Source organism: Lagenorhynchus albirostris, chromosome 4, assembly GCF_949774975.1.
Source record: "Lagenorhynchus albirostris chromosome 4, mLagAlb1.1, whole genome shotgun sequence".
Lineage (NCBI taxonomy): Eukaryota > Metazoa > Chordata > Mammalia > Artiodactyla > Delphinidae > Lagenorhynchus > Lagenorhynchus albirostris.
The window spans coordinates 119,098,515-119,170,603 of NC_083098.1; the positions used below are offsets into that span (position 1 = coordinate 119,098,515).

The window sequence follows — 72,089 nt, forward strand, 5'->3', positions numbered from 1 at the left end:
GGCGAGGGCGCCCGTGGATTAGGATGTGGATTGCAGGACAGACCTTTGTTTGGTCACATTCTCGACGGGGCTTGGGGGGAGGGTCGTCCTCCTTCGAGATCGCGCCAGATTTTTATAGACTCGCCTTAAAAGAACTCGCCGCTCTTCATAGAGTTAATTTATGGGGCTTTTGAGGAATATTGGGACTTTTAAGACGCTCTTTATTTTTTTCCCATTAGTATTTTCTGGTTACACTCCTAAAGGGACTCCCGGGTTTCAGCACCTCGCAGGAAGAGGGTGGGAGTGCGAGAAAGAACGGGGCCAGGAGGAGAAGGGGAGGATTTGCCCCCTAATCAAACTGCCTACAGGGCCCAGGCTGCCCAACATATTTTTTAAAATTAAATTTCTAGCCATGTTGTGGGCAGTAAAACTCAGATTTAGGAACTGGGAGGAAATTGAGACAAACGAGGGCTATATCTACCTTTCCCCAGGTTTCCACCCATTTGAATTCAGTATTAGGGGAGGGAAGAGTTTGGGGCCTTAAGAATTTTAAGTTTAAAAAACGAGGACAGACCGGAGAAAGGATTAGAGTAACAGGTGAGGGGGGCGGGGAGGAAAAGCCCTTGGACCGCGTATTGTCTGCTCGGGGTTCCAGCCCCCCCCCCAGTCTCTGGGGCACAGAGGTGGGCGGCGAGGGCTCAAGGCCTGAGATGCCTGGGCTCCCGGGGGCCCGACCTCCCGCTCGCCATCTTTGATCCCAAGCGGAGAAGGTTGCTGTTCATGCTATAGATTGCCTTAAAGGTTCCTTTAAGCACTTTAATACACAACTAGCTCAGAAATCATTAAGAGACCTAGAGAAGGAGAAAAAAATACCTCACACTCACCGGTAATAAGTGTTGACATGCAGCAAAAATCGATTGAGTGGAACCGAGGTGGTGGCAGTAGCGATGGCTGTAGGGGGACCAGCGTGGGAGCGGGAGGGGCGAGGGAACTAGGCTTTTCTCAACTTGAAGGGAAAAGGAGGTGCGGAAAGGGGCCGAAGGGCCAGCGAGGATGGGTGTGGGAAGGGGAGGTGAGGAGGGTAATTCTCCCTTCTGGAAGTCCTGGGAAAGAGCTGAGGTGGGAGAAAGGGCCTCTCATCAGCCCCGAGTCTCCGCCCACAGCCCGCACCACTCAAGTCGGGGAAGTGACAACTCTTCCCAAACCTCGACTTCCATTTTTGTTTCCTGCAGATTTGATTGATTTCCTTGAAACTGAGTTCTGTTTCAGCAAGCAAACTAGGCCGAGATCCACGTCCTGCACCCAGCGCTCCCAAGTCGTTCTTGGGCCTGCAGACGCAAATCCTCCCAGCAGGTCTCGTTAGCGCTTCCAGGCCCCCATCCCCAAATCCCCTCTCCCATTCCCCTCCCTCGCCGCCCCTCCCCCCAAGCCCGGCGGAGGCTCTGGGAGGCCCGGACTGACGAGCCCCGCGGCTCCAGAAGCCAAAGTCCGCCCGTGGGGACCGTTTTCCTCTCCACTGCTCTCAAGTGAACAACAAGGACGGAGGTGACCCTCGTCCAAAGGGCTTTTATCTGCCCTCTACAGCCGCGTGATCCCACCGCAGGTCCGAGGCAGAGCTTAAAAAGGAAAGAAAGAAAGTTAATGTGCATTAAGCACTGATCTTAAATAGGGGACATTATCTGCGATCTCTTTAAGTGGCAGCCGCACTCCCATGCAGAACAAAGACTGAGTGTCTGAGCTCCAAAAGCTTATAGGTAAAGTTTCAGTCCGATAAAAGCAACTTAAGCGCAAAAACACAGGTTTTCTCGGCCCCAGAAAACTGGCGGTTACTTTTTGCTCCCGATTCCCCAGCCAGGGTGATGTTTGTCTTTGCCCACCGCGGGGAGGTGGGGGGGTGACCCGAAGAGCAAAAGACCTCAGAACTACCCCTCACCCTCACGCCTAACACACCGACCTCCCTTGCGCCACGGTGATGACTTCTTTAGGACTAAGTCGTATTTGCTACTATTTGTTACAAAAGTAATTTCACATTAAAAAAAAAAAGCTGAAAACCACCAACAAAGGAAGAGTGGGTGCTTAACGTTCTTTTAAACCCTCACACCAAACTCATTCCCCGTTTAGATGTCAGAGGATGGGAGGCAGGACCAGGGCTGTAATTCATCTTGATTTGCTTCATTCTCCGGCAGTTTGCAAACTATAATCCTGCATAATTTCAGGAACAAGCAGCTTTAGAATTAATGGGTCAATATTATTTAAAACAAAACACGGGGAGCATGACCTTTGCCTCAACTACATATTGCTCGACAAGACTCAGGAAACTCCACTCTAACCTCTCAACCCCTGGGCTCTTTGAGAAACTAAAGGGCTGTGGTTATTAGAAATGGTCTTTGTTTCTTTTAATGTCTCGAAAGGATTTGGAAATAGTAATGTAATATAACATGAAGAATCTCTCTACTTAAGCCTGAGAGGTAAACGTGGAGGCCTAAATATTTTGAACTGAAGGTGTTTCCTTGTAAACTTATAGACGTATTCCTCTTGAGAGGAATGTATATAAATTGTAGATGTATACATACACACATACTTCTCCAGAACAATTTAGTGGATGTGCAGGTTCCCCCCTCCCCAAAGGAGTAAACTTGAGAGTCATTCCAAGCTAATGTACTTTCTAAATTTCTTTCCCCTTTCTTCTTTCCCTCTTATATTGCTAGCAATAATGGAATCCTCTGGGTGCAAGCCAAAGAAAAATCTGGGAAACAAGACCAGACTTCGCAGCCACCCCCCCTTTTTTTTTCTGAGAGTACCTCTTTTTTCTTTTTAGTTTCTGATGAATGACTATAATTTATTTCTACCAAATTTAAATAAGTACTGCTGCCTTGTGTATTTAACTAGGCAGGCAGAGGGAACTGGTTTGTTTAGGAAGCAGTGACTGAGAAACCCTGGCCAGGCGACAGAGGAGGGCAGAAAGAATCCAGACCAATTTGTATGCAGTATATTTTACTCCCATGAAATAAAACACATTTTTTTCATATTTGCTGAAAAGTAAAACAATAATATTGTACGAAATGTTATACACAGGGTAGGTTGTACATAGCAGTTTCAGGAACATCATTGCATCCACCAGAGAGACTATTCTAAAACTGATATTCACACATTTTTTTATAATAATAATATGTTAGAAACATACAGTGTGGCATTTAGTATATACATTCCTTTGCTCGCAAGCAAAAAATCCTAATCGCTTCTGTATAACATGCTTTATTTTAAAGCCTAACCTTTAAAAACACTGTTGTGATATTACTAACAACTGCTTTTTATAAAATTAATTTGACATTTCGATATATATACATCCTTTCAGTCATTTTAATGTTAACAACGCTAAACTTAAAAAATAACAAGCTTATAGTAATGTTAAAATGTCATATCCAGTCAAACATTTGTGTGTGTCCTTGCAACTGTTGGAAATACTTTTTAGTGAAAGATGTCAGACATTGAGGAAATTCCTTTGAAATCAAAGGAGCTCTCTTTAATTCAGTGGTTTCCCTTTTTCTCTATATCTTCTCTCTCTCTCTCTCCCTTTCTTTAGTGCCCACGACCTTCTAGCGTAATTCCCAGTCTTTCAACAAGGGCAGAGCTGCCCTATCCGGCACGGTCCTAGAATCCCGGCGCAGTGCGCGGCTCACACGGGCCGGTCCACGGCGTACTGGCAAGCACTCAGGTTGGACGCCGGGTTCTGCACGCTGGCGTAGCCGAAGCTGGAGTGCTGCTTTGCTTTCAGTCTCAGGCTGGCCAGGCTCGAGTTACACGTGTCCCTATAAACGTACGGAGGAGTCGGCGGCGCGTAAGGACAGGCGGGCGTGGGCACCGCGGAATTCAGCGACGGGCTGCTCAGGTTGTTCAAGTTATTCAGGCTGTTGAGGCTGGAGCCCGGGACGCCGGTCACCGCTGAGGGTACCATGCTGGACGACATGCTCATGGACGAGATGGAGTTGGGTGGGGAGAACATGCTCTGGGATGACAGGGGGTTGACGTTCATAGAGTTGAAGAAAGGGAAGCTCTTGGTGGACAGGGAGGCCGACGTGAGGCCCTTGGCGGCCCAGTTGTTGTACGAATAGCCCGGGTACATGTCGTCGTAGGGCTGCATAAGCCCGTTGAACTGCGGCCCAAAGCCATTCTTGCACAGCTCGGCCTGCTGGTTGCGTTCCCGCTTTCTCCATTTGGCCCGGCGATTTTTGAACCAAACCTGGGGGTGGAGGGCAAGGGAGCAAACAGACGCCACAGATCGGATTAGTAAAACCTAGATCCGGGAAAGCACCAGCAACCACCCCCGCTCGAACACACACCCGCACACCCTGCCCGCCACAGTTCCCCACCCCCACTCCACTGCCCCGTGCCCCAAGCTGCCAGAGCCCCGTCCCAACGCAGGGGGCCAGGCCGGTTGAGGCCTGTGAGCCCGGGCTCTGAGTTGTGCCACAAACCCCAGCACACCGCCTGGCGGCCTGCGAGTGGCTTATTCACTAACCCACGTCCTCCTCAGGGTCCAAAAACACTTACTGCAAAATAAACTCAGAGCAGCGGGCTTTCCGCCCAACCCTTCCCCGGCCACCTTGCAAACTTGCTTGCATTCCAAAGCCACAGTGATGAGGGCAAGGGGCTGGGAGGCCACCTCTCTCTCCTACAACTCCTCCTCCCCTCTCGAATCTCCACCGCCACCCCCTACTCCACGGAACGTGCGCCCTCAACAGGCGCCAGGCCACGACCCCCTTCCTCGCCTAGCAAAATAACCAAATAAAAAGTAAAAGACCACCTCCCCGACAGCTAATTAAACTCCGCGAGCCTGGCGTGTAAATCTCCGGGAACCCGGGAAGAGTCGCTTTGCAGCCTTCCCCTCCCTTCGCTCCAGTCCTTCATACCCTCCGCCCACCCCAGGCCAGACCCGCGCGCCCGGCGCTGCTCCGGCCGGGCCCGGCCTAGTCGCTGGGCTTTGCGGGCGGCCGCCCAGCCCCGCCAGCCCCCACCCGTGTCCGGTGGCCCAGACGCAACCCCATTCTCAATCCACATCGGGCCCGCCCGTAGCCCCAGACGGCGGTTATTGTGTATTGGAGCGAGGCCTGACCCGAGATTTCCGAGCTGACACCGATGATGTTTCACATTACACATCTCAGCCAGGCCCAGCCACCTAATCCGCTTTTTTCCCCCCCTTTTTCCCTTTCATTCTCGATTTCCTTTTTATCCCCCTTCCTCTTTGCACCCGACAGCTATAAAAAGGACGCCTCACTGCCCACTCGGCTGGACAAGCAGCGGGCCTGGAAGGAGGTAGTCCCAGGGAGCCTGAGCGCAGCGCTGCGGCGGCAGGAACTTGGAAGGGGCTGCTGAGAAGTCGGAGGGGGTGGGGGGAGGGTTTTCCGAAGGATTCCGGAGACCCCATAGATTGTGTTTTCATTTTAATTACTTGCCATTTCTACCCTGGGCCGTCTAAACTTTGCCCAGGCGAGAAGAGTACGTGTGAGGCCCGATCCCCAGATGCGCGTGAGAGCTACGAAAAACTGACCTTGTGCAAAAAAACACGCGGTCCGGGCCTGAGCCGTAGCTCTGCGCTGTTAAACTAAAACCATTTCCAACTTCAACCTGGCTCATTTATCCACTAGCACAGCCTCATTCCCTACACACATGCCACTCAGGGAGTGCCTTCGGTCTCTCGGCTTTGGGAGTGCATTTTGGTCTCATTTCATCATTATTGCTAGAGTGTTTTCTTCTGTTTTCTCAGCTCTAACTGGGGGCTCTTTTTCTATCCAGAGCATTTTTTTTTTTAACAGCAAAGCCTCTGGCTCCTGAGATGCGTGTTTTCTGCTTCCAGAATCCTAACAAATTTGGAGTTTTCCACCGACCAGCACAAACCAGGATATTGGGTAATTTAAGTTCATTTTTGCCAATCCATAAAGTACAGATTTGCTACAAAGGTAAGCCCTTTCTTTAATAAAGTTATTATGATTGGGAGGAAGGGTGTGAGTAACAGTCTCCTGAGAAAAGATAAATAAACCAAACCGAAAAGTCTTTCTTCTTTTCTTTCTAAGAGGACCGGCAGGGTAGCAGTTGTGTATTAAAACTGCTTCCGCAGATCACAAAACCAGGGGATAGGGTGTGGAAGAGATCTGAATGGCAGAAAAACCGCAAAGACTGTGTAAGGAGGGAGAGGAGAGGAGAGAAAGGGCCGGGTTAGGCCTGGCGCGGAAGTTTTCCAGGGAGGGCAAACCCCTGCGTGTCTCAGGCGGGTTTTCCTTGTTAAAGGCGCTCAGGTTGGAGCCTGTCCTCGGCTCCTGGCCTGGGACGGATCTTATTAGCGCTCGTCTGGCGAATACAAGCCGGGAACACAATGCCCTGTGTAGGGGAATGCACGCGGCCGCGTTTGGGAGCGCGCAGTGGGTCGGGGCGTGGAGCCGGAGCCGCTCCCGGCGCCTGCGCCAGGCCCGCGGCCAGTCTCGGAAGAGGGAGCTGTAACCTCGCAACTGGGGCCGCCGTGAGAGGCCATCTGCCTTGGCAAAGGCACCCACCCGAGCCCTCCCGGACAGCGCTGCCTTCCACACTCTCTCCCGGGCTACAGGGCCGGCATCCCCGCAACGCCCTCCCCGCTAGCCCTCCCAGCCTCCGTGCGGGCTCCTACCCGGACTCGGGCTTCCGTAAGGTTGGTCCACACGGCGATTTCTTCGCGCGTGGACATGTCCGGGTAGCGGTTCCTCTGGAAAGTGGCCTCCAGTTCCTGCAGCTGCTGGCTGGTGAAGTGAGTCCGCTGCCGCCGCTGCCTCTTCTTCTTGGACGGGTCTTCGGCGCCCACGTCCTCATTCTTTCCCTGCTGGCTCTTATCTTTCTCTGAAAACGAAACACACAGAGGTTCCCGTCAGCATGCCCACCTGCTACCCGCGAACGCCAACTGGACCAGGCGGCAGAGGCCGGGGAAGAGCTGGGCTGCCTGGCGGGGGAGGAGGGTGTGGAGCGGCCGCTCCGGGCCAGGGAAAGAGCTGCGTCTGCGGGGTGTGCAGACGTGAGTGTGGGTGTGCGCGCCCCACCGCCTCTCTTCCCCCAGCGCCGCACGTTTTATTTACACGTTTATCTCACTGCGACGGCACACTCATTTTTATAGCCTGTGCTTTCAGGTATATTTATAAGCTTCTGCGTGGACACACAAAATCTCCCGGGACACCCACACGTGCGCGTTTTACAGAACCCCCTCGTAAAAAGCTCAGATTTCGATGCGGTTTCGGAAGGCTAGGAAAAGTAGGCTTCGGGATTCGGCGAGGCACCCAAGTTCCTCTGCCCTTTAGGAAAACCGCCTGTTCTTCTGAGGCGTAGTTTCACAAATATTTTTCTAACAAGCGGAGCTTCTTGGTAGCTGAAAGCCGAGAGCAGAACAGGGGACGCATGGGGGCTCGGGGAGCGGCCTCTGAAGGTCCTCGAATGGAGATACTGGGAATTTTGTGACCCCAAAAAACAGAAAGGAGGCCAGGATCGGAATAGGGAGGGCGGCAGAACTGCCCGCGTGGATCGCGCCACCCCAGCCGGGCAGTCCAGGCAGAGCGAACGGGACGAGGGGTCAACACAACCCTGGCTCCAGAAGTTCTGCGGGGAGCGGGCTACAGGACCACTCCCACCACGCCTCCCCCAGGAGGGGCCGACTTCCTCGGGGGCGAGAAGGGCCGAGCGGCGCGGGGCCACGCGGCGCCTTACCTGCGGCCTCGGGGCTGGAGGTGTCAGAGATGGTGTGCACCTCCAGCCTGTGCTTGGAAGAGTCCAGGGAGCGGGTCTGACCGGGAGCCAGGACCGAAGCCATGGCCAGCGGCTGGGGATGGTGACAGGAGGAGGACGAGGAGGCGGCCAACAGCTTGGTCCCTGCTGCTCGGTGCTCCAAGTGCAGCGGGCCTTTCATGCAGTTCATGGACGAAGGAGCGCGCCGCACTACGAGTCCTGGGCTGCCGCCCGGCCGAAGCCCCGCCGCCGCCGCCGCCGCCGCCGCCTGCTCCGCTTCCCGCTCTAGGCGCGGAGTTTCCTCGCGGTGGCCGCCGCGGGCAGAGCAGGGAACACAACCCCGGCAGAGTCCTCGAGCCGAGCCGCCCCAGTCCCCTTCGGAAGGCTCAAGCGAAAGGGTCCGGCGGCCGAAAGTCAGCGGGCCAAAGGAGACATGGGGATGTGGGTAGGAGAGCACGGTTCGGAGCGTCTTTGGGGAGCAGGCTTCCAAGCTCCAAAGCGAAACAAGAGTGGGCAAAGACCCCTTTCTTCCCTCCCTCCCTCCCTCCCTCCAGTACCCCTCCAATAAGGAAAGCTAACGCCGCCGTTTGCGCTCTGCCCGCCCCCCGCGCGGCAGCCCTGACAGCGAAGTGTCAAGAGTGACAGGGACAGGTAGCTGTTATTAGATCTCCTGCGGCGGCGGCGGCGGCAGCGGCGCGGGCCTCTGGGCGCACCCTCCGCGGTGCGCACACGCACACTCCCTCGGGCGGTCGAGCTCGAGCCCCGCCTCGCCGCAGCTCAGGTCCCAGCACCCAGGCGAGCGACGGACCAGCTCTGCGGCTCCAAGCTTCCCTGTTGGCCTAACATCTTAAAACCAGAGGCGGGCTTCCTGGTGCCGAGACGTCACTCGGCCGCTGCCCTCCCCAACCCTCCCCGCCTCCTCCCAGACCCTTCGCCGGCTGGAGTGACGTGACTCCGCACCAATCAGGAGCCCCCGAGCCGCGACCGAGGGACAGTCCTGTCTGCACCTATCAGCTGTGCGGGGCCGGACTAATACCTCGCTGTGCCCGCCGAGTCTACACCCGGCGGCTCCCGGGAATTCTGCTCCGGCCCGGCCAAAGACGATCCGGCTTTTAGTTCTGGTGGGGAGGTGGAAATATGCGGCTGGGAGTAAAAGGCTCGTCAGAAAGAAGCGGAAAGATCGAAGGCTGAGAGGTATAAGGATCAACAAGACACCCAGCCACCCTCCCCTCCTTCCTTTTGTGTCTCACTACATTCATTTCCTACCGAGAGGTGTTTTTCTCCCCCGTATGGAGAGGAGACATGCTACTTAAAACCAGAAAAATTTCAGAACACCAACAAATCATCTCTCCGATCTTAAATTTTCCAAACAGTCTGTCAAGTGAATGCTGCGGAGCTAATCTGAAGAAGCTTTACTTTAATTGCAAAGAAGACAGAGCCAAGAGAGGCTAATAAATTAGAATTCGAGAAGCAAATGGATCCGTCAAAAGAAAATTACCTTGACTTTAAACGAACAACTGTTTGGTGGTTCACTCTGGATTTATACAGGAATAAAAAGTCGCCTCAGATCACGTTCTCTGTAATGCTTATTAGTCCCCAGACAGAAAACACACAATAGACTAGAAACCCTAACCCAGCATTTTCAAAATGCTGAAAGCTTATCCATTCTACTTAACATTGATTCAGACACATATCTGAGAGCTTTCAAATTCCTTATACACTGTATTAAGCTCATCCTAACCCGAGAGAGCCACACTTTAAATTCAACTCTCTTGTTTACTTTGTTACCAGATTCAAACCCATAAAGCCTGTAGGATCAACAACCTTCAGCTAATTATATATAAAATATGCTTTAATGAATTTCCATACAATTAAGAATGTTGCCAAATAACCAATTTCAAGGATAATTTTTAAGTCATTTTCTATTCCTAGGAGCTCCAGGCTGTCTTGAATTGGTGGAGTCCACAGGCAGAGGCAGTAGGTTGTGGGCAAAAGCCTAGGAGAACATTCAGCAAGGAAAAGCAAAGCCTTGTTCATTTGTTTAAAACAAAAGGAAAAAAACACCTTTGGGGACATCTAAATCTTCACAGCTCTATTTCCAAAGAAATTAAAGAAAGAAACTCAAAGTTATCATTCAAAATAATTTGTGAAAGTCCTTTTGTCCTCCGGCTTAGGTCAGCTGGAGAGCACAAACTAATCTCCCCTGGGTTTCTGCATTGATGATTGCTTTATTGTGGAGTTAGTGTTATCATCCCTGAATGTGTATTTGTTTGACATTACAGTCAATGATTTGCAACGCCAGTATGAGGTATCTTCAGAAAACTCCCTCCTTGTCCTTGTTCCCAAGATTGGGAAACTTTTCAATCTGAGGCAGAGTGGACGAAGCAGACTACAAATACGTTTGTAACCTATGTGTCTCTCCTTTGCCCTGCTCCCGCCTCCCCCCCACCATATCTGCAGCTCCTCCCCCATTTTAAACAAGCTTGAGAGCAGTCCAAGAACCAAATGAGAATTCTTCAGTCTCTCCCCAAAGTATCATGCCACTTTAAGAAGAATTTAGCTACAAGGAGGAACTTTCTTCATAGGAAGCTTTAAATCAGCATTTCTGGTTTTAACCTTTTATTCCAGTTAACCCCATTCCATGCATACACACACCTGCTTAGAGCAGAACACATCTTCATGTGACAGGTCTGCATTAGCTGAGGCTCATACATCCAGCTATATTAGGTCCTGAAATCTTATCACTAAATTATACATGTTACATAAGCAGCCTGTTGGTAAAGAAGGTTAAATTAATTTACATTCTGCTCATTATCTGGTGCTTAAATGATGCATTTTATCCCTGAGATTTGGTGGAGAATCTCCTTCTCAGACCCCCCCAGTGTTTCACCGAAGACAATGCTCTTACATTTGTAGTGGTTTTTAATCTGATAAGACACTAATTTGCTTAAGTCTTTTAAATAAGGGTTTTAAATGTTTCTCACCATTTTCTTATTGAATTTCCTCTAATTCCCCCAAGACCATAAAGTATATGTGTAAAGTAAACATTTCCTCCCATTGCACTGCCAGCTGATGACCTATAAGTAAGTCAATATGAATCCAGCCCTTTCCTGCCCAATGTGTTTACTAATCATATTCTAGTATCTTCTCTTAAACCTCAGCATAGCTGCAATCCCCACAATACCATACGCTCAAGCCTTCATATCACAAAGAAACTCAATCACATCAAAGAATGAAAGATTCTCCTCCATAGTGAGCATACTTTTTTCCCTTGTCTCTTCAACATTCAAACCCTGGAGTTGCAATTTTTGGTGGAGGCTCTGAGTGGTTTTCAAAACTCCTTACTCAGAAGAGCTGAGAAGCTCCACAGAGCCATGTAGATTTCTAAGCCCATCTCTCATTAAACCCGTGGAATTTTGATTTAAGCTCTTTGGCTCTGTTGACTAACAGAACTTTCCTCAAGGCAAATACAGTATGAAGGACCTAAACCAGCCTCCAAAGTGGGTGAAAAATCCAAGGGCAAGTGACAGCTCCCTGTAGTGCCAACGTGTGGAAATGCTGGTGATCAGCCTGAAAGCCTAAAAAGATAAGGTATCTTAAACTATATCGATCCATTGCAAAGTCAAGTGGAGAATAAAGAAAGACAAATTACTTGAAGAACTCTGGTTAAGCAAAAATGAAATCATATATACATACGCATATATCTATCTATAGATAGAAATACACATACATAATATATCCCACCCCCAAGAAAAACCCCAACTGAGCCAGGGAGGTATTTCTTTGCATTTTTCTAGCCAGAGTTTCAACTCTCTCCTAATCTTCTAATCACTTCACACACTCTGAGTTTGAGTGATACCCTTTCCAGCCCCAACAGCGTTCACTCCACCGGTGGTAGGAGTGCTCCAACATGAAAAGTCTAGATGAGGAAAAGCAAGTGTGTAGTGGGGAATGAAGAAACATTTTTCAGTTAAAACTCTAGTGGTGGTGGGCAATTTTTAGATTTAATCTACAAAAAACCTGTGGGTGCAAATGTATAGGCAATACAGATGACAAAGGAGCTGGAAGTAAGGGAACCTTAGGTATTCTGTCAGTTCAGAGCTACTGTTACCCGCCTGTCCCCCACTCTTCTTTGACTGGTCCTAGAAATTACTATGACTTCAGCCTCCATCACAGAAATTGCCAATTCAGAAAAAACCCGGCATGGTCGGTTCAGGGAAGCTGGAGGTGACAGCTGCGGTGGGGAAAGGACAGGAAGCCCAGCGCGGCTTTGGGTTTTCCACTCAGAAGAAATCAGGGATCGTCTCAATCGGGTTTTCTTGCTTATTCTTTCAAAGAAAGACCCTTGAGGAGGGAAATGTGTGACACGGGTCAGGCGTGTTTTGAGCTGGTATTTGCCACCGATTACCAGCCTTAAGGTCTTATTTAATTTCACACTCTTCAGGGTTAGTTGCACAAAGGCCCTCTGGCCATTGCGGCGAGAATGGGTTGGGTAGCGCCGCCAAACTCTCGGCTGTGGCGGCCGGGATATGAACTGGGACCCAAGCAAGTGACCCTTGACTTCTGGAAAAAAAAAAAAAAATCTGTCCTCAAAGCTCACCTGGAAGATGGTTCAGTTAGATGTCTCCTTGCGCTGTCAGGCCGTAGAGGGGTGGTAGTCTCGCTCCCGTCCAGGCCAGCTCAAGGACGAGACCCGCCCGGACTCAGGTCGGAGGCACGTGACAGGCGTGAGTGTGTGTATGCGCGAGCGTGCGGTGTTAGGCGCAGAGGTCAGAGGGAGACCTTGCACCTTGCCCGGAGAAGTGGCTCTGCCTCCCCTCCTTCCCCTGCCTGGCTTTTCTCTGCCCGCAAATCAAGCTGGAAAGGGCCCCTTCACTGTCCTCCCCCCACCCCAGTCACGAAGCCGAAGCACCCAGAAATTAAAGGCTTTATTGTGGCTGATTCCGCCTCCCCCATTCCCTAAATGGAATAAAAAAGTGCAGGTTTGTAAAAAGTGGCGGATTCTTTTCGGAATCAGAAGTCTGTAGAGGTACTGAGCAACATCCGCCCTCTCTGGGTCCCTGCAAATGGTCCCCATATTTCCGTTCCCACACTGTGGCTTCAAGTTTGGGATAGCTGGCTGCTGGGCGGTTCTCTTCACCCCACACTGGCGGGTGGAGAGAAGAGCGAGAGATTCGAGGGGGCTCGGGGAGGTGGGAGGACTACCGCAATCGCTAAACCCACGTGCTGTAATGCCTTTTCACATCAGCCTGTTAATGCTACAGGTTTATTAGGCGCTCATTTAATCGTCGAACTGCAACTAGTCGTGGAAAAGTAAAATAAAGAGAACGGTATATTTGTGTATAGAGGTAAGAGAGAGATAGAGGAATGAGATAAACATCAACATCTAGGTCCAGAGAGATAGAAATGACAAGGGACTACTAACTAAAGTTACTTAAAAAAAAAAAAGTAGATTGAAATGCTCCTCTTTCTCTTTTCTCTATTTTCCCTCTTCAGCTCATGTCCCGTCTCCCTTTCTATTTCTCTTGTTCCCCTTCTTTCTGTCTTCCCTCTCCCAGACATGCTGGTAGCTAACATTCAGCATTAGTTGTCATGGTGACCATAAATCACATAAATCCAAAAATACCCACCTATAATCTGAGATGAAGCTTTTATTTCCCTAGTGAAATAATATTTTAAAAACTGTCAGCTGCCAAAAAAAAAATAGGAACCCACCTCATTGTCGTAACACAAGTAATATATTACTTCTAAAGGTTTAAATTAAAATGTCAGCCTGTTAAAAACATGCTGGGAGAATCTTGGGCACTCTTCATGTCACATCCTCACAATGAAGTTGACTGCATCACTCCCTATCGCTGTTTAACACATACACGTAATTTTGCCTGCTCTCTCTCCTTCTATTCATTTCTTCCCTCCCTTCCCAACTACCTTAGTCCTCACAGACTGTCTGCCTTAAGTTGTAAAAGAAAGGAGCGTCCTCAGGATCAGAAAGGAGCTTAGTCCTTTGCCTGAGCCTTCTGAGGACCTTGTATGTTGGTCCTCTGTTATCAATCACTTCCTTAAATGAAAGATGGGTGCCTTGGGGGCAGAGGTGCTGGTCAGGGCCACCATGGGGGAGACTTTCTAGAGGAATGGAGAAGAGAGAAAAGCGGAGGGAAGGACTGGTGGGGGAAAGACGGAGTAGTGGAGAACTGAGCGGGGCGGCCAGCTTCTGTGATTAAGTCTAGCCCAGGAAAGGTATGTATATTCTCCCACTCTTGCCTTTTTCTCCTGAGAGGAAACTTTCCCATTTGAAGACGCTGAGCGGGGGGTGGGAGGAAGGAGGGTGGCGGCCGCAGTTGGGCCTTTTGTCTTCTACCTTGGGCTTGTTGTCTTTTGCCTATCTTTGGATTACAGGGTATTCGCCTAGATGAAGAGCCATTAATTACCCATTCAGTCAATATTAGGAAGACGACAAAGCTTTTTACATAGGATTAAGAAGACATCAGATTGTTCCATTAGTATATTCCTGCTCACGAATAAGCTTTCGTTATACATTTCCGTCTCCCCCGAGTCGCTCTAACAATTGCTGCATATATTAACAGCGGGCGGTGCGGGATGACAGCCGAGCCAGCCTTGCGAAACTTTGAGCGCGCACCGCGTCAGTACCGAGGAACGCGACCTGTAAAGACTACTGTGCGGGCGGGAATCCGCTGCGACTGACTACTTTTGGACAATTTCCCCTCTTGGGAGGAAAAAAAACCCACACAGAAAGGAGAGGCAGCTTCTACCGATAAGCTGCAGATTTGGCGTGGGGTGGGGTGTGGGTAGAAAAAAAATGGAATTCTCCCCTTCCCCAGCTCCGCGCTTCCGGAGACCTCACGCCTCTGCGGCACGCCCCGGTCCCCTGACCCCTCTTCACACTAAGAGCCCTCCACCTTTCTAAACACCCCCCTTCTTTCTGACCACGCTCAGGCCCGAGCGCCGCCCCACGCAGCACCATTTTGCCTTTTGCTGGAGGTGGTCTGGGCTGCTTTCGCGGTGCTCCTTGTGAGCATTAAAATAGCTCTGTAACGGCGAAGGGAAACCAGGCGATTTGTTTTGGGGGGCGCGGGGGGGATACATTAGGAATCCACGGTGTATGTGCTCCGCAAGCATTTGGTGATTGAGTGAATAGGGCTCTGCGGCCGCCAAGGCGGCGGGGGTTACCGCGGGTGCTCTGAAGAAGACGGGCACCCGGCTGCTGCCGCAGGAGACGGTGTGTGTCGCGGCGGGGCCTTGGAGTCCCTGTCCCTAGGGAAGGAAGTCTGCGCGCACCAGACGCCCGGGTCGAACACTTTCAGCCCAACTGCTCTGCCAAAACGATTTAAAAATTAATGGCATCGCTGGGCGAGGCCCGGCGAACGTACCCGCCCCAGGTCCGGTCGCGAAGCCAGGCGCGGGGATCGAAAGGCGGCAGCTCGGTCGATTCCAGCTGCGAATCCAGAGCCACGGCCCCTAAACTTTAAAGGTATTGACAGGGGAGGATCATTCCTTCCTCTTCCCGAAGGCGAAGACAACTTTTTGAGTTCCTCCAAACGGAGCTCCTTTCGGGACACCCAAAGCGAGGAAAAGCCAAGGACCTCTGTTCCAGGGGGATGTTCTAAGCGGGCCTCTGCCCCTTCTGTGTGGGGGATGCTGTTTAACTTGTCAGCTCTTCCTCTCTTCACCTGCCATACCTAGCCACCCCTCTCTTCACCCTCTCTCAAACCCCTGGCTTTAGGGGATCTTCAGCCTACTCCCTGCCCCCTCCCGTTTCGGGGTTCTAGCCAGGCTGTGGGTATCAAGGGGATGGGGACTCGCTTGCGATGGGACGCAGAGGTTGGGCCTCCCAGAGGTCGACACTGTCAACTCCGAAAACGTTTTCAGTCTTCAATGAGGACACCGTGTTTTGGGGGGATGAGGGAGAATAGTGCCAATAATAGAATAGCATGGCCCTTTTCGAAGATTGCATGTCATTGTAAACACTTTTCTTTTTAAAAGCCAAAAAAAAAGCAAATAAAAACTATAAAAAATTAAGGAGAAAAAATCATTTTTCTCTTTCTTTCCTTCTTTCTTTTGTTTTCTTTTCTTTCTTTCTCTCTTTCTTTCGCAGGCTGTCGATAGGAGTTTGCATATTCCATAAGTTAAATTTACTTCTACTCAGTAAAGGGGACTGTGGCAACCTTCCTTCTATGGCTTTGCCCACTCGTGTGTGACATTTTTGGTCTAATCCCATTCCCTAAACGCCAATAAAATCAAGAATTTCAGCATTTTTCCTATCACGTGTCTCTTCTTAATTAATGGCATTAAACATGTTTGGGCAGCAATTTTCCTCTTCGGTCCAAAAAGTAGAAAACAGCTGTGTGGGGAAGAGCCTATCACTGCACTAAAATAATCTGGGCCTGAACATAATGGTTAAGAAAACAATCGTTTGTTATTTCTAGCTCTTTATTTGTTTGCTAATTACCAAAAGCGAACGCCCAGGAGCGCCTGCCTGAACGGTGACAGGAGCAGACAGGACTCACCGGCTCTCCGCCGCCTCTTGCCCACCTAGGAAGCCCGCATCCCACCTCAGGCTTCCCCTCCAAGGGGTCCTAAGCTCTCGTGGAAGCCACCTGTCCTCAGAAACCATTCCTGGGGTCAAGAAAACACTGGATTGGGGTGGGGGTGGGAGGAGACATTTTGCATCTCTCGGCTCCCAGCGCTGCGAGAAATGTCAACCTCGGCTGGGCCGCGGCCGGCCCGCGCTGTGCGAAGCGAGACTGGGGAGCTCCCCTAGCCTGGCCGGAGCCGGCGCTGAACACGCACGAAGCATTTTCCCCGGGAGTCATCGCTGCTCTTGATTTTTAACCATATCCCAAACATACTCTGGTGTAATAATTTATTTTTACGACCGATTATCAAACAGAAGAAGAATTTAACACAATCTTAATGACAGAAATCACCCGACGTTATCTCTACATGGCCCCATTTAACCCCATGGGGTTAATCCCGGACAAGTGAGCGTTTAACTGGCCCAGCAGGAGGATTTAGCGATATTGCGCAGTGTCGAGGCCGTTGTGCTCCACACCACTTTAGACGTTTTATTCCAACAAATGATGCTTTTCTCTCCGATTCACTGGGAAGCCCAGTGCGGGGCTTTTGTTTTCTTCTCGGTAATACGGTTTGTTTACTTGGCGGGGAGTCCCAATTCGCTCCCCTCTAGCACACATTACATTTGTATCCTTACACTTTAATCCGGAAAGAGGGGGTTAGGGGCCGAGGACTGTGAGGGCTTTATCTCCTCACGTTATCAAAGGTCAACAACCTCCTAAGGATAGGCACTTATTTATTAAGGGGCCTGGAAAACACGGAGAATAGACGAACGGTAAATTTGAGTTTTTCATGTATTCCAAAGGAAAGGTTGTCCTCTCATCCCCTCTGTCTCTCTGTCTCTCTCTGTCTCTGTCTCTCTCTCTCTCACACACACACACACCTAAAAGACACGTTTCAATTCAACAAGATCTGTGCGTAGGAGACGTTATAAGTTTGACACACGCCTGCACACTTTGAGCAGCAATATCCCTTGCCTTGTCCAGAGTGAAACCGATCAACCACACTACCAAAACCCGAGATCCCGCAACCAGCACAACAGGTAGGTTCGTGTCGACAGGGGCACACACTCCATTCCACCCTCGGCTGCTGCGCGCAGTTGCTGCCCTCAGGCTCTGCAGGGCTGTTGTCGGCTCGCCGCCGGGGCGAACCTACGCCAGCCCGAGCCTCGCGTGCTGGCCTTCCGCGGTAAACCCCGCGCCCACAAGCCTGGGAGGGGCGCGGCCGAGGGCCGTCGGTACGGGGTGGGCCCTGCCGCTGCTGCATGCAGTGGGACGTGGTGAGCGACAGAGGTCGCTGTTGGACCACTTTTCCACGCCAGCTAGCGGCACAGAGGTAGGTTGGGGGTGTGCACAGATCAGGCCACACATCAGGAGATGATCAGGAGAGAGCGAGAGGGAGAGGGAGAGGTGATGGGTCTCAGGAGTGCAGTATAATTTGGGGAAGGGAATTAACGTTCCTTGGACGGCTGCTTCCCATCCCAACCAGAGGCCAAGTTCCGAGCAGGCGCGCCCCGTCTGGCGGCCTCGCCTGCGTGCGTCTCACCCGAGCCCCAGAGGACCGGAGGCTGGTGCCCAGCGCGCGGCCTGCGCCTCGTTCTCGGCCTTACCATTGGCGCCGGGATGCTGCCTCGGGAAGAGCTTGCTGCTGGCCGCCTCTTTCCGGCTCTCGGGGGAGTCCGTGAACTCGACCTTTTTGATTTCGGAGTCTTTGGGGAAGAGGCATTCAACGGCCGCCGGCTGCACGCCTGGGCCACGCGCGCCCGCCCCACGTGCCGGGAGAAAGACGCCCCGGATGGCGGCGGAAAGTAGCGGGGGTCGAGGAGGTTGGGAGAGGGAGGCAGGACGGAGGAGAAAGAGGGACAAAGAGCAAAGACCCAGTTAGAGGAAAGAGCGGAGGACACTCCCGTCTCCCGGACCCTCTGGCAACCCGGCGCAGGGCGGCGTTCTCTCTCCGCGCCTCCCCGGCTGCCAGCAGCTCCCGTCGGGAGGCGGAGGCCCGGGGCTTCGACACGCGGCGACAGGCTCCCTCTCTATCCACAACCCCCCACTGGGAGAGGCCACCGGCGTCCTGGTTCTGATTTCCTTCCTGCTCTGGCCGACCCCTCGGGGAACCGCCCCTCGCGCGGCCTCGCCACGGGACCAGTGCCCTCTCGCCGCCCTCGCGTGTCGCGGTCTCCCGTCGGGTGACCCTGGCGGAAGAAACGACTCTTACCTAATTGCACACACGCCGACACTAGTTTGCGGCAGTTGGTCTCCATGCCCCGTTATCTGCAAAACGGAAGAGAAGGAGGGCTGTGAGAAGCGGCGGCGGGCGAGCGCGCAGGGCTCAAAGCAGGCTACCTGTGGGGCAGACGACTTCGACACTAGCTATTAGGCGCCTAGTCTGTGCTAGGTTTCAGGCGTGTTTCTGGAACCTGACAGTCTCTGGCAGCCCAGCCTCATTCCCACCCTTGCCCCCGGTCCAGGACATCTGAATGTTTACCAAAGAGGGGCGGGGGAATGTGCCTACAGAGTTGCAGCAAATGGGTCCAGGAGCTCTTGGCCGATCAAGTCACCGTGTTCTGGGAGCCTAGGCTGTGGAACTACTCACAGGGGAGTCTGTGTCAGGGGTTAAAAGCCCGTCTGAACACGAGGACAGCCTTAGCAGATACAAAATTTGGGGATGAGTGAAGAGGACTTTCTCCTCGGAGAGTTGCGCGTGAAGGCCAGCACAGTGGCTGTCCGTTAGCTGAAGCCTAGTAAACATTTATAGAGTGCCAGAGTCAACTTGTTCCTGTCCTAGATAACAGTTCCCCTCGATTTTCTGTAATTCTGAAACGAACAGGACTCCCTAGGCCTAGGGTGCTCCAGGAGCGAGCTGGCTTCGGGCCTCTCATCCATCAGGAGCCACTTTTCCATATTTAGCCACACTTTGCCCTGGAGATACTCACCCGGCCATTTATTTACCCTAAAGTATGATTTAAGATCGCAGGGCAGGGGAACGGCGTGAAGTGACTGAGATTGAGGAGAGCGTGGCAAACGTCCCCCGGAGGGTTTACTGCCCGCCGAGGACAGAGAAATAGCTCTGAGAGACCGGCTCCTCCAGTTCTCCCCCTTCTCCTCCCCGGCAAACCAGATCTTCTCCAAATTTCCAACCACAACGCAGCGAGCCAAGCGTTTAACGTGCGCCCCCTTCTCCGCCACGAGCAAACCGGGAGAGGTGGGTGGCGAGGGGCTCTGTCGGGGTGGGTAGAAGAGCCGCGGCTGCTTTAAAGACGGAAGAAAAGAAAGGTGCCCGCTCCTCAGGCCCCTTGGATCTCGGCGCCTGCCTCGCTCCACGCTACCCAGGGTACGCCGGCGGCGGAAGGGCCCACCTCACTCAGGTCCGGGGCTGGGGCTGGGGGGCGGGCGATACCCGGCTGTGCAAGGGGCGGAGGCTGGGCAGGGAGCTGGGGGGTCTGGCTCTGGCGGAGTCGCATTTCCCGGCTCCTCGGCCTCTCCTGGAAGGAGCCGGGGCCCAGGGGCCTCTGGCCAAGGTCGCTGCCTAGAGGAGGGGCTGCCCCGCGCGGCGGCGCGGGGCTCCAGGGATGGGGACCGCCAGGCGGTTCCCCCACCCGCTAGCGTGGACGCGGGCGGGGGCTCTGCCGATGCTTGCGGGCCCAGGGGCCCAGAAGTAGCAGTTTGGCGGCTCCAGATTTAGTGATTCTGCAGTAAAATCACAGGATTAGTCCCTGATTGAGATGTCTGTTCATGAGATATTACAAAATTCATTATCACAGCTTTCAACTAACTCGATATGAAGTAACACAGATGGGATTTTATTAGTCCAGACTTCAAATGTTTACTTATGATAATTTCAGGGGAAATTTGCATGTCATCATCATTTCGATAATCTTTTTTTTTTTTTTAACTTCTGAATTGGCTGCATTATTAGCCGGTAGCCAGAGCTTTGCAGATGGTAACTGCAAATAGTTTTTATTTTTTTTAGTAGTAAAATATACAAGAGAAAAAGATCGGGTAGCTCAGTGTAAAGTCAGTCAATTATTACACATTCTCCCCCCACTCCCAAGCTTCAGTGCTGAAGACCAAACAAAGCAATACAAAACAAATCTTCAAGAACTCCTCTCTAAAGACTGAAAAGAAGGTCAAGGCGTGTTTCTTAGCTCACTCCTACATGTCCTTATGACTTGGGGATTTATTTTGCAGTCAAAATGAGTCCTGAAACCTGCTTTTTTTTTTTCTCCTTCATATAATGACGAGGCTTACTAGATGAATTGAGTCTAAATATCTGGGGAAGGTAATTTTTAGAAAGAGACCTCCAATTCCTGCCTGCTGATCCTTAAACTTGCCCTGTCAAGGCAAGTCTTACAAGACAAATTTGGCTGCCGGATTTAGAGACTGGCTTCAATGGCTAATCTCACAAATTAAGATGAGCAACTTTTCCCGTTGGGAAGTTGTTCTCACCCCAAAAGTTCATGTCCTGCTTGGAATGTATACGCCAGGCAATCTTGTTTTGGCCAACGTGAGTTTTCTATTGTGAGCTTACTAAAAAGCACGACACAGCTAATGGGAGCACCCAGAGCCACACTGGCTAAGGCAGGCAGGCAAGCCCTAAGGAATAAAACAATTTACTTAAAAATTATTTCTGCTGACTGCCAAAGATGAAATTGCAGGAATGAAATATAGTCCTAATAATTCCACATCCTTTCACATTTCCCTCCTTTCCATTCAAGTTGTTACCCTATAACAAAATCTTTAATGGAAAGTTTAAAAATAAACATGGCAAGAACATATGTTTTCAATGAACTAAATTAGTGAGATTAGTCAGTAAATTAATTTGCAATGGGTAATCATTTAAGGAAATTAAAATACTGCTTAACATAGTTCTGTATTTTAGCAGTTTAAGCCTTCTTTTAAACCAATTAATATCGATGCTTCAGGAACACTTGAGGACAAACATGCTCAACTTGAGGAACAAAGCACCTGAATAATTTAAGTGTAGTTTTTCTGAGGTAGAGCAAAACATTCCATAAATGAAGTAGCTATTTCATTTTTAGGGAAGGTTTGATTGTTGAAACCTTGTATGTTTATTTTGTTACATCAACAAAAATCCTCAATCTATATTGCTTAAGTGCTTTGTTTCCTTGACATAACTGGTATTTGAATTTTTAGATGGATTTCCTCCAAAACGATATTAAAAGCATCTTTAATTCTTATTAATGGCCTAAAAAGAATGCAAGGAAATCTCTCAAAATCAAATTTTTCATAAAATATTTTAGAATGTATGAATTTCCTATATTATTTTAATTCATGATAGTAAATTTCTTTAAAAATTTAGTTTAGTAAGACATGCTACTTGCACAAATAGAAAAAAAGAGTAAAATAAAAATCACACTACCCTATGATGGTTTGATTTCTAAACTGCTTAGGAAAGTAAAATCATTAAATTGTAATAAAAAGAGAAACATACTTCTCAGATTTAGAATCATAATTTTTTTCTTGCTGGACGGTTGGAAAACAGTCCTGTCCCCTGCACCCATTTAAAATGTATCTCCCGAAGTGCAAGATTGGAATTGACTGGTAATCAATTTAAAGGATTTATAATCCGAAGTAATTGTGTGAGCTTGGCATTCAGGCCTGGCTCCCAGGTAATTCGCTTGGGCCTGAGAGGTCACTCACTGCCAGTTAAGATGGAATCTTTTTCCAATTGGTAACAATGGGAAGGGGGCTAATCTTCCAATAGCTGAAACTTTGTACAGAGCCCTTTATCTTGAGAATGCTAATCCTCAGTTTGAGGATTTGTCCCTGTAGTGTTGGCACCAAGATTTAAGGGAAGATACCTCCTTTTAAATGCCAGCCATGGTCTCGCTTCCCACTCGACTTCAGCACCCCGTAGATTGTTAGCGTCTGTGACTGGGGACGAAATGAACAGGGCTTTGCGAGGTCTGTTTGCCAACTGCATTACCTCGGGGGAAAGGCAGCCCCAAGAGCCACAAATCACCTACGGTGAAGATTCTCCAAAGTGGAACAAATTTCCAAACTCGCATTATCTCACATCCCTGCGGGAGAGACGGCCTCCACTTACCGGCTACCGGGAGAGAGCTGCTGTCTCCGCGTCCCGCCGCGTCCCGGAGAGATTTCCAGCGAACCGAGGCACGGGCTGCACCGCAAACGCCCGAAAGCCGGGCCGAGAGGGCGGCGAGGCTCCGGAGGGCGCCGAGTTCCGAGGGGGTCCAAGGGCGCGCAGTGGCCTCCGGAATCTAGCCGTCACTGGCCGTTTCTTTCTGCTCTTCTCCAGCTTTCTCGCTCGCTCTCGCACTCTCTCTCCCCTCCCTCGCTCTCATCCCTCTCTCTTCCCTCAGCTCCGACTCCGTGTGGGGAGTGACGTGACGTCAGCAGAGATTCCACCAAACTCCACTGCACAGTGGCGGGCTGGCGGGCGGGCGGGCAGCCGAGCCGGCAGCGCGGCGGGCGATCAAGGGGCGAGCGCAGCGCTTGGGCGAGCGCGGGGGGAGCCCGCAGGGGCGACGGGAAACGGGGCAGGGGAGAGAGGTGGAGGCCGGCGGGCCGCGGAGTCGGGAGCTGGAGAAGGAGCCGGGAGAGCGAAACAGGAGAGGGAGCCGGGCAGGGCGCTTAGACAGGAGCCGACTGAGCCGCAGGCGCAAGCACTCCCACTGTGGAAAGGAGCACAAGAAGGGAGGATGGGAAGGAGGAGAAGAAAAGGGAATCTGCGCCAAACCGGGAGCTCTAATAAATCAGAGGGGGAGCGCAAGGGCGTCGGGGAGACGGAAACGTACTCCTGGGGGGTGGGGTGGCAAACCCAGACGGGTAGGGAGGAAGGGATGGAGAAAGTGGCCCAAGAAATGGAACAAAGGACAGTGTACATGGGTTTATCTGGGGGCAAGGCTTGTGGGGTGTGAGTTTGAATGTGCCTCTGTGTGACCTTCTTTCAGGCCTGCAGGGTTGACGAAAGAGGTCATAGAAACCAGGGATTGCGGGGGACACTGGAGGCTGGAGAGAAGGCAGGCGGGGTGGGGTGAGAGAGGATGACTGAGGAGATATCCGGAAAAGTGGGGATGAGCGGGGGGTCAGTGGGGTGACTGGGTTTGGGAAGAGGGTGGGAGAGACACAGCGAGAAGGGAGCGAGCAAGGCTAGTCAGCCGGGGAAGGCCGGGATGCCTGGCCCAGCACCACCAGCCGGGACACCGGGCCCGAGGTCAAGGCGGGTGGACCAGACGCGCAGCACCCGGCGTCGGCGCGCAGGTGGGCATGGCCGCGCACTGACCAGTGTGCACGAAGGGATTGCGCTGGACGAGGCTCGGGTGTTCACTGAGTCTAGAATTTCCTCTCCTGTACCTACACTCAACAAGTTCACTCCGGGTCACGGCTATCTCATTTTTTAAAATGACGAGGTTAAGGTTCCTGGCGAGCATGATATTAAATTGCAAGGGATGATGGGGTGGGGGGGAAGGAAGCTCCCCTCAAATCAACATTTGCTCCTAAAAATCGAAGAACGTGTGAAGTTAGAGGGGTCACCCTCCCGCCCAACCCCGAAAAGTGTGCCCTACTTTTAAACCCTGATTTTCCGATTTCCAGCAAGAGCTTGTGTTTTGGTAGTGAGAGGATATTTTTGCTCTGTCCTGCCTTTGAGTGGAAGGACTTTTAAACACGATTCGCCTGGAAGACCAGGTGCGAAGCCTTCTGCCAGGCATATTAGACAAAGTACTTTTAATCTCAAGGGCGTCCTGTTAATGTATGTTTTTGGAAAGTGTTGGAAAACAGCCATAGCTCCCAGTTCCGTATTCCCACCCATATTATTTCCTGCATAGGAGCAAAACTCAGCCAGGCCTGCCATTAGAGAGTCCCCCCTTTTGGTCCTCAAGAGAGGATAAAATGCCCTGTAAAAGTTGTATGATTCTTCCTAAATCAGTATACCAAATCTCATAATTTTAAGAAAATATAATGACATTGAGGGAACGTGTGTGAAATGTACACATTTTTGAAAGCATGGCATTTAAAATAACCCAGGTCACCATATAGGTGCTGGGCTTTTCCTACATTTGGGGGCTGTCTGGAACATGTTATGTGTTTTCTTGAATTACTCCATGTTTTGAATTCATTTGAGTTAGCAGTAAAAACAGGCAAACAAACTCGCTCAATTTGTTTTGAGTGCTAAATCCCTTCACTTTGAAATAGCTAACAGTCGACAGATGGACTCATTTTATGGAACGGGTTAGCCTCTTCAGCCACGAAGAAAACTGACGAGAGGTCTACATTTTTAAGCCATTTCTAACCTCCACGTAACATCCGTGAAAACTCAAACTTTCTCTCTTTACCGGTGGAAATTCAAGACAGTTTTATTTAAGGGGAGAGAAATGAGGGGGGAATGCCCACGTGCTGTTTTTACTTTTATTTCTCCTCTGTCTCTGAGAATTTCTATTTCTGGTTTCTGAAATCTTGCTGAGGCAAGAAAATCAAATTTCTTCAAGTCCCACGACTGAAATCTAAGGTCACAGCATACCACATAATGTAGTCCAAGAAAAACATTTTCGTCCCTGCCCATCAAAGACTTTTGCTGCCTCCTCAGCCCCCTGAGTTTTGGGTTAAATGTCTCCCTCCTTCTTTTCTTTTCATTTTATAGAGATTAAGAGATGCTCGGAGCAGAACAGCCTCGCCTGCATCTGGAGGCGAGGATGAGGCATCTCACGGAAAAGTGGGAAAAGAGTGAGAAAACCGGAGACGGGAAGATTCAGAGACGCGCAGAGAGACAAGGGAAAGAGAAAGGGACTGCGCTGCAGAGACGCGCAGATAAGCGCGTGCCCCCTCCTCCCCCCTTTCAGGATTCAGAGGTTTGCAAACCAGGGCTGGGACGGAGGGGCTCCGGGAAGCTCACATTCCCCTCGTCCCCCTTCTGTCTGGAGTCTCGCCCGCGAGGGGCTGGCTAACCCCAGTCCCGGCCGCCGCAGACACAGCGCGGAGCTTTTGGGTCCTCGCCTCGCCCAGCGCCAGTGCAGCTGAAGTGAGCAGCTGGTGGGAAATGCAAATGGCTCCTGGAGAAATAGAAGATACAGAATGATTCTCATTCCCTCCTCGAGTGTGTGGAAGGAGCTGGACATACGTTTCACGCTCCTAATCCTTCTTTTACATTTTTAGTCATACTCCTATTAAACAACTAATTAATGCCCAGAACCACCAGGGAATACATTAGGCATGCAGCGGAGAGGCAGGGTGCTGGGGGGCTACAGACCACCAAGCTGATTTAAGACGTGGATTTCAGGTTTTTCCCTCTTCAGAGCAGAAATGGAAGAGTGGGCCGTGGCGATTGTATTTAGATTCCGATTACTTCAAATTAGAAGGGGGTGGAGGGAGCGTCCAACCAAAGCAAGCAATTCCCTGCCTTGCAGATGTAAACAAGATTGTAGCATCAAAGGTACCAGCTCCTTAAGGGCCAGATCGCCTGGCTGGGAGCCGGGTGTGGGGAGACACTGGCCTTATGTATCAGTGAATTTCAAGGATGTTACACTTTTACATAAACAACTCCGGAGCCGATCGCCTGGTGAGACTCACTGTTCTGGAATATCTTAAAAAAATTTTTTTCCCGGAAGTATATATTCTTTTTACTTTTCCAAAATTTTGAACTATGTCTAAAGATAATAACCTTCCAGTAAACCAGTGCACTGGCCCATTTCCCCCAGCCATTCCTTCTGTCTTTTTGATGATTGGATTTAATGTGTGTGGGACACAGAGGATTAAACATAGCACACCGCCCCTCCAAATAAATTAGCATAGGAAGAGTGGTGCTGGCTACATGGGGTTCCGAAAATTTTTGTGAGATTCTGAATTATGCCCCTCCCTCTAATGTTTTGAAGCCAGTGACAGAACTGTCAGAATAGAATCGAATTGCGAAGCTCAGAGAGGACATAGCAGTTTGTGATCAAAACTCGGCAAAACCGAGGACAAGTGTGGGGCGGCGACATCCGCCACCTCACTCTCACGCAAGAGTTAGGATTTGGGAAAGGTACAGTATTATTTTCAAGCCTGCCTGTGACTGCCTGCGTGCTACCATTTACTTTCTTCATTCTGGATTATGATTTCAACCCTGGCAAGCAATTTCCCCAGCTCCTTATCTGACAACAAGAGAGTATGTAAATACCAATGGCTAGAGATGTTTAACTGCCTCAGACATTATTGATTTGTTGGCTGTTCTAAATTTTCTTCCCGGTCCAGGTCTTGTTTCCAAATTGTCTATTCAGGCGGCTTGAGATGTCCCTCCGATGCTACAATACAATAATTTTTTAAAAAGGCATTTAAGATGAACCAATTGATTTGCATATAAATTAAAATTACTATGCGTTGCCTATTCTGGTGTTTTATAATCATTTCGAAATTAGTACTTAACCACTTGAGCTAAAAGAATATATAAATGTCTGTATTGACTCACTAATGAATTACCTAATTAAAACGTCTCCTCCTGATGTTGGGCCCTGGAAAGCTTGTTAAATCAAGACATATTAGGGAGAGATGAATATTGGAAGGGTAACAGACCAAGGTCTGGAACTCAGAACGGAGTTTCCGGTGACCCCAAGCTTTAATTTTGGAGCGCTGGCCCTTTTCTCTTGTTAATGATTTTGTGCTTGTTTGTAAATAAACGAAGTGGAAGAAGCGCTCCGGAGGCCGCGATCGCTCTGGCCCTTTGCTCTGGCAGGACCTTCCAGCTCTGACTTAGAAGCGCTCAATCCTGGGAGAAGCTGGGCCAGCCCGGGAGGTGTGTGGCCCCGCGGGCGGCCTGGCCAGCCTGCTCTTCTCCTCCTGACTCTCCGGCTGGCTGGTGAACCGAAGCAGCGCTCTCTCCGCCTGATCCGAGAGCTGGAAGTAGAGCCGACATTTAATAGATATGCTAACTGAGCACTTACCTTCGTCCTGAGAATAGGAATAAAAGGTAGCTCTTCTTAAGAGAGGCGGTGCAAAGGCACGCTAGGAGTTCAGAAAAGGCTAGCAGCGGGAAATCTGTAGCCTGGGGGCTCGCCAACATCCCCTTTCATTTCAAGCACTTATTGATTTGCTGTTGTCATCTTTGGCGACGCAGAAGGACACTTGAAAGAATTTCTGATGGGGCTCTGATCTGAGAAAGGAGGTGACCTGCCCAGGCTCTCACCAAATTCTTAATTACCACATCAACTGCTTTTTTTTTTTTTAATCCCCCATCCCACCTCCTTCCCCCGTGGCAACTGAGTTTGCTTATCCTGAACTTTTTAATTATTCAGGAACTTCCTTACCTCTCATTGGCTTCCCTTCTGCAGCAGTTTTCTATTCGAATCTCCCCCCCCACCGCCCCCCATGGTAGGGTCTGTATATTGATCCTTCTGACCTTTGGCACATCTGGGCCTTCCACAATCTCTCAATCTTTTTAGATTTGACGTTGGAAGGCTCCACCCTCTCCACTATGTGCACATACTCAGAGATACGAAAACTTACACAGACTGTCCTCAAACCCAGGGGATCTAACAGATGTTCCCTTTTCAGTTGTCTCTTGAAATCTGAAATGCCTGCCTGATTTGAACTTGGATACCACTCTCTCTCTCTCTTACTCATTCCTCTTTCAAAGCTGTTTGAGCAATTGTGCACATGTGCTGGCAACATCTCCACCTACAATCTTTACCAAACTGTAAATAAAGAGGAACTCATGCAGTAGATTGGTATACAGATTGCTTTAGTAATCAGAATCCCCAATTTCAGGATTCCTCAATCAACTCTGGTTATCATCCACATTGAATCATTCCAAGCAGGAGACCCACAGGAACCTGCACTGTGGAGCAGTGGGTAAAACCACAGTAAAAAGAATAATTTTAGGATCATTTCATTAGAATGCAAATTAGGTTTCTGGGTTCTGTTTGTAACCACTTAGTTTCAGTATATGCAGAATTAGGAAAAATATGTCAACATGGTTATTGGCAATAAAGAGGAGGAATACCTTGGTCTCATCAGTGAAAAGAAGACCCACAAAGTCTACAATTTTCAGTCATTCATTTCATTTATAATAATGGGAATAAATAAGACATAAACTTCCTTGTATATTTTATGTACATCAATCAATCTGAGTTCCCATTAAAAGTAGCTATACGAAATTTCTTTTAATTTCTGATAGCAACTTTAGAAGGTAAAGCCATAGCAGCATGTTGAACTGGGGGTAAATCCCTTGGGTTGACTGTTTCTGTAAGCTCAGAGGTATAATATTGTTTGCGTGTGGCCTTTCTAGACTATCTGCTAGGGTTTATTAGTTCTTACCAGACTTCACATCATTGTTTGAATCCACCTTCATTATAGGGCAAGTTCAGTTACTATGCTGATTTTGAAATAGACTTTTCTGCCAGTATAATCTTGATTTTCAAATAACAGAAATCTTTAGTTTAATATACAGAGTTCTCAGTTTTCACTTCCTTCAGAACTTCCAGTTTGACTGTTGCAAGTAATAATAATTTGTATGACTATATGTACTCCTTTTACTTTTTTGTGGAGTGGGTTGTGTCCACTAACACCACCACCACCACAGACAACAAAATATAAAAAGTAAGATCATTTTTGTATAATAAATGATACTTGAAATGCATCTGACTTAATATCGTCCTACAAATGTACCTTGTAAACTTTCTTGGACTTTCTAGCAACTGTTTGCAGCAATAGGAACAGCTTTTCTCACAGACGATATTCTCTTTGCTGGGTTCTCATTTCTGGAGGAGCGGCCTTTAGAGCAATGAAGGAGGAAGAGGACATTGGAGGTTGTCAGCCATTTCAGTAGAAACAATCCTGAGTTCAGTGAAGTGACTGATGCAGTGGTCAGATCTCCCACCCTGACTCTCTCTTAAATCGGAACACTGAGTTCCTCACTGTGGGCTCCTGAAGCACTTGGTGTATGTGCAGATTCCTACCCCTCATCGTGGTCTTCACCATGTTGCTCTATAGGTCTCTGGTTCAATGATGTTTTGTGGTTGTAGCTCTCGTACTTATTATCACAATCTCAACATTTAGGTTCTGATGCATTTATGTGAAAGTTGCTCTGTTAGTAAGCTCTAGCATACAGAAGAGACGGGACAAGTGAGGACTCACCAGAACTCTAATTCAGATATGTTTAAATAGCATTGACTGTAAAAAGTCTGGCAATGCTTCTGGCTCCCCAGATCTCTGCTCTAAACTTCACATGGACCCTGAGAAAAAGCCTCTGGCTAATGAGGCCTGATAAATTCTGAGTTTAAGAAGTAATAGCATTTGTATTGAGAACAAAGTGAAGTCAGGAAACCTGTTACATACCAAATGGGCCTGATCATTTGAATTGGTAATAATGGTAATAGCTAATATTTATAGAGTGATTAGTTTATTTTGCCATTGTATTGATCATCACATTTATTTTTCATACTAATATTGTAAGATAGGTACTGTCATTTTGCAGATGAGGACAGTGAGGTTTGGAGTGATTGTGTCATTGGCCCAAGGTCACCCACCTGGTAAGAGCAAGAGCTTCTAAGCACTGGAGTGCAGAATGAGTAGGAAACTACTTCAGATCGCCTAGGCAGTAAGTGGCACAGTGGGAATTTGAATCTAGATTTTGTCTATCTCCAGAGTCCCAAATATTAACTAGTACACTGAACTGGTGGTAACCATACTGGAGGGTCAGAAGCCTCTGAGGGAAAGAAATATAGAACTTCCATGTAGAACATGTCAAAAAAACAAAAGGAAACTGCAGAGACAAGAAAAGCAAATATATCACCCGGGGGATGGAGAAAGTCAGAAATGTCTGAAGTTCTAGAGAGGAGGAAAAGAGAATTGACTGAATAAGAGACAGTAGGAAAGCCAAGCTCCAGTATTTGTCCTGGGCAGGTCATTCCAGGAAAGAGAAAGAGAAGTTCATGGATGTCTGTGAACAATAGGAAAATTACTGCTCAGATGGTCAGGTTGGCTTGAGCCTAATAAGATCTAGAAATCTAGTTTATAAGAACTCTTTCCCAGAGATTCCAAGGGAGGATAACGTAACTGAATTGAGGTTTGAGTAGCTTTATCCTAGAACCAAAGAGAGATGCAAGTAAGGACTGAGTAATAAGAACATCCATGTTGTAGGAACATGCAAGTTGAGTGGGGAGTGAAATCTAGAAAAACCTGTTAGGAATCTGGTTATTGGTCTAAACCTTGCCAGGCTCAAAGGAGAAATGAGATTTTTACCTATCATCACCTACCTCTGTCTAGTTTGCGCCCTAGTATCTCCATTACTAGAGTGAAGTCATTTGAAATTTTAAGTGAGATGACTTCCTGTGCTGAAGAAGAAACCTTGTGTGGAGGGGTGTCAGGAGACAAATGAAGGGGAGAGATAATGAACCCAAAGACACAGTTTGTGAGAGCAATGCTGGACCAGTTGTTGGTAGAATGTTAGCCAGGAGAAAAAGCCAGGGAGCCTTCTACGAGGTCCATTTCAACACCTCAGGCCAGTTACTAATCCCAAAGGTTATTCCCAATTCAAGCTTGTCCTTTTGTCAAAAATGAGCCAACATTGGCTCCATTTGGGCCTTTTCCAGATGGGATAGATAAATATAAGTGTATGTATGAATTCCCAATGTTATGAAGCACAGGAGAAAAAAAAATAGAAGAATCAACCCAGTTCCTTGTTTTCTGGCAAAAATTCTCTTATTCCTTTGTGATACGTGTAGAATAAGGAAACATGAAGAGAATGTTCATACAAAGAAAATTGGTATGAGTTCATTTCAAGGGGGATCTCAACTTGTGCTGTTACAGGAATCCAGACTATCTCCTGTAAATGCCATGGTATTTTTGAAAAAAATTTGAGGACACACAGTCTTATTTTCCATCTCTGTCCTCTGGGTTCCATAGTATTATTTTTTTCCTAAACCGGGAAGAGAAATTAGGATCCAAAGAAAGTAAGAACTAGAAAGGATCTAGAGGATGCCCTCCTCCCTCAGCCTATGTTTAAATTAATCCCAGAAAGATAGCCAGTTACCCTTTTCAGCAAAGAGCCTCTTAAGGTCCCTTGGTAATGCATTTGGATGCTTCATAATTTCACATATACACTGTATATCTGTCGGAAGGAATGATGTCATGTCAAATAGCTCCAATGAATAGAGGGCATTTTCCCCAGACTCTTCCAAATTTTCCTATGTCTTTTACTCTCAAAAAACTATATGAAAATATTATTAGCTTTATTTAACAGATGGATAACTGTGTTATAGGGACTTTTAGAGAGGTACCCCTGGTTATGCAGCATGGTGTTGGAAGAACTAAATTAAAGTCAGAAAATTCTATGTTCAAGACTTTCCTAGCAGACACGTCACTTCTTGGGGCTAGTTATGATTTTTCTCTCTTAGTAACGTACACATTTGATTGTAACTCTATCTGTCCCTTCTGTTTGTCTGCCTGTGAGTAGTTTATCTTTTAATCCATCAATTTATCTATCTCCTTGCTGTTTTTTTAATTCACCATAAGTTAACCAATGTTGATAAAATTTCACCCTTACCATGAGTGCTACTTGAGCAGATTGAGATGGTAGTCATATTTTTCAAATATCACATGTAATTAACAGCGCTGCCACTGTTTAAGTGCCATGATTTTGTTCTTATCTGGGAATTGTACACATATCACACCTTCTGTCATGAGGGGGCCCGCCTACACTTATTAGCACGTTTGATATTTATGCTGTCCCTTGGGAGAATGTTGATCATTTTGTTCATGTCACTCGTGACGTTATAACAACTGCCTTTTTGTTTAGATGTGTGTTTTCTCACAACTATATTTAGTTTTCTTTCCCAAGCCTGACTTCAAGATACTGAAGTCACTGATTCACTTTAAAATGTTTAAATTTCCTGTAAGAAAGTGTTGGAGTAATCCTGGGATGAGTATGATTTTGGATGCATTCTCCTTATCTGGATATAAATGTTCTTTCTTTTTTTAAATCCACATATTCCAAAATTTGGGGAGAAGTTCTTTTTCCTGAGTGTAATTTATAAACCCAAAGCAATAAGATTCTTATTCATTTTCTTTTTTGATATTTGCTCTCCTTATTCTCCCCTGAATTATTTCTTCTTTACTCTCAGATTTGCATTCACTGAAAGCATTTTGTATTATCTTCCTCTCACAGGAGAGCAGCTGTGAATTGTACAGGTTAAAGCTGCATCCTCTCAGTTCTTTATTCTTTTTTGAATAAATATGTAAATCATATACCCTTTCCTCATCCTCCATCATTTCCAAATCCACAAGAATATGTGGAATGGAGAGAAGAAAATCAAGAAAGGAAAAGGAATGACTTGACTCAACTAAAATGAGAAGAAAGCAGAGGCAGAATCTAGGATTGTGGTTCAACAAGATGATTCAGTTAATTTGGTAGATTCATTTTGTGGTAATGTGTTAAACCGAGTTCTAGATGATGGAAATGTGTTTCTCGATCTCTAATGGGCATAAACTGAGTTTTAAAAGGCTAACCAAATCTTTTAATTATATGCAAATAATCACAGAAAAAGGAAAGAAAGGAGAGATGGCTAAACAGATGTGGTAGGGGGCCGGGTTGGGGGACGATGAGAGAATTTTAGAGCCTACTGGTTTGCAGATTGACTTTAGGAGACTGTTTTTTGAGTATTTTGTTTCCCATATTAAATTTAAATAGGATTGCATTTTTTAATTGAAAATTTACTTCTAATTTCAGATGAAGTTAGCTTCTCACTTCCTTAACCATTTTTTTGCCCATTATTTGTGTTGTAAGGAATATTATGATTTAGTTTAAATGTTGCTATCTTAGTTTTTTTCCTTTAAACATATGTTTTGGAGGTTTGAAAAAAGTAGGAAAGTACATTATTTCCAGGCCCTTCCAAAGATTATTTCACTGAAAAGCTATAGTCCAATCGCTGAGCTAGTCCCAACCTCAGAGGGTTTGCAGGGTTTGAAAAAAGGCAAGGATGGGAGTTGGACCAGCTTCAAGGCTGCTCTCACTTTGCTTTACTACCGAACCAGCAAACCTGAATCTTACACAGGTAGGGATATCTAGGAGAGTTCTTCAAAGGAGCATATGTCCCAGAAGTTCCAAGTTTGAAGGTCACATAGCCCATGTAGAATGAAGAGTCTTCCAGGACAGAGGAGCTTGAGGAGGGATGCTGGGATAGAAGCAGTGGAGCCCTTCAAGGTTCCTTCTCCTCTGTTACCATGTGCGGGAATCTTTGCTGCCCCCCTAGGAATCTGCTTCTGTATTCTGTTTATTACTGATTGGGTCATTGGCCTATGTGGGTCTGGCTATGGCCCATAGATAGTGAAAGGCAAAGACATGATATGTGGAGTCAAAGATTTGGCAGAAAACAACCAAAACCAACATTTCTTTGTAAATTTTTTTTTTTTTTTTTTTTGCAGTTCGCGGGCCTCTCACTGTTGTGGCCTCTCCCGTTGCGGAGCACAGGCTCTGGACGCACAGGCTCAGTGGCCATGACTCACAGGCCCAGCCGCTTCACGGCATGTGGGATCTTCCCGGACCGGGGCACGAACCCGTGTCCCCTGCATCGGCAGGCGGACCCTCAACCACTGCGCCACCAGGGAAGCCCTCTTTGTAAAATTTAAAAATATATATTAATTATGTCTAAAATAGGATGAATTACTGATCTGGATAAAATTCTTGGATTTTAATTGGTTCATGATGTCTGATTTCATACCTCAGGTGATAAGCAGATATCTGAAAACTGTGAAACTGACGTTATTCTGGATCTTCAAAACAACTGATAACCAAGGTGACTGTGCTATAATAGCCACATTATTATTATTTTCTTTTTTTACTACTATTAGGTTTTAGTTGATAAGCATTACTCTTGAGCTGAAAAATATCTCACTGTTTTGGAAGTCATCGACTGTGGTTTTCATTACTATTCTGAACTATGCATTTTTTTGAGTTTTCTTATTCTTGCCAGAATTTTTTCCCTTTATGTTTGAGTTCATACCTATGTTAAAAAACACTAATGACAAATAAGCTGCCATAAAACACTTAAGAAAGCTAAATCAGATCTCTCTATCCTACTTAGAAGTAAAACAATTAAATTTTATGATAGAGTTTTGTTTCATTTAATTTTTAACCCTTTTAAATTAAAAAACAGTTTAAAATAGTCACATAATTATGAACATATTCTCCCTGTCTGTACTCTGTATTCTATATAGAGAGAAATGAATATGTGTTTAAATATTCCCAATAGGAGGTCCATGTAAAGCATTATGATTTTAAATAGGCCACTGTGTATAAATGTGTGTATAAATATTTATGCACATATATACATACATTATATATCAACATTTCCTGTAAGTCCTATCTGCTTATAATTTTGACAACAAAGACAAAGAATAAGATGAATAATAATCAAAATGAGAAAATGCTTTGACTCAGTTAAAGAACTCTATAAATACTTTTATATCACTTAAAATTTATTTATAAAAGATGTTGCCTCATTCCCTAATGAGCTCATGTAGTCCTTGTTTAATATCTAGCACAAAATTTAACTGCATACTCATTCAGTATAGGATAATGCTTAAATGTAAAATCAATGCTTTATATTTTAGCAAAGCATTGTGACGTATTGATGAATTGTAAAAGAACAAGCAATCCAGTTTAGACTCTCTCTGCCTCTCCTACCCCTAATCTCTTCATTCATAGAGGTAATTTTCCAATAATAATAAAAGCTATTTAGAATATATTTAATAAAGGATTGACTCTTAGTTTAAATAAGAGTAAAGTCCCTATGGTAAGATTCTTAGTAAGGGTTATAAGGGAGCTTTTTATTTTTCTTCCCCAAGAACACCTTGGCATAGTTACACATAATTAAAAAAGTATATGGCTTTAATCTGAAGCTGACTTTTCTTTGGAATAATGTTGGTGAGAGTTAATGAAAAACTCCTTTTCTCAGGCCAATTAAAAAAAATAAGTGACATGGTCTTAGTAGCATAAAATGATATGTTGAAACATTTTTAGATCATGTATCATGTGCCAGGTTCAATCACTAGAGTGTTTTGGCCCTGGGAAGGTAAAAATAATCCCCTTTCATTCATCCTAATACTCAGTGTCAAAAGAGCTGGCTAATTATTGTATTGTATTGAAACTGTTTTGAAAGTACAAGAAATTTGGCATTTATGAAAAATTTTATTTCTCCCTAAGAACATTAACTGTTCCGGATTATATTCAGTATATTTTGCTACTTGCTTTTAAAATTTATTTATATGAAAAAAAATTGGAAATCGGATTTGTTGTCCTCTGTCTTAATGAAGAGAAGATTCCCAAGTGATTTGGCTACAGCTTGCTAAGCAGGTTATCTGGTAAAAACCAGAATGACAACAACAAAAAACACCAGGTAGAATGACGGGGCCCATTAGTGAAAGTCAAAATTAAAGAATATTTTAAAAGAAAGGCTGTTTTATTTTTTTTCAAGTATACATGTAGTAACCTGGGTCAGGCTCCTAAGTGCTGCCTACTTGAGCTAGTCATGCTGCTTCAGCTTAATTTTTGCAATAGGGAAGAAATAAATAAGTAGATAAGCAGGTAGAGACAAATGAGTGAATCCAATTGATAGCTCTGAGAGCTCACTCAAATTTGTCAAAATTTCTATATTCCTATCAATTGTCTATATTTTTATTGTCTTCAAAATAGCTTCAATATTAGTGCAGTGTCGAGGGAGGAGACCTTCAAGATGGCAAAGGAGTAAGACGTGGATATCACCTTCCTCCCCACAAATACATCAGAAATGCATCTACATGTGGAACAACTCCTACAGAACACCTACTGAAAGCTGGCAGAAGACCTCAGACTTTCCAAAAGGCAAGAAACTCCCCACGTACCTGGCCGTGTGGCTGACAGGGTATTGGTGTCAGGCTTGTGCCTCTGAGGTGGGAGAGCCGAGTTCAGGACATTCGTCCACTAGAGACCTCCTGGCTCCACATAATATCAAACCTCTAAACCTCTCCCAGAGATCTCCATTTCAACGATAAGACCCAGCTCCACTCAACGACCAGCAAGCTACAGTGCTGGATACCCTATGCCAAACAGCTAGTAAGACAGGAACACAACCCCACCCATTAGCAGAGAGGCTGCCTAAAATAATAATAAGGTCACAGACACCCCAAAACACACCATCAGACGTGGACCTGTCCACCAGAAAGACAAGATCCAGCCTCATCCACCAGAGCACAGGCACCAGTCCCCTCCGCCGAGAAGCCTACACAACACACTGAACCAACCTTAGCCACTGAGGGCAGACACCAAAAACAATGGGAACTACAAACCTGCAGCCTGTGAAAAGGAGACCCCAAACACAGTAAGTTAAGCAAACTGAGAAGACAGAGAAAAACACAGCAGATGAAGGAACAAGGTAAAAATCCAGCAGACCAAACAAATGAAGGGGAAATAGGCAGTCTACCTGAAAAAGAATTCAGAGTAATGATAGTAAAGATGATCCAAAATCTTGGAAACAGAATGGAGAAAATACAAGAAATGTTTAACAAGGAACTAGAAGACATAAAGAGCAAACAAAGAGTGATGAACAACACAATAACTGAAATTAAAAATTCTCTAGAAGGAATCAATAGCAGAATAACTGAGGCAGAAGAACGGAAAAGTGACCTGGAAGATAAAAGAGTGGAAATAACTACTGCAGAGCAGAATAAAGAAAAAATAATGAACTAACACATCATTGTAAAGCAATTATACTCCAATAAAGATGTTAAAAAAGAAAAAAGAATGAAAAGAATTGAGGACAGTTTCAGAGACTTCTGGGACAACATTAAATGCACCAACATTTAAATTATAGGGGTCCCAGCAGAAGAAAAGACAAAGAAAGGGGCTGAGAACATATTTGAAGAGATTATAGTTGAAAACTTCCCTAATATGGGAAAGGAAATAGTCAGTCAAGTCCAGGAATCACAGAGAGTCCCATATAGGATAAGTCCAAGGAGAAACATGTCAAGACACATATTAATCAAACTATCAAAAATTAAATACAAAGAAAAAATATTAAAAGCAGCAAGGGAAAAACAACAAATAACGTACAAGGGAATCTCCCTAAGGTTAACAGCTGATCTTTCAGCAGAAACTCTGCAAGCCAGAATGGAGTGGCACGACATATTTTATGTGATGAAAGGGAAAAACCTACAACCAAGGTTACTCTACCCAGCAAGGATCTCATTCAGATTCGACGGAGAAACTAAAAACTTTACAGGCAAGCAAAAACTAAGAGAATTCAACACCACCAAACCAGCTTTACAACAAATGCTAAAGGAACTTCTCTAGGCAGGAAACACAAGAGAAGGAAAAGACCTACAATAACAAACCCAAAACGTTAAGAAAATGGTAATAGGAACATACATATCGATAACTACTTAAAATGTAAATGGATTAAATGCTCCAGCCAAAAGACATAGACCGGTTGAATGGATACAGAAACAAGACCTGTATATATGCTGTCTACAAGAGACCCACTTCAGATCTAGAGACACATACAGACTGAAAGTAAGGGGATGGAAAAAGATATTCTATGCAAATGGAAACCAAAAGAAAGTTGGAATAGCAATTCTCATATCAGACAAAATGGACTTCAAAATAAAGACTATTACAAGAGACAAAGAAGGGCACTACATAATGATCAAGGGATCAATCCAAGAAGAAGATAAAACAATTGTAAATATTTATGCACCCAACATAGGAGCCTCAATACATAAGGCAAATGCTAACAGCCATAAAAGGGGAAATCGACAGTAACACAATCATAGTAGGAAACTTTAACACCCCACTTCACCAATGGAAATATCATCCAAAATGAAAATAAATAAGGAAACACAAGCTTTAAATGACATATTAAACAAGGTGGACTTAATTGATATTTATAGGACATTCCATCCAAAAACAACAGAATACACTTTCTTCTCAAGTGCTCATGGAACTTTCTCCAGGATAGATCATATTTTGGGTCAGATATCAAGCCTCGGTAAATTTAAGAATATTGAAATCATATCAAGTATCTTTTCCAATCACAATGCTATGAGACTAGATATCAATTACAGGAAAAATCTGTAAAAAATACAAACACATGGAGACTAAACAATACACTACTAAATAACCAAGCGATCACTGAAGAAATCAAAGAGGAAATAAAAAAATACCTAGAAACAAATGACAATGAAAACACGATGACCCAAAACCTATGGGATGCAGCAAAAGCAGTTCTAAGAGGGAAGTTTATAGCAATACAATCCTACCTCAAGAAACAAGAAAAATCTCAAATAAATAACCTAACCTTACACCTAAAGCAATTAGAGAAAGAAGAACAAAAAACCCCCAAAGTTAGCAGAAGGAATGAAATCATAAAGATCAGATCAGAAATAAATGTGAAAGAAATGAAGGAAACAATAGCAAAGATCAATAAAACTAAAAGCTGGTTCTTTGAGAAGATAAACAAAATTGATAAACCATTATCCAGACTCTACAAGAAAAAAAGGGAGAAGACTCAAATCAGTAGAATTAGAAATGAAAAAGGAGAAGTAACAACTGACATGGCAAAAATACAAAGGATCATGAGAAATTACTACAAGCAACTATATGCCAATAAAAGAAACAACCTGGAAGAAATGGACAAATTCTTAGAAAAGCAAAACCTTCCAAGACTGAACCAGGAAGAATTAGAAATTATAAACAGACCAATCACAAGCACTGAAATTGAGACTGTGATTAAAAATCTTCCAAAAACAAATGCCCAGGACCAGATGGCTTCACAGGTGAATTCTATCAAACATTTAGAGAAGAGCTAACACCTATCCTTCTCAAACTCTTCCAAAATATAGCAGAGGGAGGAACACTCCCAAACTCGTTCTACGAATCCATCATCACCTTGATACCAAAAGCAGACAAAGATGTCACAAAGAAAGAAAACCACAGACCAATATCACTGAGGAACATAGATGCAAAAATCTTCAACAAAATACTAGCAAACAGCACATTAAAAGGATTGTACACCATGATCAAGTGGGGTTTATCCCAGGAATTCACGGATTCTTCACTATATGCAAATCAATCAATGTGATACACCATATTAACAAATTGAAGGAGAAAAACCGTATGATCATCTCAATAGATGCAGAGAAAGCTTTCGACAAAATTCAACACCCATTTATGATAAAATCCCTCCAGAAAGTGGGCATAGAGGGAACTTACCTCAGCATAGTAAAGGTCACATATGACAAACCCACAGCCAACATCATTCTCAGCGGTGAAAAACTGAAACCATTTCCTCCAAAATCAGGGACAAGACAAGGTTGTCTACTCTCACCATTATTATTCAGCATAGTTTTGGAAGTTTTAGCCACAGCAATCAGAGAAGAAAAAGAAATAAAAGGAAACCAAATCAGAAAAGAAGAAGTAAAACTGTCACTGTTTGCAGATGACATGATACTATACATAGAGAATCCTAAAGATGCCACCAGACTACTAGAGCTAATCACTGAATTTGGTAAAGTAGCAGGATACAAAATTAATGCACAGAAATCTCTGGCATTCCTATACCTTAATGATGAAAAATCTGAAAGAGAAATTAAGGAAACATTCCCATTCACCATTGCAACAAAAAGAATAAAATATCTAGGAATAAACCTACCTAAGGACACAAAAGACCTATATGCAGAAAACTATGACACCAATGAAAGAAATTAAAGAATGATACAAAGAGATGGAGAGATATACCATGTTCTTGGATTGGAAGAATCAACATTGTGAAAATGAGTATACTACCCAGGGCAATCTACAGATTCAATGAAATCCCTATGAAAGTACCAATGGCATTTTTCACAGAACTAGAACAAAAAATTTCACAATTTATATGGAAACACAAAAAACCCCGAATAGCCAAAGCAATCTTGAGAAAGAAAAATGGAGCTGGAGGAATCAGGCTCCCAGACTTCAGACTATACTACAAAGCTACAGCAATCAAGACAATATGGTACTGGCACAAAAACAGAAAGATAGATCAATGGAACAGGATAGAAAGCCCAGAGATAAACCCCACACATATGGTCGCCTTATTTTTGATAAAGGAGGTAAAAATATGCAATGGAGAAAAGACAGCCTCTTCAATAAGTGGTGCTGGGAAAACTGGACAGCTACATGTAAAAGAATGAAATTAGAACACTCCCTAACACCATACACAAAAATAAACTCAAAATGGATTAAAGACCTAAATGTAAGGCCAGACACTATAAAACTCTTACAGGAAAACATAGGCAGAACACTCTATGACATAAATCACAGCAAGATCCTTTTTGACCCACCTCCTAGAGAAATGGAAATAAAAACAAAAATAAACAAATGGGACATAATGAAGCTTAAAATCTTTTGCACAGCAAAGGAAACCGTACACAAGACCAAAAGACAACCCTCAGAATGGGAGAAAATGTTTGCAAATGAAGCAACTGGCAAAGGATTAATCTCCAAAATTTAAAAGCAGCACATGAAGCTCAATATCAAAAAAACAAACGACCCAATCCAAAAATGGACAGAAGACCTAAATAGACATTTCTCCAAAGAAGATATACAGATTGCCAAAAAACACATGAAAGAATGCTCAATAGGGGCTTTCCTGGTGGCGCAGTGGTTGGGAGTCCGCTTGCCGGTGCAGGGGACGCGGGTTCGTGCCCCGGTCCGGGAGGATCCCACGTGCCGCTGAGCGTCTGGGCCCGTGGGCCATGGCCGCTGGGCCTGCGCGTCCGGAGCCTGTGCTCCGCAGCGGGAGGGCCGCGGCAGTGAGAGGCCCGCGTACCGCAAAAAAAAAAAAAAAAAAAAAAAAAAAAAAAAGAATGCTCAACATCACTAATCATTAGAGAAATGCAAATCAAAACTACAATGAGATATCATCTCACACCAGTCAGAATGGCCATCATCAAAAAATCTACAAACAATAAATGTTGGAAAGGGTGTTGGGAAAAGGGAACCCTCTTGCTCTGTTGGTGGGAATGTAAATTGATACAGTCACTATGGAGAACAGTATGGAGGTTTATTAAAATACTAAAAATAGAGCTACCATAGGACCCAGCAATTCCACTACAGGTATATACCCTGAGAAAACCATAATTCAAAAAGAGTCATGTACCCCAATGTTCATTGCAGCTCTATTTACAATAGCCAGGACATGGAAGCAATCTAAGTATCCATCGTTGGATGAACAGATAAAGAAGATGTGGCCCATATATACAATGGAATATTACTCAGCCATAAATGAAATTGCGTTATTTGTAGTGAGGTGGATGGACCTATAATCTGTCATACAGAGTCAAGTAAGTCAGAAAGAGAAAAACAAATACCATATTCTAACACATATATATGGAATCTAAAGAAAAAAAAATTGTCCTTAAGAACCTAGGGGCAGGACAGGGCTAAAGATTCATATGTAGAGAATGGACTTGAGGATATGGGGAGGGGGAAGGGTTAGCTGTGACAAAGTGAGAGAGTGGCATGGACATATATACACTACCAAATGTCAAATAGATAGCTAGTGGGAAGCAGCCGCATAGCACAGGGAGATCAGCTCAGTGCTTTGTGACCCCTTAGAGGCGTGGGATAGGGAGTGTGGGAGGGAGATGCAAGAGGGAGGAGATATGGGGATACGTGCATATGTATAGCTGATTCACTTTGTTATAAAGCAGAAACCAACACACCATTGTAAAGCAACTATACTATAATAAACGTGTTAACTAAATAAATAAAATTTAAAAATTAATGCAGTGTCAAAATAAAAAATAATCAAAATAAACCATGTACTTCCCAGGCTGTTTAGTCAAAGATTTAAAGATCTTATTCAACACGTTCTTTAATTTTACCAGTAATCTTGAGGAATAAGCAATGAATGTAACTATTTCCATTATAAAGATGAAAAACATGAAATCAGCTAAATTTCTAAATGATTACCTAGACTACTTGCATGATTATTGCTGCACAGTTCATGTATATAAGCTTTGGGAGGCCATGGGCTACGTATTATTAATCTCTGTGTTCCTAGCACAATTCCTTGATATAACAATTGCTATTGTGGAATGGAAGAGTAAACGAATCACACTGACAATCTGTCCTTGTGATGAAAATAATCAAGACTAAAAAGGACCTATTTGGCACTTTCGATAATAATAACTGAATTGGACCGAATTGTTGGCAGCCTTGTTCATTTAAAAAAAATTTTTTTTTAAATTTTATGTTTCACTCACGTCAAATTGCCCATCTTGGGTCTGTTATGTGGATACACAAATACGTCTTATCTATTGATTAATGGGACAAGCAGCTCTTTACCAGGCAATAGTGTGAGACTATTTTGTGCTCTTTAACATTATTTTGCAGTTAAATATTTTGTTAATTTAGAGTGACACTTCTCTCATTCTCAAGACTGAAGTAATAAGCTTTCTTTTTCATATGTATATGTTTTGGATGATGATCATAGCTCATATGTAATGAGTATATTATACTAAGCAATTTATTATGTTGGTACTCTTATTGTTCCCATTTTGAACGTGAAAAAACTAAGACAAAGAAGGACAGTAACTTTCCCAAGTTCTCACAAAAACAGAGAGTGAGCAAATAGTTACAAGCTGGGATGCAAACCCAGACCTGTCTGACTCCAGAGTTCAAATGTAAACACTCACTTCAACTGCCTCTGTCAATGAAGAGTATAATTTTAGCACGTGTACTTTTTGGAAACTTCATCATTATAATTAGGAGCCATAGGAGCATTTTCTTGGATGACAGCTGTGGGAAAGGCTTGGGCATGAAAAAAATCATCAAATATTAACAAAACACAAATTATTTCAGAAAACATTCATTATGCATCTTGATATCTTGGGGGCATAGGAAGTGGTCACAATATGTAAATTAGGGGAAGGTGAATGTGACAATGGAATAGGCTTCTCATTCTTAAGAATATGCCCTGTCATTATTTTATTCAAACCACCTCTAGTAGCAGATTAGAGTGAGAGTCCAGCTTTCAGCCTGGCTGTGGTGAGAAACAGAAGAATCTACGTACCATTGCATTCAGTCTTTCCATGCATGTCCCAAATGTCTAATGAGATTCCTCTCCTGAGTCTGGAGAGGGGGCCCAATTTCATTTCAAGCGACTTCAGAATCAACTTCTCTGCTCCCACCCTGATCTTCTGTCATCTTTTTGTTTATATCCAAATATTCTTTGACATACATTCTACAGTTAGTGACAAAATAATTGCAAATCTGCTTCAGGCAACATTTTGGTATGAATAATTTCAGTTTAACCAATGAACAACTGTAAATGATAAGCTCCTTGCCTGGAAGGGTTGCCAACAAGAGGGAAAAGAAAAGTACAGGAAAGCAGGTGAAAAGTGAACTTCAAACACTTTCCAACTTTGTTTAAGGTCCGACCTGTTTACTTTCTCCTGGGCAGGGCAAACAGAAGGAAACAACACATACCAGGCGGCTGCCACAAAATGTCTTCCATACCTTCTCTAGTTGGGGCCTCACCATTTTCCAGTGGAATATGCATTCTTATGGTTTTTCCCATTTTCCCCATGAGCAAACAGATTCTGGAAGGTGAAGTGAATTGTTCAAGATCTCACAGAGTTGGGATCAATCTCAAATTGAACTGAATGAAGAACTCACACACTTTATTTTCCAGCACAATGTTCCCCTAGCACAGAACAAAATCAGGTGTCCCGAGTGGCAACTAGGCAGTTCTGCTTCAGCTTAGTTATGCCAGGTTTCTTTCTTCTCTTCCTCCTCCTTCTTCTTCTTCTTTTCCATAGGACAAAAAAAAAAAAAAAAAAAAAAAAAAAAAAAAAAAAAAGAATGCTCAACATCACTAATCATTAGAGAAATGCAAATCAAAACTACAATGAGATATCATCTCACACCTGATGTAAGACTTTGTATAAAACAGTTTAATTTTATGGGGGCTTGTTAATTTTAGCATCACAGAGAGATTTCGGGGATTTGTTTTAGTTAATGTAATAGTTTATTTATCGATGTACTTATTTATCGATATACCCTTCCTTTTCCTGGCAAAAAGAAGGCATTCAACAGCATTTGCTGATTGGAAGACTAGCTGTGATAACATTACTTTTGTCTGTTTTCTAACCGTAGGCTTGCTGGGCTTTAAGATATGCGTGGAATTTTCTGTAGAATCATAAGATATTGAGGTTGGAAGAGTACTCGAAGAACATTTGAGCAATGCCTCATTTATAGATAAGAAAACGGAGGCCCTAAAAGGATAAGAGAATCATCCAAGATCACATGCATGCTTATCAACATTGTTGGGACAGGTACCCAGTGCTCTTTTCTGGCATGCTCCCTAGAGCATCACTATACAACGTCTCATTTTAGCATTTTTCTTGATGAGGTGAGTTCTAAAACAGTGTACAACTCCATTATATTTTTCCACTTACCCTTCAGATGGAGTAGAGTTGAATGGTGGTCCCCTTGAATATATATCCACATCCTAATCTCTGGAATCTGTGAATGTCAATTGATTTGGAAAAAAGGTCTTTGAAGCTGTAATTAAGTTAAAGATCTTGAGATGATGAAATCATCCTGGATTAGCTTGGTAGACCCTAAGGCAGAAGGAGACTTGAGACTCGCTGAAGAGAAGACAGAGGAGAAGACAAGGTGAAGATGGAGACAGAGATTGGGGTGGTGTGGCCACAAGCCAAGGAAGCCAGGATGTGCCCACTAGAAGGTGGTAGAGGCAAGGAAAGATTCTTCCTAAAGTCTCTGGAGAAGGTGCAGCCCTGCCAACACCTTGATATCTGACTTCTGGCCTCCCAAACTATGAGAGAATAAATTTCTGCGTTCAGCCACCCAGTCTGTGATAATTTCTATTGTAAATGAATTCACTAAGTGATATAATGTGGCTTTGCTTCCTGTCAAACCTTCTACTTGGACATGATTTTCTTTTCTTTCGTTCAATTACTTAATCTTTCTGTGCCTCAATTTCCTCATCTGGAAAGTGGAGATAATAATGGTACTTTCCTGATAAGCTTGTTCACCCTCAGTGAACTGAGTTAATCTGGGTAAAGCTTTTAGAGCAGTGCCTGCCACACAGTGAGAACTCAATAAATGTCAGCTATTATTATTTATTAGAGAGAAATGCCTCTGGTTCCTGACTTCTATGAGGAAGGATCACACCTATGTACTCCCAACCTTTTGACCAGTTTCTTACTTCTCTTGGTGATGTGTTTGCCTAGTGACAGCCATTATTCCAATTTCCTTGATTGTGGGGAGCTAGTCTATTAAAGTCCATGAGCAAGAGGGGATGTGGTGTCTTTCTTTTTCACTCTCCACTCAGAGAAATGGAGAGTGACTTGGGTAAGCAGGTCTGCCTCATGGTCTCAAACTTTTCCTGAGGCGGGCTCTTCTGAAGGCTAGACTGAGGATCAGAAGTGAACAAGTCAGTTTTGGTTCTCACAGTAAGCTAAGTCCTCTAACCTAGTCTGTATCGGTAATAAAGTTGATATTTTTGTTTATTAGCTGACTCTTTTGTCTTCTTATTTGTTCAAAACTTCTTATTTGTTGAAGTCCCTTGAAAACACCAACATGGTTATTGTTAGGGAAAACTTAAGCCAGAATGGATGGAATCTTGCTTAAGGAAAAAAAAAATCTGTGTCTAAGTAGGTGCCTCAAATGCTTCCCAGTGTTTGAAGGCAGAATGCAAGGTTGAGGACCCATGCTCCCCTTTACCTCCAATTCACCCACTGAACTAACTTGTTCTCTTGTCTTTCTAAAGCTTTATAAGTCAATCAGCAACGAAAGAACATCAAAAGTCACTTCTTCAAACCCACGTGCTCCCCTGACAGATGCCTTTAAGGATGCACTGACAATTCCATACTGCAGAATGAGAAAAATCCTGCAGCGGAGGGATCATAAACAGAAGATTTTTATTCTTGAGCAAGCAAAATGAAAATTCAGCAAACAAATGGAAGAATCAAGATAAAGACCTAAAAGATGAAATGGGGACGCGAACTAGATAAAAATGAACATAAAACAAAATCCTCTCAACACTCAGGCAATTACACTGGTCCGGTGGTGAGTCAGAGTGAGCAAAATACTCCTTCAGAGGAAAGTGTTCCTGCTTGTAGGAATACGAACATCTTGCATCTACATATTACTTTATACTGCACAAAGTGCCCTCACATCTGTTTCCTTATATGAGTTTTATACAAACTCTATGGTGTTTGTAGAGGATTACAACAGATGTGAAAAAAAAAGGATACTCTGGGAGGTAAAAAAAAAATCATCTGACTTACAGCTGATCAGATGACGGGTGTCTGATCCAATAACAGATGACAGTTCTCCGTCTTTTGTCACATTACCGTTTCTACCACTTTGGGTAATAGTTAGAGTAATACTTAAGCTACTTTTTTTTTTAGTGTTTTGGAGACTATGACTCTGCCAACTCTTATGACATTGAAAAAATTATATATCATTGTTTACACATGAATTCTGGAAACACATGAATTTTTCCACCAGTGCCCGAATTCAGAGGACTTCCCTTTATTGGTTTATAAATGGGAGATTTGGATTTGCTCATTTTTAAATAGTGGTCCAGAATAAGAGGACTGTCTGTTTAATTACACTCAAGGGTGTTATAAAGAATGGTTCCACTGTTAAGGGTAGAAGATATATGACTAGAAACAAAAAAATTGAAGGCCGAAAATGAGTGAGCTGTGAGTTTTATCACAGAAACAATCTTGTTTTTAGGATTAACTAGAGTCCTCAGATGTAGGTTAATAAAGAAATTAACATGGTACTTAAATCACAAATATACATGTATTTTAGAAAGTAGTGGTCAATTCTTACCTTGCTGGGACTTGTCCTTACTGTTGGTAAATGGATGTCACCAGCAGGTTGTGCTGGAACTTCACCTATCAAGGTATCAAGACATGTTTCCCCCACTTACTATTTGACAAATATCTTCTGCTTGCTTGCTCCTGAGGGTGAAGTTCCAGAGGATACTGTATTCCATGCTTATGGATGGCAGTATCTGACAGGGTTCTCAGAATCTATGCTTGGTAAAGCCATCTGACAGTCTATCGCCCTTCTCCCCAGGTCTTTCTTCATTTCTGGATTTCTTTTTCTTAGCTTTCTGGTCTCCAGCAGGGAGTTGGGCCCACCTTCTACTGTAGCTGGCTTTGGGGGCTTGTTTCCTGGTCTCATTCCTATAAGCTCTATTTCCTAGAGCTGAGTTCCCTTCCCTATCTCCTTCATATTGCATTCAGATATCTCCTGTAGTCAATGTTATGGTCTGTAATTGACTCTGAAAATTAACATTATAGCAAATCCTGAAGCATTTCATTCTTGCATCAGCTCAGCTGAGATGCCTCCTGATCACTACTTTTCTGGCCTTAAGTTTTTGTTGTTTTTGGATGGTTGCTCTTTTGCCACATTTGGTGAAATGGACTGCTCATTTTCTGCTGAAATGGAAGTTGCTGTTCCTTCTCTGCGTCGCCGCCCCCGCGCCCCCCCACTCCGCCCCGCCAAGTCTACTTGTTTCCTTCTTCTAGATGCAATCCCCTATACTCAAACATGCTCTTTTGCTTTTGTGGTACCTTTCATTTATGTCATTTTTTAGAGTAACCTCAACGATAAGAAATAGTGGGATATTACCTTAATAATAGCTTGCAATCAAGGGTATTGATAAGACTTTGTAATAGTGAATAAATATAGTAACTTTTTTTTAATTTAATTTTATTTATTTTTTTATACAGCAGGTTCTTATTAGTTATCTATTTTATACATATTAGTGTACACATGTGAATTCCAATCTCCCAATTCATCCCACCACCACCACCACCACCCCCCTGCCAGTTTTCCCCCTTGGTGTCCATACATTTGTTATCTACATCTGTGTCTCAATTTCTACCTGCAAACCAGTTCATCTGTACCATTTTTCTAGGTTCCACATTTATGCGTTAATATACGATATTTGTTTTTCTCTTTCTGACTTACTTCATTTGGTATGACAGTCTCTAGATCCATCCACATCTCTACAAGTGACCCAATTTCGTTTCTTTTTATGGCTGAGTAATATTCCATTGTATATATGTGACACATCTTCTTTATCCATTCGTCCGTCGATGGGCATTTATGTTGTTACCATAACCCGGCTATTGTAAATAGTGCTGCAGTGAACATTAGGGTGCATGTGTCTTTTTGAATTATGGTTTTCTCTGGGTATATGTCCAGTAGTGCAATTGTTGGGTCATATGGTAGCTCTATTTTTAGTTTTTTAAGGAACCTCCATACTGTTCTCTGTAGTGACTGTATCAATTTACATTTCCACCAGCAGTGCTGCGGGTAGGTTCCCTTTTCTCCACACCCTCTCCAGCATTTATTGTTTGTAGATTTTCTAATGATGCCCATTCTAACTGGTGTGAGGTGATAACTTGTTGTAGTTTTGATTTGCATTTCTCTAATACTTAGTGATGTTGAGCAGCTTTTCATGTGCTTCTTGGCTATCTGTATGTCTTCCTTGGAGAAATGTCTATTTAACTCTTCTGCCCATTTTTGGATTGGGTTTTTTTTTTTTTAATATTGAGCTGCAGGAGCTGTTTATATATTTTGGAGATTAATCCTTGTCCGTTGATTCATTTGCAAATATTTTCTCCCATTCTGAGAGTTGTCTTTTCGTCTTGTTTGTAGTTTCCTTTGCTGTGCAAAAGCTTTTAAGTTTCATTAGGTCCCATTTGTTTGTTTTTATTTCCATTACTCTAGAAGGTGGATCAAAAATATCTTGCTGTGATTTATGTCAAAGAGTGTTCTTCCTATGTTTTCCACTAAGAGTTTTATAGTGTCTGGCCTTACAATTAGCTCTCTAATCCATTTTGAGTTTATTTATGTGTATGGTGTTAGGGAGCATTCTAATTTCATTCTTTTATGTGTAGCTGTCCAGTTTTCCCAGCACCACTTATTGAAGAGACTTCTCTCCATTGTACATCCTTGCTTCCTTTGTCATAGGTTAGTTGACCATAGGTGCATGGGTCTATCTCTGGGCTTTCTATCCTGTTCCATTGATCTATCTTTCTGTTTTTGTGCCAGTACCATGCTGTCTTGATTACTGCAGCTTTGTAGTATAGTCTGAAGTCAGGGAGTCTGATTCCTCCAGCTCCATTTTTTCTCCTCAAGAATGCTCTTTGGCTATTCGGGGTCTTTTTTGTCTTCATACAAATTTTAAGATTTTTTTGTTCTAGTTCTGTAAAAAATGCCATTGGTAATTTGATAGGGATTGCATTGAATCTGTAGATTGCTTTGGGTAGTATAGTCATTTTCACAATATTGATTCTTCCAATCCAAGAACATGATATATCTCTCCATCTGTTTGTATCATTTTAATTTCCTTCATCATTGTCTTATGGTTTTCTGCATACAGGTCTTTTGTCTCCCTAGGTACGTTTTTTCCTAGGTATTTTATTCTTTTTGTTGCAGGGGTAAATGGGAGTGTTTCCTTAATTTCTCTTTCAGATTTTTCATCATTAGTGCATAGGAATGCAAGAGATTTCTGTGCATTAATTTTGTATCCTGCATCTTTACCAAATTCAATGATTAGCTCTAGTAGCTTTCTGGTGGCATCTTTAGGATTCTCTATGTATAGTATCATGTCATCTGCAAACAGTGACAGTTTTACTTCTTCTTTTCCAATTTGTATTCCTTTTATTTCTTTTTCTTCTCTGGTTGCTGTGGCTAGGACTTCCAAAACTATGTTGACTACTAGTGATGCGAGTGGACATCCTTGTCTTGTTCCTGATCTTAGAGGAAATGCTTTCACTTTTTCACCATTGAGAATGACGTTTGCTGTGGGTTTGTCGTATATGGCCTTTATTATGTTGAGGTAGGTTCCCTCTATGCCCACTTTCTGGAGAGTTTTTATCCTAAATGGATGTTGAATTTTGTCAAAAGCTCTTTTGCATCTACTGAGATGATCATATGGTTTTTCTCCTTCAATTTGCTAATATGGTGTATTACATGGATTAATTTGCGTATATTGAAAAATCCTTGCATACCTGGGATAAATCTCACTTGATCATGGTGTATGATCCTTTTAATGTGTTGTTGGATTCTCTTTGCTAGTATTTTGTTGAGGGTTTTTGCATCTATATTCATCAGTGATATTGGTGTGTAATTTTCTTTTTTTGTAGTATCTTTGTCTGGTTTTGGTATCAGGGTGATGGTGGCCTCATTGAATGAGTGTGGGAGTGTTCCTTCCTCTGCAATTGTTTGGAAGATTTTGAGAAGGACGGGTGTTAGCTCTTCTCTAAATTTTTGATAAGATTTGCCTGTGGATCCATCTGGTCCTGGACTTTGGTTTGTTGGAAGATTCCTAATCACAGTTTCAATTTCATTACTTGTGATTGTTCTGTTCATATTGTCTATATCTTCCTGGTTCAGTGTTGGAAGGTTATACCTTTCTAAGAATTTGTCCATTTCTTCCAGGTTGTCACTTTTATTGGCATAGAGTTGCTTGTAGTAATCTCTTAGGATGTTTTGTATTTCTGCAATGTGTGTTGTAACTTTTCCTTTTTCATTTCTAATTTTATTGATTTGAGTCCGCTCCCTCTTTTTCTTGATGAGTCTGGCTTTTATCAATTTTATTTATCTTCTCTAAGAACGAGCTTTTAGTTTTATTGATCTTTGTTATTGTGTCCTTTGTTTCTATTTCATTTATTTCTGCTCTGATCTTGATGATTTCTTTCCTTCTACTAACTTTGGGCTTTCTTTTTTCTTCTTTCTCTGGTTCCTTTAAGTGTAAGGTTAGATTGTTTACATGAGATTTTTCTTGTTTCTTGAGGTAGGCTTGTATTGCTATAAGCTTCCCCCTTAGAACTGTTTTTGCTGCATCCCATAGGTTTTGGATCGTCGTGTTTTCATTGTCATTTGTCTCTAGGTATTTTTTGATTTCCTCTTTGATTTCTTCAGTGATCTCTTGGTTATTTAGTAACATATTGTTTAGCCTCCATGTGTTTGTGTTTTTTACATGTTTCCCCCCTGTAATTGATTTCTAATCTCATAGCGTTGTGGTCAGAAAAGATGCTTGATATGATTTCAATTTTCTTCAATTTACTGAGGCTTGATTTGTGACCCAAGATGTGATCTATCCTGGAGAACGTTCCATGTGCACTTGAGAAGAAAGTGGAATCTGCTGTTTTTGGATGGAATGTCCTATAAATATCAATTAAATCTATCTGGTCTATTGTGTCATTTAAAGCTTGTGTTTCCTTATTAATTTTCTGTTAGGATGATCTGCCCATTGGTGTAAGTGAGGTGTTAAAGTCCCCCACTATTACTGTGTTACTGTCATTTTCCTCTTTTAGAGCTGTTAGCAGTTGCCTTATGTATATAACAGGTGCTCCTATGTTGGGTGCATATATATTTATAATTGTTATATCTTCTTTTTGGATTGATCCCTTGATCATTATGTAGTGTCCCTCCTTGTCTCTTGTAACATTCCTTATTTTAAAGTCTACTTTATCGGATATGAGTATTGCTACTCCAGCTTTCTTTTGATTTCCATTTGCATGGAATATCTTTTTCCATCCACTGACTTTCAGTCTGTATGTGTCCCTAGGTCTGAAGTGGGTCTCTTTGGATTAGATTGAGCCCTAAATCCCATGATGTGTCCTTATAAGAGAAAGGAGAGAGAGACTTGAGACACGGATAGACACAGCGAACAGGGCTAGGTACAGAGAGAGGCAGAGAATGGGGTTATTACGCTGCCACAAGACAGGAAAGTCAGGAGCCACTGGAAGCTGGAAGAGGCAAGGAAGGATTTTTCCCTAGAGTCTGCTGACAGGGTGAGAGGATGCATTTCTGTGGTTTTAAGTTGCCAAGTTTCTAAGATTTGTTATGACAACCCTGAGAAATTAAAACAAAGGATAATGATTTTTTTAAAAAATTTAAATTAAGTTTTACTTTTTTGAGGTACCACTGGTTTATAACATTATATGTTTCATGTAACACTTATTTTTTTTTAATGAACAAATTGGAGATTCATCTAAGTTATAAAATGAAATTTAAACACAGACCTGATGATATCTTCTTGGACATTGTGTTTATGCCAGACTTGAAAGAAGTCATTAAAACCATTACTCTGTCATTTAGAAAAAAGTCATTTTCTCCCAGAGTATATTTATCTTACTGGGATTCTTCTTATTAGTACATGAGAAATCCATTGTACTTAAATATAGGTATAAGTGTCTCTTTGAAGATTTATCAGCTGGCTAATGTTCATCAATGAAAATCAAATGAACAACTTTTGATTAATATGATACTGCCTTTCCTGGACAAATGGATGAAGTGTTTCACTCTCTTCAGAAGGAACTCAGGTTCTATAGCAACAAAAAATAGCAATTAGGATTGGTAGCAAAACAGAATGGCTACAAACACCATTTATCAATTTTTGTAGGATGGCAAACACTATTTTTTTTTAACATCTTTATTGGAGTATAATTGCTTTACAATGGTATGTTAGTTTCAGCTTCACAACAAAATGAATCAGTTATATATATACATATATTCCCATATCTCTTCCCGCTTGCGTCTCCCTCCCTCCCACCCTGCCTATCCCACCCCTCCAGGCGGTCACAAAGCACCGAGCTGATCTCTCTGTGCTATGCGGCTGCTTCCCACTAGCAAACACTATTTTAAGAATCAGTTATTAGGGGCTTCCCTGGTGGCACAGTGCTTGAGAGTCCGCCTGCCGATGCAGGGGACACGGGTTCGTGCCCCGGTCCGGGAAGATCCCACATGCCGCGGAGCAGCTAGGCCGGTGAACCATGGCCGCTGAGCCTGCGCGTCCGGAGCCTGTGCTCCGCGACGGGAGAGGCCACAACAGTGAGAGGCCCGCGTACCGCAAAAAAAAAAAAAAAGAATCAGTTATTAAAAGAAACAGGATAGCTGAATATTGGCATGCCAGTAAGTATATTGAACTGATTTGCCACTGGTAGGGATGAACTTCAGGTGCTTTGCGTGTGTGTGATTTATGTGCTTTATTTTCATAAACATTTTATTATTTCACCAACTAGAGACCCACTAGTTTGTGAACATTCTACTCAAAATGTCACCTGGAGAGTAAGGGAAGAGGATCTGTTTGTTCCCTTGTTAACTGGGATGCATTGGATCTCGTGCATCTCCCCCTTCTCTTTTCCCACTACCTGAATGACTTCCTGTGATATTTAGTACCTATGAGAATCTAATACATATTTTTTTCAGGTGTACAGCAAAGTGATTCAGTTATATGTGTGTATATATATATATATATATATATGTATACACACACACACACACACACACATATATATGTTCTTTTTCAGATTCTTTTTTCTTATAGGTTATTACAGAACATTGAGTAGAATTCCCTGTGCTAGGTCCTTGTTGATTATCTATTTTATATATAGTAGTGTGTATACGTTAATCCCAAACTCCTAATTTATCCCTTCCCCTCTTTCTCCTTTGGTAACACAACATTGTAAATCAACTATACTTCAACAAAAAAATAAAACTGCATACAAACAAAAAGTTGTACAAGAACAGCAGCACTATAGGAAATATCTCCAGACTGGAAATTACCCAAATGCCCATTAACAGTAGAGTGGACAAACAAATTGCACATTCACATAACAAAACGATATGGCAATGGGAATAAATGATCTATAACTACATATAACAACATATGTGAAAACAGTTGAAAAACATGATGCTTAATAAATGGAGATAGTCACACTCACACACATAAAGAATACAATACACATTTTTTAACATAACCTTAAGGATCTAATGATATGTCCCCTGCCTCTCAGCTTGGCCCCTCTCTCCCACCCCAGGTTGCACCATCCACAGGCATGTTTTTTCAGTTCCCTGAACGAGCCTGACTCTCTCACGTGCTATTCCCTCTGCCTGGAACACTCTTTCCCCAGCTCTTTGTCTGGTGAACTCCTATTTATCCTTCAAGTCTCAGCTTATGTATAATGCCCTCAGATAGGCTTTTACTTTGTTGCACTTATCGTAATTTTTAATAGTTTAGTTTACTTTTTAAATAGTCTGTTTCCTTGTTAAATGTCTGCTTTTTGCTTCATAATCTCCTTAAAGAGCGTAGCTCTTGTTCTGTACTCTTTACCTCCCCTCTGTAATGTAGCCCAGTACTTGGGACATAGCAGGCACTCAGCAAATGTTTGTTGAATGAATGAATGAAAACAACATTTTTAGTGAGGTTACTGGATATACCTTAATAGCTCAAATTGCAACTTTAGACAAACGAAGGAAATAAATACAGTTATAATAAGAAAAAAAAATCTAGGTTGATGGTAAAAGAAGAACAATGTTTCTCAATTCTGGCTGGTCATTAAAATCACCTAAGAAGATTTTATAAAATGATGATGTGCAGACCTCATTCCAGAAGTTCTGATTTATTTGGTCTGAGATGTGGCCTGAACATTAGTCTTTTTGTAAATTCTGATTCTGATATGTGGCCAAGGACAGAAAAACCACTGGTGCAGATTCTGGGTGGTAACTAATAATAGAATATAATGTTTTCCTTTGATATCTTCTTTCATTTTATTGGTATTAATAATTTCATTCTAAGTATTCTGAACAAAGATGACAGTGATTGGAAGGAAGAAAGATAAAAATATAAATCATGATATTTGGTAAGTTCTCTTGACATAGATATCCACAGCTTATTTTGTGTAGTGAAATATAAAAATGCCTTGCCACAAATCGAAATTAGATTGAATTAACAGCATTATACATTGGATTAAAAAAGAGTAACTTTGGTGACTGTTCTTGCAAGCAGTGATGTAAGCTTAAACTCTGGGAAAATGTGTCAGAAAGGTCTACCTTATCTTTTGTTACTTTTTCAAGAAACTGATGTCAATTGGAGACAGAAAATCCGCATTTCTATCTTCTCATAAGTAGAGCCTAAGGCATTCCTACACAGTAAGATGTTACCATGCAGGAATGTCCTAGCTCTAACTATACAAATGTTCTGGAGGAACAAACACCACGGTTAGGTAGGAAACATGCTGTGCTGAGCAAAGAGGAGTGTGCTCTGGTGGAGAAATGTGAAAAATGAGGACTCTTCTGAGCGCTCTTAAGAGTTCAGCCTAAGGGGCCCTTTCTCCCACGTTCCCACTGAAGCTTGCCCACACCTCTACTATAGCAATTAGCTGATTGCATTGTACTTGTTTGTATGTCCTGCCACGGCCTGTAAGCTCTTTGAGGTCAGAATGACACTTTTTATTTACTTTGGTATTTCCCATCCTTCCTGGCACACAGTGGCCACTCATTTGCAATTTCTGAATAAACGGACTTTTGAGTCTGATAGACTTGACTTGTGTTAGCATTCTGGCTCAGTCATAACTGTGACTTTGGGAAATTTCCTTTATCTCTTGGGATGGTTATTTCTTCATCCGTTAATTAGAGATAACCTTTCAAATCTGTTACAAGAGTACTTGTTTTGGCCAGGTAGGGTAGATTGAATCATTGGCCTAATTTCTTCACCTCTCCCTAGACCCACAGCCTTTGCTCTGTAATCTTGGAGTTAGTTTCTCTCTACTTGGATTTGGTCATGTGTCTGGCTTTGGTCTATGAGGTGTTAGTTGATGTGGCATAAGCAGGGGCTGGAATGGTGCTTACGCTACTGTGTTGCCATCTTGCACCTGTGCCACTGATATGAAAAGAATTTTCTTTGGGAAGCTGCTGCTCCTTCAGTCTGAGTTTCATGATTAATACATGGATCCAGGCAGAGCTGACTGGACCCCAGCCCGCAGCAAGGAGCTAAGCCCAGGCAGACCCACAGCTACAGGCAGAGTCACCTTCACAGCCCCAGCCTGAAGTGAAGCTGCCACCACCGCCTGGCAAATCTTTGAGTCAAAATCAAATGCTACTTGTCATATGCCACTGAGATCCTACAGTTGTGTTATGCAGGAATACTTAACTAATATACCAAGGTTTCCCAGAAAGTAGACAAACTGAGACAAAAGTTTAAGTACTGCGCCTTTTAAATAAAGAGACATAAGAAAGGAGCTCAGTCTTAGGGAAACAGGGGTGAGGGGACAGAAGGGGAAAGAAGGAGGAAGCACAAATAACACACTTATAAGAGGTGGCTGATACCATGCTGTAATTAATGGTAGTTATTATTATTAATATTGTATGGGGAACTGATCGAAATCTTTCAAAGATAATTCATGGAAAAGCAGGTCTTTATGTTTTGCTATTTTCAAAAGTGAAAATTTTGATTTGGGACATTGGGAAAGTGAGCACTGGATGTTTTTTCTCACTTCTTTTACTTTTAGGTGTTCCAGTTCTTTGCCTTGCAACATCTTTAACACGCTCTCTGACTTTGTAGATATATTTCTACATAAGGTCACTGGAGCCTCTGCGAGCATTTCATAAGTGAAATAAAAGCCTGATGTTTAGGGACTTCCCCGGTGGTCCAGTGGTAAAGAATCCGCCTTCCAATGCAGGGCATGTGGATTCGATCCCTAGTCGGGGAACTAAGATCCCACATGCTGCGGGGCAACTAAGTCCTTGCGCCACAACTACTGAGCTTGCACGCCTCAATGAGAGAGGCTGCGTGCCGCAAACTACAGAGCCCATGAGCCACAACTAGAGAGAGAAAACCCACACGCCACAACTAGAGAAAAGCCCGAGTGCTGCAACAAAGAGCCTGCGCGCCGCAATGAGAAAGATCCTGCATTCCTCAGTGAAGATCCTGAGTGCTGCAACTAAGAACCGACACAGAAAAAAAAAAAAGCCTGATGTTTACATTGTATTATAACTGTAAAATGAAATAATTGACAAATAAAGAAAATAAGACTTTGGGTGATGTTGGAAACCGAATGCTTTCTTTCTTACCTTTGTACTATAATTTAGGAGAGGTGAGATTTAGGCTAGTGGTCTGAGATGATGAACTGTATAGGCACTAATTTTGATGAATTTATGACCAGATCTTTAGCAGAGTCATAATAACCAGGAATGCGATAATAAAACTAGGAAGAAGCAAAAAAGAAAATATTTGCGGTAAAGAACAAATTGATAAGCACAGCTTTTTAGACTGAATATTCCTGCTGCTAAGGTAGATCTAATTTAGAGTTCCTTTCTCACCAGTGGGGATTTGTATAAAGAAGGTACTTGAAATACTAAAATCTGAATACGTGTGGTTGAAGACAAAGATGTGTACTTCTGGGAAAAATTAACAGCATTGCTGTGGGGCTAACCAAAAACCAAAAGTTACATAAGGCTAGAGTAAATGGGAGAAAATGAAGACATTTAAGAGCCAGATGGAGCTTTGACCTGTATTGCTGGTCACACACCAGTTTCTTAAAAAGCTCCAACACACACTAAACTTGCCAACATGTATTGAAAAATAAATGTGGTACAAGAGTGTTACATCTTGTATACCAAAGGATAAAGAGAATACTTATTTACTGACATTTATGGCTAATATAATCCTTAGAGTGCTTAAATTAAATGTTAAAGTTAATCCTCTTTCTATAGTAAACCTCATCAGAATGTGGATGAGAGGACTCAGGGATAAAGCAAAGTCTTGGACACTAAATATCATTTTCAAGAATTTCTTAAAAATGAATAACCTAAAAAAGGGAAATGAAACTTTCCATAGGACACATGCCTTTGGAGCTTATTTTGAATAGAAATTCTTTATTAGCAGCTACATGAGGAAGGTATATAAAGGGGACATTTTTTTTCTGCAAACTATAGATATTCACATTTATTTGAATTCTTTTTTTTCCTTCATAGATCTTAAAATGTGTTTTTCTTTTATGTTTATTCTGACTCACCAATAATGTTATTAATAATTTAAGCCCTGGTAGAGCACAGGTTCCAGAGCCCTGAGAAGGTAGCTTGTAAAGAGTTGGTACTTAGAGGTAGTTAGCTGATTAAATGTTACTATAAGGTGGTGGGAAGCGAATGATCCTGAGGTCAGCTATACCCCCCTGTGAAAATGTCCTACTGATGTGAACAAAACCCGACCCCTTCTCTCCCCTGCCAGCCCGCAGTGGTCCCAGCGGGGGGCAGGGAGGGGGCAGCGCTGCTCAGGCCGGGCTTCCGGGACCCAGAGCTAGGTGTGTGGAGTGACCGTCCCAGGTTGCAGGGCACGACTCCAGGGACACTGGGGTTAAGGGCGGAATGGGAAGTAAAGGAACTGATAAAGCTGTCAGCTAAGGCAGATGGCAGAGAAAGAAAACGCAGAGCTGGAGAGAACTGGTGGGTGTGGATCTGATAACAGCAAAACTGAATGAGCAGGTTTGAAAGGTAGGGGCCTGAAGAAAGTTTTTAGAGGCTGTGACCTTGGCTGAAACTGCTTCAGACGGTCAAGCAGGAGTGTGTGTGCTGTGCTGGAGCCTTCCTCGAGCCTTCCTCTCTCTCTTGATTAGCCAATAGGCTTCAAAGAGAAGGATGGTGATGGTCAATCAGGAGGACACTCCAGGCTTACGAATCCGCAGCACTGTTCATTTGTAGACCATCATACACTTGCCTTGGGAGCAACTTTTTCAATAGAGCAGAAACAAATGCTTTGAAATAAGGGTGAAAAAAGAGATTGTGAAAGTTTTCACATTCAAACGCTAAAGTTTGTGGGTTTTATGCGTTTTCTTTTTCCCCCAAGCCACCGCACGTGCCTCTAAATGCTTTCTCTGCGGGGAAGAAGAACCTGCAGTCTGGTTGTCCCTCTTCCTCTCTGGTTAGGAGAGGGGCACAACCAGAGAAGCAAGGCTGGAGACTGTCAATGCAACCATGACCGCGACTGTGACCACAATGACCACTGTGGACACTGCCAAGGCCAGTGCTACTGTTAGAAACAGGGCCCTCGTCCGCAGAAATCTACCCCTGCTTTTTCTGCGGGCCTCCCACTGTTGTGGCCTCTCCCGTTACGGAACACAGGCTCCGGGACGCGCAGGCTCAGCGGCCATGGGTCATGGGCCCAGCCGCTCCGTGGCATGTGGGATCTTCCCCGACCGGGGCACGAACCCACGTCCCCTGCATCGGCAGGCGGACTCTCAACCACTGCGCCACCACGGAAGCCCTACCCCCTGCTTTTTAAAATGTATATGTGTTTCAGGGAGTTTCATTTCAGAACGGAAATATATTGATGTGAAACTAAGATGGTAGATACTTTAGTAATGTGTTAAATCACCTGAAATTTATTTCATTCCTTTTGAGTCATTTTTGAGGCCTACATGGGTGCAGGGGTGACACTCCAAACACTCAGCAGACTGTATGGCCTGGGCCTGGCCATCGGGAGAGATGTCAGCAGGGCCCGGGAGTTCCCTGCTCTGCCAGGCGCTACCTCTGGGGTCAGTGTCAGGGGCGCCCAGGGCAGGGAGATGACACTGCTGGGGCTCAGAGCATCAACTATTTACCAGTCAGTATAGAGGTATTTCCATTTTGTACCCACGGGTTGGCCCTGTGAGCTGGGTATTAGTCCTTCCTTATGCTCGTCCTCAGCCTGTGTCACTTTAATGAACTCCGTCAGCTCGTCAGCATTGCACTCTGCTGGACTGTTTATGTCCCCATTTCCACAACATGGGCTGTTTTTGTTGGCTTCTGAATAGTATTTCCCCCATGCCTGTCCTCAAAACGTGTTCATATTAATATATTCACTCAAAGGGTGGTCTGCACAGCTCTCAGTTTCTTACGTTATTCTATGGTTTGGGGCTCGGTCACGTTAACTCCTTGTATTGTACAGAGGATTGAACATCTAACATACCCAAAATGTTTTGAGATCTTCAGATGATTGTTAGGAGCCGAACATAAAGAGAAACTTTTCAAATTCAAATTCTTCTGACAACCTCTAGCTCCCCACAAATGGCTTGTGTGAAGAGCTGAGGGAGTGCTAACTGCCAACATGTGTTTTTGTTGAAATGTATTTGCTAATGTAAACAACTTATGCCTGCCAGTGGCACCCGGCACTGTCACGTGAGGCTTGCATGCTGCTTGGAGAATGCTCCCCTCACAAAGATTAATACATGTAAATCTGTGACTCATACTTCTGTGCTCACATGTGTCTCATGCAATTAAAGAGAAAGGCAACTCATTTACATTAGGCCAGCATTCGGAAAACGTCAACATTTGATCACTAGAAGCAGAAGGGAAAAAAAAAATCAATGAAAAATAGGGGGAAAGTTCAGAAAAGGTGAATTAAACGATAGGGTTTTTTTCCCCTACATCTTTGAGTTTGAATTTTTTTACTGCGACTCTTTTTTTTTTTTTAATGCAGAGTATGTTTTTCAATTAGCTTAGCCTTGAATGTTGGAAAATGAAATGGCTTAGGAGCTGTTCTGCGTGTTTAACTAGACAGATCATGGCTCTTGACTCACAAAATACTCTAAGGCAATGGTTCTCGAGCTTGAACATGTGCTAGAATCACCTGGGAGCTTCTTAAGACGCAGCTTGCTGGGCCTCCTCTGCAGAGTTTTGGCTTTAGTAGATCTGGGGTAGGGTCTGAGGCTCTGCATCTCTAACTAGTCCCCAGATAGCGCTGCTGCTGCTGGTCTCCAGGACTACACTTTGACAACCGTGGAAAGGCAGAGGTTATCAAGCTCTGATGCACAGCAGAATCACCTGGAGAGACTGGAAGCAAAACTCAAGCTGGGGCTCCACCCCCAGGCCTTCTGATCTGATTAGTCTAGGGCGGGTCCTAGGGAAATGGTAATTTTTAAAAACTCTCCAGGAGATGATAATGCCCAGCTGGTGCTGGGAGCCACGGCCTAAAGATTAATCACTAGCATGGGGTTTGTTATTGGATGATTTTGCCTGAATATTCGATGATTTTGAATCTAGGAGTAATGTTTGCACTCTGCTATAACCAGCTAAACGTTTTTTTGAGCAACTATAAAATTTGGTGGAAGCCAAACTTATTTAAAAAATAAGAGCTACATTCGTATCACAATTAGCAGGTACTTTAAAATAATGACAGTTTCCTCCTAATTCAGGTGTGAGGAGGAGAGAAGGGTTGAGACTGGGGTCTTACCCCCTTTTCTCTACATCACCCCCTCCCACCTCACCCTCATCTCCAGTTTCTGAGCCTTCTTCCTTTTTTTCAAACTTTTGTTCAAAGGTCAGTTGGCTGACTGCTTGACTGTCCTCCGTGTAGTAGGTGCTGTAAACGGGAAAAGCTCTAAGAATGGCCATAAGAGAGCTCAAGGGCACCCTCTAGGGGTGGGGTGATTTATTTTACAAGGTACTGCTCTGGGAGTCAAATGACCAGAGTTCGGATTCTTACTACTATCTCAGCCTAATGGATCTGTGATCGTAGGAAAATCGTTTAATCCTGTTAAACTTCACTTTTCTTAACCATAAAATAGGGATAACACCTACCTCTTGTGAGTTTGTTTCAAGGCTTAAATAAAATGGCAGGGATAGGACGTTGATCTCCTTGTTGGCCACTGACACCAGAGCTCCCAAGACAATTTGAACCCACAGAAGGCACTTGATGAGTGTTGGTCAAATTAAAACAAAGTTTTAATTTGTTTTTTTTTTCAGAACTGTAAAGTACTGAGTCAAAAGAATTACCCTGAGGGAGCATGCTCTCTAGCCTCAAGCTCTCTCTGTACTTCCCCTGCACTTTGGCTTACATCGTTCTTTGGCCTGTATTCAGCTCAACAGGCATTGAGTGTTTACAATCAGATGATGGAAGCAAAAGTTGATTTAAATGCATTCTTTCTCGCTGGAGTAAACATCTGATTATTATCACATTTCATTTCTCGAATATTCTTTCAATAAAGAATGCAAAATATAGCCTGTTGACACCGTTCCTTTTCCAGAACTTCAGAGGTAATTCTTTCTTTCGGTTAGGAAAGAGCTGTTAGCAGAAGTTAGGAATGAAAGTCCTGAGTTTTATTTATTCCTAACAGTACTGTGGTACCTCATGCTTTATAAATAACCTTTATTAACTTAACATTGGCACGCCTCAGGTTACTGGTGATAATTAGGCCAACACAACATCTTTCTCTCTTCTAATAATAATTTTTCTGTTTTGTTATAAACTTGGACTGATAGAGTAGAACCAGTCTCACTGAATGAATTGGGGTGGGAGTTAGGGATGTCTCATTTGTCAAATTAGACGATTGTGAGAATGGAAGGGAGCCAGATTTCGCTGTGAGAGCAGTAGACTTCATATGCTTGGCAAAGGACATCATTGAATATTTCGGTTGAATAAGTTTTACCATGACATATAAAGTTCCTTGGTTAATGAATACTTGTTCAATATTATCAGAGCCAAGAGGATGGACATATGCATACATGTAAAATATAGGAAAAATCTTACTTATAATCTTACTTTATAAATTATTTTGTAGGGTATGTTATGTGTTGATGCCTTTGTGCAAAGCTGACATGTCGATCCTACCTCTTTATTTTTTCTGAATAGTCAGTATTAAATGAGAAATGATTACACCATAGCTACTTAAATTTTTCACGCTAAGTATTTATTTTTGAAAAGACAGAGCATTTCTATTATCATATAGGTAATGCTATGACATGATATTTTCTTGTATTGGTACAAACAAAACCCTCCCAAAACAACTTTGAAAGGAAATCCAAGATTTACAAAATGATTAGAAAGTTCTAGCTTTCCCAAAGCCGGGAGTCTCAGAGAAAGCTCCTTTCCTCTATCCTCATGTTGCCCCCCCACCGCCCCCACCTCCCCGCCAGCCTGGATTTCACAGGCAACAGCTTTTTTTGCAGTTGTAAAGTTAGCCTTCAAATATAAACCAAGGTCCTGGGCTCCATTACTGTTTCTGGCCAGAAAACTAGAGTCAGTGTTATCTCTAAGTTTGTGAAATTCAAAAAAAAACAGCTCTGTGGTGGCAGGGCTAGAATTTTATAGCCTGGGTAAGGAATGCCATTGAAGTTGTCAGACTCATAAACTTAAAATGTTTAGATCTTTTGGAGGGAGGCAGCACGGTGTGATGGTGGAGGTAAAGAGCACCAAGTCTACAGGACAATGTTTTGTTCCTAAGACTCAAATATTTTTACAGCTTTAGATCGTGTCTTCCAGCCTCAGTTTCTCCACCCGCATAATGAAATAATTGTGAGAATTAACATACCTTTGCTTAAGGTCTCAGCTTAGATGCTACTTTCTCTTGGGAAGCCTTATTTGAACCTCTGATTTTCGGTTTGCTGCCTAATTTTTGAAAAACCACCCCCTGACACCCTTCCTGAAACTCGCTGATGACTTACCACACGGTTCCATGTTCGCCTGTTTACTTCCTTTTCTACTCCACTTCTTCAGCCGCCCCCCCCCTCCATCCCCCATCCCTTCAGATTATAAACTCTGGTCTAAAACTGGATTTTCACTGTTATCATTGCAGTGCCTAGCCTTGTGTCTAGGTAGTGGGACACTCAGTGCAAGTTGATTAACAGAATAAAAGAAAGAAAGAACAGATAATCTTCTTAGTGCCCAAGGACAAGTCTATGTAATGTAATTGTTACAAGATTAAACAATTTTTTTTTTTTTGCATGTGTATGTATGTGTGGTTGGCAAGTGAAAATAGTCTCATTAGCAGGGCTCCAAAAGAAAAGAGAAGGTCATGCTGGCGAATCATTCTTAACAGCCAGAATGATTCATGGAGGTATGTGAGCCTGGCACACACTCACGGCTGGAGTGAGGGGCAGGGCACAGCTGCTGTGGGAAGCTTTCTCCCTGCTGGATGGACAGCCTTTACCCACGAAAGGAGGGGAGGTTTCTTCTGTCCAACATTCATGTAGGACACACCATATGACTGTGAAGGGACTGGACAACCCACACTACTTCAAGTTAGCTGAGTTCGCCAGTCAATAATGCTAATGTTTATTGAGCATTTATTATATCCAGATACTTTTCTATGCACTTAAATGATTGATTCAGTTCATCTCAGAATAGAGATTATTATATTCCTCTTTTAGAGATTTTTTAAGACACAAAGAAGTGAGGTAAATTGCCTAAGTTCGTCTAACCAGGAAATGGAAGACGTAGGCTTCAAACCCAGACAGTCAGCCTCTGGAAGCGTGGAACCTTCTTGCGATCCCACCTCTCGGTACTAGGGCCGTCCGTGCTGTCAGCTAAGCAGCTAAGAGGGCCAGTGTTTCTATCAATCAGTCAGCCAACTGATCAGTCACTACTTGGGACTACATCTTGGTGCTGCGGGAATCATCAAAACAGTGGATGTCAAGTCCCTGTCGTGACAGCTTTGCGGTCCTGCAATTCAGGCGTGTTCTTAGAAAACATTTCAAGACGGTATAATTAGGTGCTTATTTGCGTGGTGTGGTGAGTACCCTTCATGCCCAGATACTGAGAATCATTCCTGCCCTCCTGGGGGTGAGTTCTGAGGGAAAAGCGTTACCTACATGCATCCCTCACCTGAAATGATGCGAACTGCTGATCACCACGGCATCACTTCTGCTCCTTTGAGGAAAAAGGGTGCAAGAAAGACTGGCTTGATTACCCCTGAGACAGGGGAGGATTTTTTTATGCGACTGGGAAAAGGATCAAAATGATAATGACGATATAATCCCAGTAACAACAGCAACGAAGCTAGCACTTATTGAACACGTATGTGCCATGCACTACTCTAATACGTATCTACTCATTTACTGATATACCTATTCGGTACAAGGTAGGTACTGTTATTATTTATATTTTGCAAATGACAAAACTGTGGCACAGAGGGAGAAAGCAACTTCGGTGTTAAAAGACAAAGTCTGGACTTTTATTTATTTTGCCTTAACAGTCATACTCTGTGCCAGAGACTGTTTCAAATGCTTCACATATATTAACACATTTGATCCACATTTGATAATACACCCATTTCACACATGGGGCAACTGAGGCAGAGGGCGATTAAGTCACTTGTTGAAAGCACACAACCTAGTAGTTCTAACCAGCGGCCTGTTTGATGTGAAAGCTTGATCTTGTAACCATTCTGCCCTTTAGCCTCTGCTGGACTTTTCTCTCATGACTTACCGAGTCTGCCTGGGTTTTGTGATCTGAAAAATGACATCAACAACAGTAATACCTATCTTATAGGATTAGATGTGACGGCTTATGTGAAGCATTAGCACCGGGCTCAGGACATTGGAAAAGTTCAATACGTGTGAATTTAGAATGTTACCAGACTTTATACATTTTTATTTACTTTCGAATTAGAACTAGGTCCAATCATTTATTTTTCACTTATTCGCTGGGTGGCTTGGGCAATGTACTTAACTTGTCTGTACTTCAGTGTCCTCCCCTGTAGAATGGAGGAAATTATTTGATTTAGTTAATTATCTCAGAGATTGTTGTGAAGATGAAATGAGACAATCTATTTAAAGAGCAGAGCTCTGTGCAAGTGCTCAATTAATGTTCACATCTATTACTAGGAGAAGGGAGGGCATGGAGTTGGGAGAGCCACAAAGAATGTTCACCATGGAGACTTCATGGTGTCATTAAATGTGGGTGACTCACTCACACAGCAGGCCCAAGAGTGGGGTCAGGAGAACCATTTGCCAGGAAGACCTGATCTGCCATCATCTCCTCAGAGTCCAGGAACCCAGGGAGCCCGTGTGCAGGAGCCAGGCAGCCCTGGGTTCTAGTCTGCTCTCTGTGCAGCTCTGGCAAATGATTGCATCACTCTAAGCCTCTGATTCCTCATCTGTGCAATGGGGATAATATCACTGCCTTCATGGAGTTGTCAGACGGGTCAGCTGAGATATTGTATGTAATTCACTCGGCACAGTGCCTGGCAAATAATCAATGCGCCGTAAAGGTTAACTATCAGGGTTACTAAAAGTTGTCACGGAAGATGAAAAATACAGCCTCATGACTAACACAGTCGTGTAACCGTTTCTGACTAATACATGGCCTACTCCCACGCTCCTAAGGACTTTCATTACGCGGTTAGGCCGTTTGCTGTCCCGGCTACAAGTTTGGCCTTGGTCACAGAGTTGGGGAACTATGGAACTGAGAGAACAATGGGTAGAGTAGAACAAAATTATAGAGATTGTTCGGTTTGAATGTTTGCTTTAATAAATCAGAAAAATGAGATCATAGCATTTAAGGGACATGTGTAAGATCAGAGACCTGAGTTTTGGTCAGTAAGGTCAGAACCTGTGTCTCCTGGTTCCCATACTTAAAAATCTCCGTTGAAGTTAACAAGCAGATTTCTAAGTCATTTCAATTTTATATTGCTGTGGCGAGAGGTGCTAAATGCAGCTGTAATCACTTAAAAGGGTTAGTATGCTGACTGAGGTATTGGGAAGAATCTGATTTCATGAGTTTTTGTTTATTGAGGACTCATGATCCCACAAATGAAAGTTTTATGTGTACAAGTACTTCTTTACAAAGTATGATTAGAACAAATGTAGAGACCTCACTCAAGATATGTGAGACCATGAATTGCAAAAAATCAGAAACAAACAAAAATCCCCAAACTCAACCAAAAACTGTTTCAAAGTAGCAGAAGATTCCCTTAGACTTGAATGCTGTCTTTTACTAATCTCAGGAAAAAAGTTATACATTACCAAACAAACTATATCATTTCAGATTACTTAATAAGTGTTTCTACATGGGAAATTTATATATTACTTTCAATTTTTTAATTCATAGAAGATTTCATCAATTAGATAAATTGGTTTTTTCTGTTTTTAAAACCATAATTTAGAAAAGGAGAATTGAGTAGATGATATGTTAATTTACCTGTATTAATGAGGTGTCATCTATGGGATAATTGCTAAGTCTAGAAGTTGTTTTACATTTTGAAATAAATCTCAGTTTTTATACCAATATTATTAATATTTCAGCCACAGAGAAATCACATGGTGCATTGCACAGTAGAAGGAAGAGTAATATAAGAGAAGATAAGAAAAAGTTCTATTTTAAATGTAACTCAAAATTACAGCCATGATCTCCAATGTCTTTTAGAGTAATCCTTTATAGTTTAAATACCATAATTGTTTAATTGAACATTATGTATTTTAAACTCATAAACCAAGTGTTCTTGTGTTTAAAGGTAAAATCCAATAATTTGTCCCATTTAGGATTATGTTTGACTGCAAAGAAAGAAAACACTCCAAAATCAAAGTGGCTTAACAACATAAAAATTGATTTTTCTCTCAGGTAAGAGAAACATAGATGTCGTCAGCATACAGTGCAGCCCCGAATTCAACAGGGCCTGGACTCCTATCATCCTGCCTTATCCTCTGTCCGGAGTCTGGTCTCTGTTTATTGAAATCTGTTTCTCTTCTTCTTCCACAGTCATAGAATTGTAGCTGAGATGTGACTGTCCAGGTAGATACTGAATTTCCTAGTTTCTCTTGTAGCTGGATGTGGCCATGTGATGAAGCTCTTGCCAATGGAAAGTGAGGAGAAGTGAAACTGGCAGCTATCTCCTCTCTTGCCTAAGAGGACGTCTCTGATCCTGGCCTTCCGCCCTCCCCCATTCTGGCTTTGTCTGGACGGTGATAGTTAGAGTGACGTTGGAAGCCACACAACAAGGATGACAGAGTCACTATGAGCCTGAGTCCTTGGCTGATTGGAGCAAAACCGCCCATTGCCAAAGCCCTCGCTTCGATCCATTACACAAGAGAGAAGTAATCTGTTTTCTAAGTCACCAAGCCTGGATCTTCGTGGTTGCAGCACCTTAAACTCTCTTAACTAAATATCAACTTAGGTACGATTCACATTCTCAAGGTTACCTCATGGTCCAAGATAGCTGCTTGGGCCATCTGTGCATGACAGTTCCAGTTGTCATATCCATGTTGCAAAGCAGGAAGAGGGAAGGCAGGATGACAAAAGCTCTCTCATCTTAGTCAGGTCCTTTCAGCAGGCTTGCTGGAAATCACCCACTTAACTGCTCACTGGAAAGAACTTTGTCCCATGGTCACACCTATCTGAAAGGGATCTTTATTTGGGGAGGCCATATGCCCAAGTAAAAGGTCACAGTTTTACTCCCAAAAAGGATATTGAGGGTAAACAGCTTCCATTCTCTCCCACAGATGACTTTTTCAGGTAAAAGGTAAAGATTCTAACCACCCCACTGATCCTATAGCCTTAATTCTTTGACTCTGAAAAGTATCAATGAGGAACGTAATTATTCTTCTTATTAGAAATTATGCTCTTCATAGCAGTTGCTGTGTGTGTGTGTGTGTGTGTGTGTGTGTGTGTGTGTGTGTGTGTGAGAGAGAGAGATAGTATAAGCATTTTCGGGAAGAGAGATGGTGGGGTTTGTCAGTGGTAATGAAGCTGACAAGGGCCGTGCTCTCGCATGATGCTTTTTGTTCAAAGGGGAAAATACAGTTCCTCCAGGATTCAGAGAATGTCATCTTTCTCCCAGAGTTGGAGATGTTACAGATGTTGCAGCTTACCCTTGGGAGATGGCCTGCCAAGGGGATCTTACTCAGCTGATGAAATATGTTTCTGGATGGCTGTTTGCAGTGTGTTACACTGTAGAGGAGTATCTCTCTTCTTTTACAATTTATATTGTTAAGCCCTCAAATAAACTCAATGTAGGGATTTTCTAACTGGCTTCCAGACCCATATTTAATGCTGCCACATACAAGATGTTCAACGGTGCCCTTACAATGTAACATAGCTACTGGATGGTATGTATACATGCTCTGGACAGTGTTGAGAACCTCAAATTTCCCGTCATGTGGGATGTCTTTCTCGGTATCTTTGCTGTGAGTAATATTAATCCAAATAAATTCCATGCATACATTCAACCCAGTTTTGATTAGAACTGGGTATGATTCATTTCAACCTTAGATTTAGTGTCCTCTCACTTTATTAATGTAGTGACTGCTTAAGATACGTAAATGGAGAGAGAATTGAGAAATGTTCTCTTAACTGTCACTTTCAAACTATCATTAAAATAGACAGTAACAGTTTCATCATCTTTTCATATCTTCCAAGTATTAAAGTGATACCGTGTTCTTAGCGGGCCAAAAAGTACATGATTTCTCTAATAGGGTGCAGAGACCATTTATTTCTCATGGATTGATATTTCTCAATAAAGGTAAGGTTTCTTTTAATTACAAATTAGTTCTTACACTTGTCTTAAAAGCAAGTGCTTAAAAAATATCAGTAGGGGCTTCCCTGGTGGCGCAGTGGTTGAGAGTCCGCCTGCCGATGCAGGGGACGCGGGTTCGTGCCCCGGTCCGGGAAGATCCCACATGCCGCGGAGTGGCTGGGCCCATGAGCCGCGGCCGCTGAGCCTGCGCGTCCGGAGCCTGTGCTCCGCAACGGGAGAGGCCACAACAGTGAAAGGCCCGCGTACCGCAAAAAAAAAAAAAAAAAAAAAAATCAGTAATATATTCATGAGGCTAGTCTCTCTGGAGCAGAGTCTTTGTAAGCTAATTTTGAGCTTGCAGCTCTTATTTTTAGGAGTGGCCGGTGACTTAGTGGCTCAGAAATGGGGTTGCAGTTCAGGTGGAACAAGAGCCTCATTATTACAGCAAAGTGTGAGAAAAGAGCTGCAGTTGAGTCGAGGGAAGAAGGCGATGCTCTGTTTGCAATAACTCTTCAGGGCTGGATCTGTGGCTGAAACGGCTGGCTGTCTTCCTACATCTGCTTTCCCTTGTTTCTCTAATAGCAGAAGTTTTAGCTGGGCCACCCATGCAACTAGGTGTACACAGGTGATGGTGTTCTAACCAGTAAGATATTAGCAAGAGTGCTGTGTGCAACTTCGAGACTGTGTCCTTAAAGGGAGAGAACGTGCATTTTCCTTCTCCTCTTCCTCTCTCTGCTGGCTGCAGTGTGGCGGGAGAACTGCAGCTGGAGCAGCTGTGACTGAGCCACAAGCTAGAAGGAGCCTGGGCTCCTGGTGCCATGGAACTGCCACACCTGTTGGATCGCTTGTACTGACACTTGAGAGAGAAATAAATGTCTATCTTGTTTAAGACACTGTTAGCTTAGGTCTGTCTACTACAAAAGCCAACCAATATACCATAAATACAAGGGGCATAGTCTTTCCGGTGGTGCAGTCCGCATGCCTCATGGTCCAGTAACAGATTCAATAACTTTTAGTACAGCTGAGCTTACTCACTTCCTCCTCATCTCCACCAGAGACTTCCACTGGGGCAGCAACTCTTCCTATTCAGTGGTAGGTAGAGCTGAATCCTAGTCCAACCCCATGTTTTTCTCCTGCTGACTAAGGAAAAAACATCCCAGGTTTCTGGAGAGAATGAGTAGATTTACAAGGCAACAATCTGGTCTGGGGTAGATTTCACGATCACTTCCAAGACTGATATTTTTCCTCCTCATGGTCTCCTGAGTCTCCCTTAGTCTGTGGTAGAAAGTACTGACCTCCAAAACCTCTAAGGTTTTTTTTTTTTTTTGCTGTACGCGGGCCTGTCACTGTCGTGGCCTCTCCCGTTGCGGAGCACAGGCTCCGGACGCGCAGGCTCAGCGGCCATGGCTCACGGGCCCAGCCGCTCCGCGGCATGTGGGATCTTCCCGGACCGGGGCATGAACCCGTGTCCCCTGCATCGGCAGGCGGACTCTCAACCACTGCGCCACCAGGGAAGCCCACCTCTAAGGTTTTAACAAAGATGCTCTGCTCCTACTCTTGTTTCCCAAAGTTTGCTCTTTCTCAGTGTTAGATCCAGCATGGCAAAAAAAATTTCTACTCTAGTTATTGAATTGGCATGGGGCACAGAAGAAATCACATTTATTTGTATCATATCTACACAATGCAATCACATCTATCTGATTGATCTGACCCCAAGGCATGTTTTCCTATTGAGATTTTACTCTCTCTGCTCTGTTTCTTCACACAGGGAAGTGTAAGAGGCAGTGTCTTGGTGGAAGAGGTCTCAGGACCCAGAAGACTTTTGAACGCATCCAGGGTGGGCTACTTACCAGCAGGGCTCTCCGATTCTCAATTGTCCTGGTCAGATGGGATTTTAATATTTTCCCTGAGTGCTTCAATAGACTCATTCTCTGAGGAACCTTTAGGTGCATGGCAACAGTGAGGATAAAAGCACCTTGAAAATCATTAAGTCCTATATCACTGTAAGTTAGGATGAGACTCCATGAATTTGCTCTTGCTGGCCTCTGGTGAAGGTGTTTTTTTAATTCTCAACCGCAGATGTGAACTTGGATTACATTTCCACAGACAATCTAAGCACATCTCTCAATAATTCATATATGTTTACCCTCTTTCCTAGGAAATCTCCTCCCTCCCGACCCCCCAAACAGGTATCTAGATAATTTCTTCAAGTTACTTCTTAGTTTTGTCTATAGAAGATGATCTTACAGATCTAGGTCTTCAGAAGTATAAATGTTAAACCAATGGCACGTCAGAATTATAGACACATATCTGGGGTTAAGTATAGTTACTCTCCTTGGAAGGCAAGCTTCTGTTTCCTTTGAAGAAAGGAGCTAGTGTTGGTTGCTACTCCCTCTCTGTATCCTTATTTTCTGTTTCCCTCTTTTATAGTATTTGTTACTTAATATCGTCATTACGGGTTCACACTGAAGAGTAGCAGGTGTTAAGCTTTGTACCTCAGTAGGTATCCAGCATACGGTAGTTTTTCATTACATGGACGTGGAAAGAAAGAATGAATGAATGAATGAATGAAGGTAAATTGCTTATTTGGGACAGGCAGTACGTCAGGGACAAAATACAGATGAGTGTTTTACTGGTGATTAAATGACACTGAGTCAGTCTCACCCGTATCACTGAAATTGAGACCTTGGATGTTTAGCTCTATAGGAGAGGCATAGGGGTTAGAGAAAAAAGTAAATGAAATCAGTTGCTGACCTTGGAGCAGGAAAT

The 72,089-nt window shown here is 43.6% G+C and overlaps 1 protein-coding gene across 3 annotated transcripts; it reads right to left on the bottom strand.

Annotated features, from left to right (window-relative positions):
- Positions 1–2,956: 2,956 nt before the first annotated feature.
- PITX2 (paired like homeodomain 2) lies at positions 2,957–22,640 on the bottom strand. 3 transcript variants are annotated; one of them, XM_060148600.1, is made up of 5 exons: positions 22,375–22,640; positions 18,523–18,578; positions 17,918–18,055; positions 6,638–6,843; positions 2,957–4,219 (listed from the first exon to the last, which is right to left on the bottom strand). In XM_060148600.1, the coding sequence occupies exons 2-5, from the start codon at positions 18,566–18,568 to the stop codon at positions 3,656–3,658; spliced, it is 954 nt and encodes a 317-aa protein (XP_060004583.1). In that variant the 5' UTR covers positions 18,569–18,578; positions 22,375–22,640; the 3' UTR covers positions 2,957–3,655. The 3 variants fall into 3 exon arrangements, with proteins under 3 accessions (XP_060004583.1, XP_060004584.1, XP_060004582.1); XM_060148601.1 differs by lacking the exon at positions 17,918–18,055 and having other exon boundaries at positions 22,375–22,639; XM_060148599.1 differs by lacking the exons at positions 17,918–18,055; positions 18,523–18,578; positions 22,375–22,640 and adding an exon at positions 7,699–8,233.
- Positions 22,641–72,089: the final 49,449 nt, after the last annotated feature.

Bases quoted from the DNA above. Each gene is read 5' to 3' on its own strand.
- PITX2 (XM_060148599.1), bottom strand. From the start codon at position 7,906: ATGAACTGCATGAAAGGCCCGCTGCACTTGGAGCACCGAGCAGCAGGG. The intron at 6,844-7,698 runs GTAAGGCGCCGC...TTTCGTTTTCAG, and splicing joins CTCCAGCCCCGAGGCCGCAG to AGAAAGATAAGAGCCAGCAG. The intron at 4,220-6,637 runs GTAGGAGCCCGC...CTCCACCCCCAG, and splicing joins TTACGGAAGCCCGAGTCCGG to GTTTGGTTCAAAAATCGCCG.